This window comes from Natator depressus, chromosome 4 (assembly GCF_965152275.1).
Source record: "Natator depressus isolate rNatDep1 chromosome 4, rNatDep2.hap1, whole genome shotgun sequence".
NCBI lineage: Eukaryota > Metazoa > Chordata > Testudines > Cheloniidae > Natator > Natator depressus.
The window spans coordinates 89,394,016-89,466,104 of NC_134237.1; the positions used below are offsets into that span (position 1 = coordinate 89,394,016).

Here is a 72,089-nt window from a genome sequence, read left to right on the forward strand (position 1 = left end):
GTATTATTCAGGTTCTTTTAATAGTAAATAAGCACCCATAATATCCCAGGCGCTGTCCAACCACAGGGAGAGACAATCCCTGACCCGAAGATCAAGTCTAGCTAAAAAATGCAGTGGTTAGGCTAGCCGCTTGACGAAGCCACTACTGGTGAGGGCTTGTCTAAAAAAAATCATGCTTTGGCTAACGTATCTTTCCACTGTTAGTTATAAAGCAGCACCTAACAAGTACCACGATGACCAACTGGATTTGGCTCATGCTTCGACTTAACACCTAAGAAGCGAGAGATCTCAGATCCTACGTAGATGTCCCTCCGGCCTATGTTATCACCACATTGCGTTTATTTGTGCCCTCATTACTGGTCTGAAACCTATTTGTAAGTGGTGAACGCTGAGCTGCCCCCACCCCCCGCAGTATTTCTCCACGTGAGCTCCCTTTAGAAAGTCGCAGCAGTTAAAACAGGTTTTTAGAACGGCTGTGTGCTCCTCTGCAGCAAACTCCTTCTGCGGAGCCTGCTGTCACCGGTTTAGTTTTGGGAATCACAGGACAGATTCCCTTCCCCTCTCCTAGCAAAATACAGTTGGATCTGAATGGCAACATGTAATCCTTATTCGCAGTGTAGCACCGAGAGTCTGAACTGCAAACCCTTAAGAGTTTGGGAGTGGCCACGCCAGCTCCACTAAACTACAGACCACCCAATCTCCCCACCCGCGAAACAAAACCACGCAGCAGCAATGTGACTTGGCTCAGAGTAGGACAGTAGATGTTAAAAGAGTGCCCCGGGGAGGTTAATAATACAGCAGGAAGGCTTACAACACCTCTCACTGGGGAGGTTAGGTCCGACCAGTGAGAACTCAGGCTGCTGGTGAAGTCTGCAATATCTTTGGCCCAATCTGACTTTCGCTAACAGCGCCCACAAAATGTAGCCAATTTGTTTTGATTAACACTTAGTAATATTTTAAAAACACAGACAGATGGGATACATATGGTTTGAGAAAACTGGCTGCTAACTGATTAGCACTGAAGAGAACTAAATATAGAAATATTTTGAATTCAGATAAAATGTGTTGTTTGAAAGGTAAACTTGTTTTACATGGGAAAAATTATAGCCTCCTCAATGAGGAAGATCATTTTTCACTAAATGGATTTTTTTCTTTTATGCAAGCCTTTGCCTCTGGCTGGAATAAACATAAGCAAGTGTTTTAGGCTAATTAAATCATATATGGGTGAAAAGTTGAAAACAACTTCAGTACAAGCCATTCACAATATTAATTTCCCAATGGCCACATCCTGTATTCTCTGTACACCATAAATTTCCACTGAAGCTGATGTAAGTGTTAGGTGTAGGTGGATTAGATGATGAGTCTCTTTTATCATCAGTAATTTAGAGGAATTTTGCTGTAATGCTATCACAAAGAAACAGTAGGTCAATACCCATCCATCACTTTTTAAGCAGCAATCTTACTATTTTACTATTTTACTATTTTAAGCAGCAATTTTACTATTTGGGGTGCAGTTTCTCATGATTAATTTTACAAATTTCTTACTTAATTTAGTTAGATTTTAATTTAAATTCATGGGGTCATAGGCCCCATGGCCTGTGGACTAAAAAGAGTAAGAACTTAGGCCTAGATCTACAAAAGTATTTAGGTTTCTAACTTTCACTGAAATCCATGGAAGTTAGGAGCCTAAATACCTTTGTGGATCTGGACCTTATTCTAAAAACTGCCTCTAAATTCTATGTGCAAGGATAAACCTCCTTATTCAGTTCACTCTCATATCAGTGCACAAATCTGAAACAGTTCCATAGAGGGGTCTATAAACTCCACCCACAGAAGAAATGTGGGAGGAGTCAGAGCAAAGCCAATGTACAGTGGAGGAAAATTGTGTAGGTCACCTCAGAATCTGCAGCATTCCCTAATACTCCTCTGGATGTCAACTTTTCCGTGTCCCTCAAATGCTTCCATACGAGGCAACATCATGCCGTCCACTGCAGCTATGCTGCTGTAGCACTTGGAGAGTAGATATACCCTATCATTGAAATCAGCCTTGAAACCAATACAGTTAAACCACTGCAAAAGGATGCGTGGACATTTATTTCTGTATAATTAGCTGGGTTGTTGGTTTTTTTGAGTACCACCACTATCTCTGGGTCTGATCCAAAGCTAATTGAAATCTATGGCAAAACTACAATTGACTTCAGCAGGCTTTCACACATGCCCACTGCTAATAATGAAATGCTCTGGACTTACATTGCACTTTTCACATATACACAAAAAGTAATACACTTTGAAATAGATTTTAGTAATATTGGCTCTGATCCACCAAAAAATTGTAAGCACATGCAGAACTTAAAGCATAGGAATAGTCTCATTAAAGTTAATGAAACTACTGATCCATTTAAAGTTATGCAGGTCCTTAAGAGCTTTGCTGGACTGGGGCCACAATCGAGCCTTTTGAATCTGATGCCAGCGGAAGTGTTGCTTTTCTAGCCAGTTGAGTATGCATGGTATTAGCAAGGAGAGCCACCTCTGTCACTGAAAGTATATGAACCAGATTATTGTAGGAACTTTGCAGGATGCTACATTTAACCTATTTAAATTAGCATAGTTAGTTTACTTAAATAAACCACCTATACTATTTTTTTTCTTTCATAAAGTGAGTGGCTGGATTTTCTCTGCATATTGTGGCTCACTTATTTGCTACTGTATTGCTAGGTAATTGAATAAGAGTTGATAGTGCCTCCCTGTAAGTAAAAAATAATCAATATTAAAATACAGTGCTATCTTCAGACTGCTTTGAATTATCAACTGACTTAGAAGTAAATGATTATTTAAGTGAATATATTACTTCAGGAAACAAGTTGGTCTGATCTTCTTGGAGCTAAAGTCCACTACTGTATTTATCCATAGAACATGTAAAGCATGGGCAGAAACAGGGCTCTAGCCTTGTGCATCTACTCCGTAAAGGAAAACCATCTCAGAGACTGAGGAGGCAGTTCATTTTCCCATCTATTTAACCCTTAGCCTCTCTGCAGAGACTACCAACAAGGGTGGCAAATCTGGTGGTGTTCTGTGATAGTGACACTTATCTGCTAAGGATTGGACTGAGACTATTAATTTATTTTACATTGGCCATAAGGATACTGAAAGAAAGAGGCCCCCCGATCACTGGAGTTTCAGATCACACATTGAATTTCCTAGACTGAAAGTTTAAAAACAAAACACCATCTCATTTTGAGTTAATCTGGATGTCTCAGGGAAATATGGAAACACACAAGGTCCTTTCTACAGGCAACTTTTTCACAGGACAGTCACATTTAAAGCAGCTGTCTCCAAACCTGGAAGATCCTGAACAGGATCTCTTAATACATTTGAATGAAAACCCTTCTACAGTGTATATCCTTAAATGTATATATTTGTACCCTTGGTTCAAAACATTGACACTTTATATTTTCAAGGAAGATGGACCCAAGTGTATAATTTTCCTAAAGTGTTTTACATTGAAGTTTCTTGCCATATAAAAGCAGACAACCCAGTTTTGTTGCCTTCTTCTTAGAAGAGATTGAAAAGTTTATTTTCTTACATTTTCTTCATATAAAAACAACCATCTTATATTATTAATTTTAAGAATCAGCCCATTTGCAGTCCAGTGATAGGGGTTAAGTAGTTAATATTTATTCCAGTTTCTTGCTATCTATGGGAGATGGGAGTAATCATTTTAGAGATTCAGTCATATTTGCTAAGACAAAAACAAGTGTCTTCCAGAAAAATATGAACTATCCAGTGACATATCAAAGGATGTGAAAACAAGGAGGAAAAATAAAGGATGGAGGTGAAAACCTGGCCCTATTAAGTAAAGAGGAGTTTTGCCATAGAATTCAATTGCACCAGGATTTCACCCTGGGATTTTTGCTAATCATATTGAAGTTCCACTTAAATGTGTCTATACATTAAATTTACACTCACTTTAAGGTCCCTTTACACTGCCAGAGTGATGTGAGAATCAGGCCCAAAGTGTCCATTGACAACTGTTTTAAGCAATTCCAAAATACGTTGTTCTTAAAGATGATCTTCAGGAGGTAATGATTTGGCATTGTACATTTGTCATTTTTAAAAGACTTCTTAAAATCTTGAACTTGCTTTAGGACTGTTGCATGTTTGCTTTTAAAAATATATTTTATACTTTGCAGACCTAACATGAACAAAAATATACAAAAACATGTCAAAGTGATGAACATTTTTGCAAGAACACCTAAAATTTTATAGGTGCCTTTGTGTATGTGTGCATAATATGGTGTGATCACAAACAAAGTAAGCAAGGACTCTGTCATATTATAGCTCTCTCTTATGAAATAAGTGACCACACACATTCCCTACTTCAGTGATTCTTACTACTAAGAACAGGGAAAAAAATTAGTGGAATACTTAAAAGCATATGAGAGTTTATCTTGGCAGTATATAATGTGGAACACAAGTAGTTCTTTAAGTCGGGCATATTACACATTCTTTCTGGATTAGGGGATTCTACCCTCAATAATGTGTTGTGTCATGTGGTCCTTAAGAGAGGCAGCATCCAACTGCACCAGTCCACAGATCTGAAGTTACAAGGGATCTATTCTTCACTATACTTTACTATATTTTAAGGGCATTGAAAAGGAGGATATCTGATTTTTTTCTTTATAAGGGATCTATTCTTTATTGTACTTTACATGGGGCTTATAAAGAGTCTCTTTTGAAGAAGATACGACACCTCTACATAAATACCTTTTGAACCCTCTCCTCATTACTGTGACATACAACGTCTAGCTTCTTATATTATAAAGGAAAAACAGAATAAATGACTTGACTGGAACAAAAAGGACATAGAAAAACAGGAAGAAAATTGAATCTACTCTCATATCTCTTTGCTGTAAGGGCCCAGTTCTGCACCATTAAAGTGAGTGACAAAACACCTGAAAACTTCAATGGTTCAAAATCAAGCCTCAGTTGAGAGTATCTCTTCCCTTTTTGGTTTACAAAGAGCATTTTTATTCAGATAACTGTAGATTCATAAGGAGTTTGCAAACTAAAAGATGCATCAACATAAACAGATCAGCAAATCTAGACAGGGAAATTACATCAATTCTCTGATTACATGACATGGATTCTTTTTACTGGGCTAATAGTGAATTGTATCTACTTTTCCTTTCTTGACTGTGCCCCTCCATGTCTTTATTAATACATTAATCTCAACCCTTTTTACTTTTCTGCTCATGGTTTGGATTTTTTGTTTGTTTAATGTTATATAATTAAACTACATTGACCTTTAGCTCCTTTTCCTGTTTTGGATTGTTTTTGTTGGTACCTTGAGAAGAAAACCATCAGACCCCTTTGATGATCAATTTCTTTCTCCATGCGACCTTACACATTAAGTTTTCCTATTTTTCATTAGTCTGCCTTTTTCAAGTCTATTCTTCTTTCCTGATGCTTTCATCCTTCCCCATGCTTGGTTTTATCACTCTGACATTTTGTGATAACTGATGCACAGCTGTTACCTACAGTTTCCAAGATCCCAACCAGTTAATTCTTGTTCATTTCTATCTGATCTAAAGTAGTGTCTACTTTCTCCTTCTATCCTTTCAAACAAAATGATGTTGATACCATTTGAGATGTACTGCAGGCCTTGAATTTTGCTATCCTACTTTTCAATTCAGATAGCAGGTAAGTAAAGTCTCTCTTCCAACATCACTATCATTTCTTGGGGTGTGGGCACTGTTTATCGTTCTCCCTAGACATACTTTGTCCACCTCTTTTTTCTGATTTGTTGACTTTTATAGCTTACCCCTTTAATGAATTCCCTTCCATTCCTTATCTTTATCTTAACTCAGATACTTGCTGTATTTTGACTATGCAACATGAGCCGTCTTTTCTTTCTCTGCCTCTGTGACACAAACTTTTCCTCTTGTAGATTTTCTAGCTCCTATCCCCCACACTTCTGTCCTCTAGTGCCTTGTCATGGCAGGACAGCTTGCGTGCTCTAACGATTCTCAGAGTCTGTGTCGGCGGGGGCTTTTTGCTCCTGGGGTTCAACCATGCCGGATTGGTCTGTGGGGGAGAGGCCAGACAAAACAGACATCCTGGTCCTCCAGGTTGGGGGTTAGGCACAGGGCTAACAACCCTGTCCCATAAAAAAAAAAAATGCTACGGAAACAGCAACGGAGAAATCGACCATTACTGTGTTGGATGGCCTTCAGGAGTCAATGACCTGTAAGACTGCCAGCAGTGAAAGCCAAAAAGAAGCCACTGGCATGAAGACTGAAGTGCTCAACACCAAGACAAAAAACAAACTTGTTTTTTGGAACATATGGACAATCTATGAAGCAGGGAAGCTAGCTCAGGTCACAGCAGAGATGAGATGCTACAGCTTACACATCCTGGGTGTCAGCAAGAGCAGATGGACAGGATCAGGAAGATTAAGAACAGCCTTGGGAGAAACTTTGCTGTTTTCTGGATGGGATGATGGACAACACCATGAGGGAGTTGCCATCCTTTTGAAGAAGGGAGTGGAGCATTCCCTGCTTGAATGAAAATCCATCAACAGCAGACTTATGAGAGCCAGACTGAAAGGGAAACATAATAATATCACCCTGATTCAGTGTTATGCCCCAACAAATGACAGTGATGAAGTAGTAAAGGACAAATGCTACCTTACACTAGACGTGGAGTTAGAGAGAATATCACACCACGACCTAACTATCGTCATGGGAGACTTGAATGCCAAGGTCGGTAAGGACAACACAAACAACGACAGAGCAATGGGAAGATATGGGTGTGGCACCATGAATGAAAACAGAGAAAGGCTTGCTGATTACAGTAATATAAATGACCTAGTCATTGGCGGAACCCTATTTGAACATCATGAAATTCACAGGCTGACATCATGTTCTCCAAATGGCAGATAAGAACCAGATTGTTCATATCATGATCAATGGCAAATGGCGACACTCACTGACAGATGTGAAAGTGAGAAAGGGTGCAGATATAGGCAGCGACCACCACCTTGTGACAGCCTCCAACAAGCTAAAACTGAGACGTGTGGGTCCACCAAACAAGGGACATAGACATTATGATATTGACAAGCTAAAGTCCCTAGAAATACAGAAAGCCTTCATTCTGCAGTTAAAGAACAGATTTCAAGCACTTGCAGACCTTGATGAAGAGGAGAGGAATGCAGATGAGGAGATCAACAAGAAGTAGGACAAAGTAACAGCAATTTATAAACAGAGCAGTGAAGCCTGTCTAGGGTACAGGCAGAAGAGAAGGAAGGCGTGGATTACACCCAGCACATGGAACACCACAGAAACCAGACGAGCCCTGAAGAAAAAAGTTTTCGACACAAAATCCCAGAAACGAAAGGACAAATACCACAAGCAGTATAGCAAGGCAAGGTCAAACGCTTTGTGAGAGTGGACAAACAGCATTATATTGATAATCTGGCAACACAAGCAGAGGATGCAGCTGCTTGTGGTGAACAAGGAACCGTCTAAAAAAATCTTATCAGTGGTAAACGGCAGACACCAACAAACACTCTCATAAGGAACAAACAAGGACACCTACTAACAACCAAAAAAGAACAAGAAACACGCTGGACAGAGCTTTTAAAGAATTGCTGAACAGGGAGCCACCTAAGGAGGAAGCAAACATCCAGGAGGCAGAAGAAGATCTTGATATCAACACAGACACCCCAACTAAGAAAGAGATCATTCAAGCCATCAAACCTTAAAACATGGGAAAGCTCCTGGCAAGGATAACTTGAATACAGAATTGTTCAAGGTAAATCCTAAATTAGCAGCATCTATCCTGGCCCCTCTATTTATAGCAGTCTGGGAAAGGGAAAAAGTGCCAGATGAGTGGACCAATGAGGGTATAGTGAAGATACCAAAGAAAGGAACTCTCAGTGATTGTAATAACAGGCGTGGTATCACACTTTTATCTGTGCCAAGCAAAGTACTGTGTAAGATCATAGTCCAGCATATATCAGAGGCAGTTGATAGCATTCTCAGAAAAGAGCAAGCTGGTTTTCGGAAAGGGCATGGATGCACAGACCAGATCTTTGCTCTATGAAACATAATAGAACAGTGCTTAGAATGGCAATGGCAACTCTACATAAATTTCATAGACTTTGAGAAGGCTTTTGATAGCATTCACAGAACCAGCCTATGGCGGCATTTGGAATTCCTTTCCTTATAATCAATGTAATCAAAAGCTTCTATTTCAACTTTACATGCAGTGTTGATCACAGTGAGCTCAGTTTGGAAGTCAAAACAGGAGTACGTCAGGGGTGTGTCATGTCTGCAGTCCTCTTCAACATTGCCATTGACTGGGTAATGCAACGTACAACAGAAGACAAGCCAAGGGGCATTAAATGGACACTCTTCTCAACCCTTGAAGACCCGGACTTCGCAGATGCTGCTGCTTTCCTATTACATACCCAACACCATATACAAGAAAAAACTACTCAACTCAACATATTCAGCCAGAAAATTGGACAGAAAATCAACTGCAATAAGACAGATATCATGACCTTTAATATTGCCTCACCATCACCAGTATGGATAGAAGATTATGTTCTCACCAATGTAGAAACATTCACATACTTGGGCAGCACCATAAGCCAGGACGGTGGAACAAGCCAAGACATCCGGAACAAAATCAATAAAGCCAGGAACATGTTCAGGAGCTTAAATACAGTCTGGAAATCATCAAAATACAACACCAAAACCAAACTCAAGATTTATCAGAGCTGTGTACTTTCAACACTACTTTAAAGTGCAGAATGCTGGGGAATAAGAAAGTATGACATGTCCAAACTGTTTTCATTCCGTACAACCTGCCTCAGAAAAATCCTCCTTATCTTTCGGCCCAGAACAATCTCAAACCAAGATCTACTGACACGGTACAGCCAAGAGGATCTGAGCACCATCATTGCCAGGAGGCGCTGGAGATGGATCGGTCATGTGCTTCAGATGGAAACTGATTCCATCACCAGAGTAGGAATGAGATGGACACCTGAAGGCAAGTGAAAACGAGGCTGCCTGAAAACAACATGGCAAAGAGCTGTGGAAGCTGAGCTGAAAAACCTGGGGCACAGCTGGGGAACCACTGAAAGACTTGCCAGAAACAGACAGGAGTGGAGGAGCTTTGTCACTGCCCTAAACGCCAGAGGCATAATAGGAACACCATGATGATCCCCCACACTTTTCATCTCACTTCTGTATAGAAGCTATTTGTTTTTGTTTTTTTGGGGGGGGGTTATTTTTTGTTTTTACACATCTTCCATCATCTTATCCCTGTCGCTCCTCTTGATATCTCTCAGTTCCATCCTGAAAATATCTTTGAGGATCTGGGCCATATATTTTATGTAGAAGGCTATCCAAAGCCAATGCAAGTAATCAAGGCAAGGAAGTTTAAATAAGTATCAGTGACACTTTGAATAGGCTTATGGGGAGCTGTGTAAGAATTAGGGAGTCCAGAGATGCCTAGGGCATAAGCCAGGGTTTCAGCCGAAGAAATGGCAGGGGAAAGGATGTATTCTGTAGCAGTTACAGATGAAGAACCAGGAGCATTTGGTGACAGCTTGGATGTGGAAAGCCTGAGAGGTTTTAGACAATTCTGTATTTGTATCAGCTGAACTGCACTATGATGTGTGTGAATATAAGTTCCCTTTAGCCTTCTCTTGCTCCCCCCAGCTTTTTCCTCTCTCTTGCTTTCTCTACTTTCTCTGTTCCCTTTTCCTTGCCAGTTGCCACCCACTTTTTCTTTTAACCCTCCCCTCTCCACTTCTCAAAACTAATCAGGGTCAGGCCTGAAAAAAGAGGTTGTTGCTGCCAGCTTTGCTCTGCTGCTTGGCAGCAGGAGGAGCTTAAAGAACAGGTTCACTCCTGGACCTGCTGTTTGTTCTTTGATGCCCTTCTTGAACGAAGCAATTTCACTTTAGAAGCCCAGATACTTGCTAATTAGCAAGAAAATGATAGGGGGAAACAAAGGAAAGGGGAAGATCTTCACAAGAATGGGAGAAGGAGTGAGGAAAAGAAGGGGGAGGTAAAACGGAAGAAGTTAAAGATGAGCACGGGGGAAAGCATGAAGGAAGAGAAGGAATAAGGCCAGGAAGCAAGGAGAAAAATGGAAGAAGAAAGGGAAAGCAACAGGGCACAGAAACAGAAGAAAAAGAAAGAAATCAAGGAGCAAGAGAAGAGGGCAATAGGAGTAAGGAAAGGAGCACAGGAAAAGAAGCAAAACGGGGAAGGAAACAGGGTGAGGAAAAAAGCAGGAAGAAGAAAGGAGGTAAGCACTTATTGGTAGTTAAGATCTTGGTAGGTGGGAACACAGCTTACTGCAGCAACTCACCCCCAAATACAAAGATAGATGTTGAAAACAAATACACTGGGTGTGCTACTAATACCCGAAGTTATCACATGTATATTTTTGCCATAGCTACTGCACCTTTACACAGAATTTCCAGTCCAACTACTGGCACTTAATTACCAGTGTAGTAGGTGCCTTATAAATACAAGATGCTAATACAAAACTGTGGTTGTTCATAGTGTTCCCAGGGGAGTGACAGGTCTGAGTTGCTTGCATTTAATCTACTGAAAATCATTGTAAGCAGGGCTGGTAGTGGAAAAATGTTCAGGTGGTTAAGGTACTAGAATAGAAGTCAGCAGATCCAGGTTCAATTTCCTGCTCCATTAGACATCTTGGGCAAGTCACTTAGCCTCTCTGTGACCCAGTTCACCATTTGTAAAATGGGGATAATAGCAATTCTTTATGCAGAGGTGTGTTGTGAGGATAGCTACATAAAAGATTGTGAGGTGCTCAGATACCATGTTAATAGGGTCACATAAGTACTTTATATTCAGGTTGCCTGACACTCCTAATTAGAAGACTGTTTTCAGTTGTCTAAAACTTTGCCCAATTTTAAGTGTTTGTGCTAAAATTTTCCGTGCCAAGTGTCTGCCACTGACAATTATTTTGAAGTTTGTCAAAAAGGTTAATGCTTTTCCAAGAATGAGGCAAGGGAAAATAGATTGTTTTGACATTTAAATTATTTTGGGCAACGCTTCCTTTGAGAATTGCTAGAGCCCTGTGCTTTGGAGCAGAGACTTGAAATTTGATAGTGGGGAGGAGGCGCTTTGTATCAGGAATGTGCCTTTTGCCATCCCCATGAAAACTCATCCAATTTTTGCCAAGTTGTAAGCCTTTGAAAAATCACAGTTCGCATGTTCAGTAGAGAATTCTTGGGGTTTAGTAGAGAAAATCTCCAAAGATTCTGTTCTCACTCAGCATGATTCAGAAATGGATACTAGGATTGGTTGGGAAAGGAGACTAGGATGAGAAGTGGAGACTAGGACTGAGTAGGCAAGAAGAATAAGACTGTGATAAGGAGTCAGGGGTGGGGAAAGAGACAAGACAGGGACAGGATGGAGAGGACAAGACAAAAGGGGACAAGCCTGAAGGGAATGGACAGAAGAACCTTTGCCCACTAGGACACATTGCCCTCGTGAGCCTGAAATGGAAAGCAAGAATCCAGAGTCTCACCATTCCTCTGCTATCAAATTATCTGTGAAACCCACTGGCACAGTATGTGTCACAACCCCTTTTAGGACTAATCCACACAGTGGATGTCAACTTACTACTGCTATGTTTTGCTCTGTTAATTTATGTGGCAGAGGTCTGTGCAGTGCATCTCAAGGTTCTAAATCAGCTGATGAACTATATGGGTGTCAACATGATGCCACATGACAGAAGTTCTGTTTTTTCAGTTTTTTTTAAATGGAAGAAATTACACGAAAACTATGTTAAAAGAACATTATTAAGTTTGTAAAGTCAAGCATTCAAAAGTTAGGAAATGCCAGAAATGATGTTGCCTGCCTCATTTGCTCCAGAAGTTGGAAGGTGCCTCCATAACCCACTAGTGCAGATGCAGCCTACGGCAAGAAAAGCATTTTTTCTGTCAGTGGAAGACCACCAGCTCCCCAAATTAAGTTAGCTACATAGACAAACATTCTTCATTGACACAGCTGCATCTATACTCTGGGCTAGGTTGGCATAACTGTGTCAGTCAGGGGCGGGTTTTTTCACACCCTTGACCAACACACCTATGTTGACCTAACTTATAAGTGTAGACCAAGCCTTAGATTCCTTGCTGGTCTTGCATGTGGCCTGTGTTTTGAGCAGTACCTTCTACCATCAAAGCTATCTATACTGTAAAGAAGCTTGATCACTTTTTAAATTTACCCTGAATGAAAGGCAGCTGTGTTACACCTACCACTTTACCAAGGTTTCATGCAACCCCAAGAACAACAATATGATCAGGTTTTACAGTGGAACTTATGTCACACCCCAGTGTATCCTTTGGACAGCAGCCAACACATAAAGAACATTTTTATCAGTGATTATCATAAATGCTGTTGAAAATAGTAGGTGAAATCCACTTCTGTGAGATACAGGAAGCAATTTGGCAATCAATATTCTCAATCAATTCACCCTTTCATGGCAGCCTATTACACAAAGGCTATAGACCCATCACCTAAGCACAGGATCTAAACGTTTCTGCACATTTAATAGTTTATTAGCTTACACGGTCCAAACCAAAGATAATTCTCCCTTTCTAAAATGCCATCCTGTTCCCACTAAATCCCACACCAGCATGGTCTATGCTTTGTTGTCACAATAGCCAACAGTCTGTTACTAAAAGCCTTATTATATTGCTAGAATTTTGTACTCTTTACATTAACTTCCAGTTTTGACAAGTGTTAATGGTGCAAAGGAAAAACCAAAAGCTTTTTTTAAAAACAAAAAAACAACAAATGTATAGAGTCCTAAATGTTGTGGGGAATGGGGAAGGTATTCTCATTGTTTGGGTTTTTTTTTTTTAAGCACATTATAAATGCAAGTCTTATCACTAGTGTTCTTCCTGGAAGACACTATGTAGTATTGAAGAACTGGTAAGATGATGACATCACCAGTACCAAGAAAGTGAAATCTAAATAACAGAGTATGGAAGAGATTTTCTGTCAAATTGTATTTCGTTTACTTTTTTTAAGGCAACTACTTAATTCAAAACCTGATTAAAAAGTTGGGAGAAAAGTTCTCATTGTTTAGAGTTGAAGCAGAAGGCTGCTAAATGATGGCTAACAAAGCTCCATTTCCATTTCTCTGCTCCTCCAACAAGAACTCCAGCAAAACCAGTGAAGGCAAAAAACTTAATATTTTAAGGTAAAAAAGAAATAGGAAACCCCCTGCCCTGCTTCATAACTCATAACAAAGAAAAAGAAGGGTGCAAACTGGGCCATTCACCTTTAAAAGAAAAAATGGTGCTTAAAAAAAGGCCTCTTATCAATGTTGCCATGTGGGTGAAGAAATGGTCCAAAGGTCGCTATAGATAGCTAAAGGGCATGAGGCCAATTAAGATTTATTGGGGCCCTGGGCACAAAACACCTGGGATCCCTCCACCCCATTAGAAACACAAATGTATCAAAATACATTAATACAAAGACTCCATGCATGCCCTTAAAATTTCACATTTCTTTTAAAGAGATTACGTGTTGGTGTCATTTTGATTCTGTGACTTGTATCCCATCTATTGAACAGAGAGTAGCTTAGGAAACTAATTACAGCCAGACTTTCATTGCATATCATTCCCAGTAACATCAGTACATAGCAATGGAAAAAATGTGCTACAAGTAATATACTATAAATGTCTCTCTTTAATGTACCCATTACATTTGCATTTTAATAATACTATCACATTGTGTACACAAAAATAAACATACAAAACATATCATAAGAATATACAGTCTCCTTTTAAATGATTGCTTGCTTCTGAGTTTTGAGGGAGGAAAAAATCATGTATAATGTCAAAGTCCATTTGTTGAACCAGTTCTGACTCAACTGCCATTAGAGACAAGGCATTCAGACGCCTTTGATGCATTGTTGATCTCAGTTCATTTTTTATCTTTGCCATCTTGGAAACAGTACGTTCTCCTTCACAATTTGTAACTGGTAGGGTATGAAACTTCTGAGAGAAAGATATGTATTAGGGAATGTTGACTGAAGGCCGCTTTGCTTTAAAATTTGCAGCAAATGGGCTGGAGATTTGTCAGGCTCATCCTATGCAAAGAATTTGAATTGTATGAGTCCCTCAGGAAACTTTTGTTCCAAGTCATCCGGGTAAACTGCAGCATGCCTGTGAATGTTAGAAATGTCCAGCAAGTTGTTTTCAACTAGTACTCCAAAGTTGTCATTCAACAACTTACAGGCAACTTGTCGGTGATGAAGATAAGCTACATAAAAAGTCTCTGTGTGAAACTTTTGACTTCCCTCAAGTAAAACCTCAGGTCCTCCCGATTCATCTGCTAACTGTTTTTGTTTTCAGTAACAACTCAGATCAGTTTGATAATTCTATGAAAGAGTCTTGCATGTGTTTGTAGCAGCATTTTCAAAAATTTTGAATTAATCTCATAGAGAAGCCACAAATGATTGTAGTAATTGCAGTAAGTGAACTGCTGTATTTAGGTCGATGTCACTTTTCTGTAACTGCAAGCTAGTCATTTTAAACCGTTGAAGAATGATGTCCCAAAATTGTGCCATAAAGACTGTTTCCAAATGTTCCATTTTGCTCTGAAGGGAAGCTGCTTCCAGTTGGGTGTCAAGTTACTATTTCACATCTTTTGACATGCTTTCCAGGGCATGTTGAATTGTATTATAATTCTGATACAGGGCCCTTGCAGAATCTGCCCAACTGCTCCATCATGTGTCAGACAGACTTTTGACTGTCAAGAATGAGTGGCTCCTAGCATCAAGGAAAACCTGTTTCCAATGATATGTAGAAGCTGAACAGAAAACAAAGTAACTGCAGAAACCAGAAAAAATTAACTGCATTTGAACAACGGTTGTTAATACTGTTGACTCCCACTAAATTTAAAGAATGAGCAGCACACAAAATGTAGACAATAAGAGGGTTTAGTCGATTTAGATGTGCCTGCAGACCATTATATCATCCCAACATATTGCTGACATTGTCATGTTTGTCCACGGCAATTAGATTTGTCCAAATGCAAGCTGTTTGTCATTGCAAGTACACAGTCAGCAAGGCTTGCACCTGTATAAGTCTCTAGCAGCTCAAATCCAACGAATCATTCTACAATTTGTCCCTCTGACTTGACAAATCTGCATACAAAAGTGAGCTGATCAACATGCAACATCAACTGTGTTGAATCCACAATAACTGAAAAATATTTGGCTTGTTGAAGTGCTGCAACTATTTTGTTTTAACTTTCTGGCCCATCAAATCAATGAATTCTTCACAAGTAGTCAATGACAGATAAGAGGTACTGCCTTTACCCTTCTGTCCCAATTTAACGATATGACCTGCCAAAAATAGATCAAATTGAGCAATTAGCACCAAAATCCCCAAATAATTACCACTATGTGGTGAACCTAACAGCTCATCGTGGCCACGGAACGCGGGTCCGCACTCACTTAAGAACTTAATAACTGCTACAACATGCTTAAAGACATCTCTCCAGTACGGACTCTCTGTCTGAAACTGCTGAGCTAGGCCTGGATCAACGCTACCTGTTGCCTTTGCATGCCGTATCTATGCCAGCATACAATTTCAGTGGTCCAAGCTTTTCTCATGTTCAGAAAGACATTCAGGGTGTTTCCAATCACTGAATCCTTCAATAAAGGCATGGGTTTGGGTTGAAAGAAGTTTGCAGGCAAAGCAGTAAACATTTCCAGAAGATGGTGAATAAATAAGCCCGTGTTCTGTAACAGATTCACCTTTGTGCAGCCAAGAAGAGATCTTCAGACAGCAAACGCGTCTTCCCTCGAACCACCTGAGCAGAAGCAGATAATTTTTTAATGTTTTTACTTTAACAAGCAACTGAATCCATAGCAATCCAAAACCTCCTAAAACTTTCATCAATGTTATTCCACAATGCAGGATCAAGGCTAAATTTATTTGCTTGTATGGCATTTGTCTGATCATCATAACTCAATCCCAGCTTGCCTGCTTCCCGTAGATCCCAATCTGTACTTTCCTTCTGAAGGCCAAGGCCTCCACTGCCAACAAGAGTGTCTTCTGAACCAACCTTGTCATCTTTGTCCGCTGTTTCTCCTTTCTCTCTCTCCTTGAAGTATCGATTTATTGTCAGTATCTTTTGTAGCAACGCAACTTCTTTTACCACCTTTGCTTGTTTCTGCTTTCTGTTAGCTCTCCTGCTTAAGTAATGCTGATCCATATTATGGGTTCTGTAAGCATATACAGCGGCAGTAAGATTTTTTTTTTTTTTTTTACTGTCTGTCACTTCTGACACTGTTGGTGTCTGACCAGTCATGCAAGTCATTTGCATATTGCAACAGGCTTTGTCAGGGGCGGCAGGTTTGTAGAAATTTTGGTGGTGCCCAGAACTCCCAGAGCCCGCTCCTCCAAACTCCACCTCCCACCTGCCTAAAGCTCTGGGAGGGAGTTTGGGTGGGTGAGGAGTCTGGGGTGCAGGCCCTGGGCTGGGGCAGGGGATTGGGGTGCAGGAGGGGTGCAGGCTCTGGGAGGGAGTTTGGATGCAGAAGGGGTGAGAGGTTGGGCTCTGGGAGGGAGTTTGGGTCAGGGGGGAGGTCTGGGGTGCAGGCTCCAGACTGGGGCAGGGGGTGCAGGAGGGCGTGAGGGATGCAGGCTGTGGGGGGGGGGGGGGAGTTTGGATGTAGGCTCTAGGAGGGAGTGTGGAGGTGCAGGCTCTGGGAGGGAGTTTGGGGGTAGGAGGGGGTATGTGGGAAAGGGGTGGGGGTGCAGGCTCTGGGAAGTAATTTGGGTGCTTGGTGCAGGCTCCAGGCTGGAGCAGAGGGTGGGGGTGCAGGAGGGGGTGAGGGGTGCAGGCTCTGGGAGGCAGTTTCGGTGCAAGCTCTGGACTGGGGGTGCAGGCTTTGGGAGGGAGTGTGGGGATGGGAGGTGGTGTGTGGGAAGGAAGTGGGGGTGCAGGCTCTGGGAGGGGGTGGAGGAGTTGCGGTGCTTACCTGGGCAGGCCGGGGGGCCTCTGCGTGCTGCTACCCCCAGGCACTGTCCCCGCAGCTTCCTATTAGCCATAGGGGTGCTTGGGGCGGGAGCAGCATGCGTAGACAGACACAGACCCACCCCACCCAGGGGCCACAGGGAAGGGCCAGCAGTCACGTGGAGTGAGCAGGCAGGAAGCCGCTCAGCTCCACTGCGCTGCTGGTGATGAGTGGGGGCCCCGGGCTGTTTTAAATCTCCTGGGGGATGTGGGAGTGCCCAGGAGTGGAAGGTGGGGCCAAGGGAGAGACCTAGCCTCAAACATTGCTGGAGCTGGGCCCCGGGCCAGGAATATTTCTGGTGCCCAGGCACCACAGGCCCATAGAACTCGCCGTTGTTTGAAAAGACACATTTCTGTTAAATGTTCCTGATGTAATTAATGAGAGAAAGGAATGGCAGGGGTTTCTCTTGGATTTTTTATTTTCTTAGGCTTATTGATGTAATGACATCCTCAGATGCATCTTCAAAGCATGCTCCATTCTCCTGCATCATGTGGGGACCTGGCATGTTGGAGATGAGTGACAATTTTACCCTATTCATCTTGGTGCAGTGCCAAGAATCTGTATGTTTCTGAGAGCCTGGTGGAGGGAATATCTAAATGGCTATGAACCTTCATGGTTTGGGGCATGAGTCAACCTCCAACTGTCGCCCCCACTTGGGAACCCCATAACTGCACCTTCCTCAAACCAGGGCACAGCAGGGCAGCGGGGGAATGCTCTGTGGAGCGAGGGGCTTGGGATGGGAAATCAGTGCACAGCAGGTTGGACAGGATTCCCCCCACCTTCCCTCAGCACTGCACCCCACCTCCAGAGGTGGATTAAGAGGAGGCCCTAGATCATCCACCTGCCCCGGGTGGGACACCTCTGCAGGGCAGGGACATGGGCTGCTCTTGGGCTCCCCAGTCCCTCGCCCAGGGCAGGTGGCGGGCCTGGGCTCCCCAGTTGCCCAGGGTCCTGGGTGGCTCTTACCACAGCCTAGGACAGTGGTCCCCAAAGTGTGGGGGGTGCCCCCTAGGGGGCACAGAGGAATGTTCGGAGGTTTGTGTGGCAGGGCCCGAGTCAGCCCCCATAAAGGGGGTGGGGAGGGAGCACGACCCAGCCCTGTTCTGCCCCCAGTCCCACTCTGGCCCAGTCCCAGCCCCACCCCCAGCCATGGTTTTGCTCCTGGCCCTGCTCCTGGCCACAACCCCACTCCCAGCTCCACAGCAGCTCCTGGCTTCTGGAGGGGAGGGGGAGAGGGGCACAGACTAGGTAAGGTGGGGACACAAAAAAAGTTTGGGGATCCCTGCCTGAGGGTAATCATACCTTCCATTTTGGCTCCAGGTGTCCCAACTTTTTTGGCAAAACTGGGCATTTGTCTCATTTGCTCTTGCCAACTGATCACCAGTTGTCAAGGGCAAATGGTACAAATGCCCAGTTTTACCAAAAAGGGGTTGGGGAGGGGTGAGAGATGGGGCTCAGTCCAGCCCTGTGTGGGGTACAAGGGGGTTGGGCAAGTGGCTCAGGCCAGCTCCAGGGGGTGGCAGGGGACGGGAGAGGGGGCTTGTTCCAGCTCCAAACGGGAGGATGGGGGGAGGAGAGGAGAGGCAAATCTACCACTCTACCACAGCCTCCATCACCTTCCAACCTGGCTGGGGGCGGCACCTCAGGGGGAAGAGGAGGAGGATGGAGCAGCCGGGGGCGGGGCCAGAGCCAACGCTCCTGAGCAGTCCCCAAACTGGCCGGGCATTAACCCACCACTGGGCAAAGGCAACATTTTCCCCGCTGCCCTAATTACCGCCCCCGCCCGAGGCACCTCCCCGGTGCCCCCTCCCCACACCTGTGGCCCCGGACCCTTCCCGAACTATCCCAGCCAGGAGAAACACCAGCCCGCTTTCCCCCACCCCCACGCCCCCTGCCTCCGCCCTCCCGCCTCGTTCCCAACCGCCGCCCCCAGCCGCGTGCTCGCAGCCCCCAGGAGAGCCGGGGCCGCGCGCGGGGAGCTCTCGCGAGGTTGCGGCGGCGGCGGCGCTGTTGCTGTGTTTCCCTCGGTGGGGCGGAGCTAGCGCTGGCGCCGCGGCCCGGCCCGGATGTTGTTGTTTCTCCCCCTCCCCGGATAATGACGGGCGCTTCCTGCCCCTGAGCTGCAGCGACGCCGGCTCAGCCTCGCCGGTGGACCACGGCCGCCTGCCCGCCCCTTATCCGGACACACAGCGCGGCCCGGCTATGGCGGATTTCGACGAGATCTACGAGGAGGAGGAAGACGAGGAGCGGGCGCTGGAGGAGCAGCTGCTGAAATACTCGCCCGACCCGGTGGTGGTGCGCGGCTCTGGCCATGTCACCGTGTAAGGGCCGCGCCGGGGGGAAGGGAGGGAGGCAGGCCGCGGGCACGCGATGGGGCCGGGGAGAAGGTGGCGAGCCTGGGCTCCAGCGGGGGAGCGGGCAGAGTTGTGCCCTGTCCAGCCCCTGCTCTGGGAGCTGGATCGGCCCTGGCGGTGCCCCGTGGGGTGTGATGCGATTGGCGGTGCCTGCAGTCTACCATCTGGTTGGAAAGGACCTGGCGGAAAGCTCCGCTGCCGCAAGGAGCCAGCCGGCGAGTCTGGCTTTGAACTTCCAGCCCAAGTCGGGGGAGTGTGGCTCCTCCCTCCCTGCCTGCTCCCTCTGCCCAGCCAACCGTGGGGGCACCTGTGGCGTTTCCCCTGCGTCGCATCTTGCATTTTGTCGCGTTGTAAAGCCCTACAGATCGTTTATTGAGACGGTAAGAAAACAAAGCTGACCTGGGTTGTGATTAACAGAGGTATGTAAAGTATGAGATCCAGCGATGAGCTGTCAGGAAGTTGTTTTTTTTTGTTTTTTTTGTTTTTTTTACAACTACACGACCTGTAGTCCTGTAGGTCTTTTATGCTGCTGTTAGTCACAGTCTCAGCCTCCTCTTTTATCAAGCCTCAACTTTCTGCTGTGGTGTGAAAAGTCTTAGTAAATGAGAGCAGCCAGCCAGTCTGACAAGCACACCCAAAACAATGTCATTAGCTGTTTGGCATGTGATGAGGGTGACCCACTGTGCTATGGGGTTTTTTTTTTTTTTTTGGCCAGGTATCAGTGAGGATCTGGTGGTGACTCCAAAATAAAAGTGTATTTACGTTTTCAGTAATTTCACAAGCTAGGTTGTTTTTTGTGATCTATTCCATTAGGAACTCTATTTTAAAAAAATCACTTAGTGCTCATGAATGGTACTGCACATTCTTGGAAACTTAAAAAAAATATTTGCAAAAGATAGAATAAGGGAAGCACAAGCGTCTTTGTGTTGTATTCACTACTGAACTGGGCTGGATTTGAGGCAGCAGCATAGAAGTTAAAGGCCCTGTATTTATCAGATGTGATGCAGAGCTATCCAAGATATTGGGGTTAGTTTTGACAGTAGTGCGGTAACTTTTCATTAATATTGTTTTACTATGTTGTTAATGTCAGCGAAAGTATCAGTGCAGAAAGAGATTGATTTGCTCTCTGGTGAGAAATCAGAAAGCTTCCATACGGCCTAGGTGTTTTTTGGGAGAAATGTTAGGGGTTGAGAAGATGTTGAAAGAGAGGGAATGATTTGTTTGTAGGTCCATTTGAATACAGATCTGGTTTGTAGTTGTTACCATCCAATAGCATATGTGAAATAGTTAATTTCTAGTGGACAGCTGATCATATATTGTATTAAAATCATAACAGTCATTGCTCACTAGCTGGCAACCTTTTCATTGTTCTCATTAAAAAGGCAAAGGACTAAAGGAAATTAAGACACTTCTCTTTTCTCTTCCTTGGTTGTGGGTCCAGTGGGCCAAGATCAAGGCCCATTGGTGGGAAAGCATGGAAAAGCCTTCACACTTGTGGCTCATAGAAGGAATTTGGCTCTGGGCTGCCAATCCTGCCAGTTGTTCATGTGAATTGTTTTAATAACCAAAAAAAAAAAAAATCTCCTAATCTCTAGTACTTGATCTTTTGGATGGCCAAAAGAATGCCTCCAGCAGTTATTTTGAGTGGTCTTCATCTGGTTTGTATATCCCACCCTTTATTAAATATGCTCTGAATGTCCTCAGCCACCCATTTTCCCTCTCTTCACCCTAAATTACATCTATTTAATGTAATTCCATGACATCAGAGAAGACTGAAAATTCCTATTGAAGTCTTTCACCTCTTTCCTTCTAATGAAATAGCAACCCATTTGTAATTCCTACTTCTGTATCATCACATTTCCTTAAATGAGGACTTTGAGACTAGAGATAAATTTCAAACATATTGGGGATAAGATATAAAAGCTATTTTTCATTTACATTTTTGTTATAGAACTTGCATGCAAAGCATTCTTCTTCCTTGATTTACAGAAACATGCATTTTAGAAGTCGGGAAAATTTTATCACAGATCTAGCAAGCAAAAGGAATACTTATGGTCCTCTTACTGATTCTGCAGTTTAAAACAGTTGCTGACTATTTGTATTTAAATAAAGGCTTCCTCCGTCATAGTCTATTGTCTTATCCTTTCTGATCTTGCATTGAAGTCATAATGTTGAATTTGTATTATCAGTCATTTTCGTGACTACAGATTAATGTCACAAAGACAGAATTATTACTTGAACATCATCCACCAGGAGGAGAAAATGGCCTATGTGTGATAGAGTCCTTAGTTAAAACTATTTAAAAAAATAACAAAGGGAATGCAGGTAAATACTGTGTAAATAAAATGTTTAATGCAGGAGTAATCAATTACTTTTTGTCAAGGTCCAAATTTCTTGGTCAAAATATAGTCAAGGTCCAGATTCCAGAGAAAATGTTGTTGTTTGTTTTTGTATTAGTCAATAAAAAGATTTTGTGGTCAAATCAAAAGTGTCTGGTGGTCCAGATTTGGCCCGCGGTCCACCTATTGACTGTCCCTGGTTTAATGTATAAAGACCATTTTCCAAGTTTGCTTTCTAAACAGAGTTCTCCTTTAAAACAAGCTAGAACTATATGCAGAATGATCCAAATAGAGTAAGAGGTTAAAGTCTCTCGTCATTTTAAAAACTCCCTCTTCCCCCCCCCCCCCATTTAATTCAGGTCTACAGCTTTCAGACCACCAGATTCTACTTGGTATGGTACCAAAGTATGTACACTGCTGGTGTTATCACTCCTGCTATTTCATCCTACTACTAAGAGTCCCTCTTTTTTTAAATATTACATATTTCTCTAAAGTTCTAATATCTTTAAACTTGACAAACCATAAAAAGTGATTTAAATCAGGGAGTTAACCATTAAAGTACTTATTTTTATATCTGTATAAAATTTTATAGTGTTTTTAGTGGGGGGGTGGGTGATAGGGATGACATTGCTAGCAAAATATGCATGCTGGAGTGTCTCACCAACTAGCAGCTGGTGTTCTCTGTTGGGTATGAAAACTATGTACTTGGAAGAAAGAGGAGAAAAAGTTACGTTTTCATGGACAAATTTGCTCAGTGTTCCTATTCTTTGATTATTTGAGGCATTTATAAAGCTCAAAGCTTATACATTATAAAATTGTTTGACTTTTTGTAAAATATGTGTTTTCAGGTTGTCTTTCAGTGAATGGATTTCATGTTATTTGCCTCTTATACGTTGTATTTGAAATTGGTGTATATATCAATAACGAAGTATAGAAGGTTAGGTGTATTAATTTAAAATGGCTCATTCCCTACTGGAACCAGACAGTGCCCATGAGGAAGTTGCCTGATTTGAATGTCAAGAGGACAAGAACTGTACCTGGGTGGGGGAGTATATTGGGACAAGGAGCCTGGAGGTGGAACTGGAGGCTGGAAAACAAGGGAAGGGAAACAGGGACATGGATTTGGGGGAATGGGACTGGCTGGGCAAGGAGACAGGAACTGGGAGTCAAGGAGGGAAATAGGGAGTGGGGACTGGCAGCAAGTAAGGAGGGGGAGATTGAGATTGGGTGAAGATCAGAGTAGGAGACTGAAACTGGCCTGGCAAGGATACTGGAACTAGGACTCAGTGAGGTGGGGTGAGGGGATGCAGATCTGAGCTACAGTGCTGCACAAGGAAACAGGGACACCGAGCCTAGAGGTGGGGGAACACTGAGATTGGACGACGCGCCTGGAGAGGGAGATTGAGACTGGGAGCCAGTTGGGATGGGGAATGTGGAGGTTGAACATACAGTTTGGACGAGGACCAGGAAAATTGGGACTGGGTGGGAAAGGAGTCTGGGGATAAGGAGTAGGGGGCAGAGGGGATGTGGAATGGCTGGGCAAGGAGACTGCGACTGAGATGAAGAGACGGGATTGGGACTGGCTCAGAGAATTAGACTGGGACAAGGAGCTAAATGTGGAAAAGAGACAGGACTGGGACAGGTTGGAGAGGATGGGGTAGAAGGGATCAAGCTTAGGAGAAATTGGCTGAAGAGTATGTGACTTCTAGAGCCTGGAATGGAATGCAAGATTCCTGAGTCTCACCATTCCTGTGCTGTCAACAACTGTTTGTAAATCCCACTAGCAAAGTGGGTGTCTTATCCACCTTTAGTGCTGGGCATTTAGAGGATAACTTATTACTGCTATCATTTACTCAGTCTGCTCAAGTAGCAGAGATCTGTACAGTGGAGCTAAAGGTTCCAAACCTGTTGAAGGCAATATGATGCCACATGATGGAATTTCTGGTTTTACAGTTTGCTTTTTAAAAACTTAGGAAATTACACAGGAAAAAAACCTACATTTAAAGAACATTAAGGTTGCAAAGTCAAGTGCTCAGAAGTTAGGAAATGCAGAATTAGAGTTGCCCGTATAATGTTAATTCACCCTCCCCCTTTGTGCATATGCACTATGGTACGGTCTCTATATGATCACATACCATTTTTTCCACAGAACCGAGCCTCACTCCGTGCAGATGATGGAGGTTGCTCATCAAATGAGCTGCTATTCAGTATTTTGTTTTCCCATTGTTCAATGTGTGGCCATTGTTGGATTGAGGTCGATGTAGGAACACAACCTAACAGTTTTACTACCAGTGGTTCTAAGGCTACAAATAAGGTCCCCCACTCCTAGGGGAACATATCATACAGGAGGCTTTGGAATTCATTATGCAGTTAGATTATGGTAGGGGAGAGAATCAAGATTACATCTGAGATTCAGAAAGTTCTTCCTTTTTGTAGAATGTCAAGTATTTCAATGCTTAGTAATTGATAGGTACCATCTTTTTGTTTTTTGTTTGTACAGCACCTTGCCCAATAAGGTCTTGATCCATGACTAGGGCTCCTACGTACTATAGTAATACAAATAATAAATAAGTTGAGAACAGATTGATTTAATTCCAAATATTGTTTCGGAGTTTTATTTTTAATCTTTGAGACTGAACACGTAGTTTAGAGGATCTCTTCCTTTTTATACGTTTCTTAACATAGGTGCTAAAAAGGAATCATCATGCAGCCACTTTCAGGATGGATTATTTAAAAAAAGTGAGTTTAAATGGGATATTTTAGTTTTTAAAAATACATCACATTTGTTGTAAAATTAACTTTAAGGTTAAACTCACTAATTCATAGTTATTTAAATTGAGAATGAAAGCTTAGCGAGTTGAAGTGGATTGATATTTTGTAGTATCTAGGGTAGATGTAAAAAGACCATTTTCAAAATTTGAATGAGTTTATTTTAATTTTGAAAAGCTGATCACTATGGGGAAAGCAGGAAAACTAGTTTTTCTTTGCCAATCAGTGAACAAAAAACAGATCTCTCAATCCCAGTTTCTCTGTTTATATAATCAGTTTACCGAAACTTGGTTTTTCTTTTGTTTTATTTGGTTTTTATTATGTACCACATCAGCAAGTTTGAGTACAATGAGGTGTTTTGTTTTTAACTGCAGCTAATGAAAACAAGATTCTGAGGAAGGCAAAGTCAACTAGTAAGTTGTACTGAAGTGAATGCAGTTTAGTTATAGTTCTTTTGTTATAGATGAAAAGTATTAACCATTTAAAAACAAAACAAATAACCACAGACATGTGACAATGCAAGACTGGAGTATCATGTTGAATAATGTAACTCTAATAAAAGCAAGAAACTTTTCATGATAGTTGTACCTTTCTGATTTAATTATGATAATAAAGCTTACGTTACAGAGCACCAGTCTTGGCTCCATAGTTAAGGTTGAATTTAGTTTTGCACTTTAAGGAGGTATTCATACCTCTAGGAAGAATACAGGATATCCTCCCTAAAACACAGCACTTACTCTTCAACCTTTCCTTTTTTCATTCTCAATCAAGTTCATTTGGTATTTGTTTTCCTCTACCAATCTATGAATAAAAATCAAGTGTGAGAGGATGAGGTCTACTAGATCTATAATCTTGTAGGTCATAGTGACCAGAAACAATCAGTTCAATACACCAACTACAGCTAACACTGCCTTTGATAAATCAGTTAGTTTTAAATGCAAAACCTGTTCTGATAAATTTACTTTTTTTCTTGTGTCCAGCACATTTAAAAGAGCTTTATTTCATTAACAAAAAGCAGTTTTAAAATGCTATTTTGTGACGTTAACTGAATTCAAATTTCCATCCAAATGCAGCTTGACGCAAATCACAAGTAAAAAAAAAAATTTAGTAAATAGAAAATGGTGAATTACACATTTCTTAACACAAAAAAGTTGCAAAGTCAAGTGCTCAAAAGTTATGAAAAGCCAAAATTAAGGTTGCTTGTGCAAGCTTGATTCAGCCCCCTTGTGTGTATGCATTATGAGAATCTTTAATTACATGATCACAAACTACTTTTTCCACAGGACTCCTATCTCATTCTGTGTACATAATGGACCTGCTTTTGGGATGAATCAGGGCTGTGTAGATTAAGAGACTTATTTGTAGGATCCCAGCCTCCTTTGTTGCAGAAGTTGGAAGGTGTTTAGTGAATGAGATGGGACTGCAGGAAGAGAGAGGATGAACTCATGATTTAAAATAGTTGAATGCTTCCCTGGATAACTGGATTCTATCCTTGCCTTGGTCACAGAGTCCCTGTGGGTATGTCTACACTGCAGTCTCCATGCCCAGGTAGATAGTGTTGCAATAGTGGGGCTTGAGCACACTAAAAATAGCAGTGTGGATGTTGCTACAGCAGCAGAGGCTCAGTCTAGTCATCCAGCTGCAGTGTAGACATACCTTATGTGATGCTAGGAAAGTCACTGAAACCAAACTTTTCACAGGTAGTCACTAATTGTGGGTGTGAGAGAGATGGTAATTTCTGCAAGATCTTTGAAAAACCTTATTGAATTAAGTTTAAGTATCTTTGGAGACCATTCTATTAAATGTGCAAAGCAGGGTGGATTTGATTTAAATCGTGATTTAAATCGCTAGTCAGGAAGACTCTATTTAATCATGGATTTCTACATAAAAGTGCATTCTTGTTGGTTGTTATAACCTTAATACATATTCTTCACAACTCAGAGATAGATGTATGTTTAGTTTTTAGAAGGTACACACTATGCTTTTTTAAAGTGATTTATTTTGAAAACTTTTCAGATTTAGTTTTACAGCTATATCAGAAAATGAATGAATGATGATTATTTCATTTACCAAAGGTAATTGAAGCAGATATTTATGAAAGCATTGGGAAGTGAACTATCTCCAGTTCAACAGGTTAATCATTAATATTTGGAGGATTTTCTTGCCATGCTGTATTAGGAGGAGAACATCACCAGAGAGATATTTAAATTGTTGTATTTAACTAAAGCAACAACGTTATGTATTCTGGATTTTTTTCTTCAACAGCAAACGTATAATATCTTAACAAAACAAGCATATGAATTTTTGAATGTTGTTAAACATTCAAGTTTTTTAAAATCAGGTTTGTTTTTGTTCAAATTGTTTTTAACTAAAATAGTTAAATGAAATATTTAAAAACAACAACAAAAAAAATTAAATTGACTATGTCAACCAGGTCAACATGAGAAACTTAAAATATTGGCTTCTGCAGCTAACTCAGTCGTCTTCACCTTCATTTTCCTGTTTCTTCATAATCTGAAAAAGAAAAACAAGGTTTCCTGCTTTTTCAGGTCCCAAACTATTTCTCAATTTGAAATGAATTAGTCCAAAGGAAGAAAATATTCTTTCTATACTGGCAGAAGAAGCTACTGCTGTTAAAAGTGAGATTATCACTTCAACAGTCTCTGAATCCAAGTGCTTAAGTGACTTCCACCAGTTCACTAGTGTGACTTTCTTTAAAACATCATCAGCAAACACATAGTTCTTGAATGGTTTACCCTTAGGTCTGAAGTTTATTATAGTTGGCATTATGGAGGGATGATTTCTGGATGTCCATGTCCTAGCAAACTCCTCTTCTTCAGTAGTTAAGGTTTGACCCTGGTACTGAGTATTGAGAATATTTGGAAGAAAATGAGCTGGAGATAGTGCTTGTCCCATTTGTTTTTTTAATGCTTGTAATTTAACTCTGTCATTGCATATTTCTCTTTTTAAGATCTCACTCAGTTCCTTCCAAATTTCAACAGCATCAGCAATAAAACAGCTATTTCCCTGCGTTTTGTTCAAGGCTACAGAAATAGGCTTCGGGGTAGTCGGCATGTGTTCGACATTTCTCTTAAACCCAATGCTGAGAACTTTGGCTGTGACAGTGCCATCTATTTTTTCATGACTTTGTTCACAAACTGTCATCAGATTAGGCCAGTTCTTAATCTAGTGCTCAAAACAGTCCACTACTGAGTTCCATCATACATCTTGTGGGAGAGTTAGCTTGGTTCCTCCCACTTTTTTCAGAGCAGCTGCTGCAAAGTGGTTGTTACGGAAGTAGTTTGCCATTTCAACAACATTAGCCTTTATTTCTGGAACACTGAAGTCTTTGGCTAGGAGGTGCATCAAATGAGCACTGCAACCGTATGTTATTAGCTTGGGACTCTCTGCTAAATAATTTCTTCTCATCTTGGAGACATTTGCAGCATTGTCTGTGACCAGGCTGCATACGAAACATTTGAATTTTTTTTTCAGTTTCTTATAGCTTTGACTGCTACTTCTTGTAAGTATTCTGCTGTGTGTGCATTTCCTGATGTATCAATTTTTTCTGTAAGGAAGACATTCCCTTCTTCTGTTGTCACACAAGCACATACAACAGGATCATTGCTCCACCCATCAAGACTAAAGTACAATTTTACCCTCTAGACCTTTTGCACACTGCTCAATTTCTCTTTCATACACTTTATCCAGCAATTTGCCTGCGACATCTGCTCTGTTGCGTGGACTGTATCCTGGTCTTAATGACTGAACCATATTAATGAAGTGTGGGTTCTCAATCATACAGAAAGGAAAGTTTGTTGAATAAACAAACCGGGCAATTTTTTCATCAATTACCTCTTTCTGTAATCTGCTGGTTCTTATCACAAACTTAGCTATGGTTGTTTCTGGATGATGGAGATTTTTTTTTCTTTTTGCTACAGGTGATATGCTGTGGCTATGTGACATACATGATGTGACTGAAACACTAACGTTGGCAGATAACTCTGAAACTATAGAAAATGATGGTGATCTTGAAGGTGGATAGTCTTGAGAATCCCATATATTGAGGATGGATTCTCTTAAACAAAATAAGTCAATGCAGTTATTTAATTATTATTACCATATTGCTCATTTAGTATTACTCATTGCGTTCACTGACACTCAGTACTATTTCAAAGGTGAAATTGTACAAGGACGATCTGCCTATTTCCTCTATTTATTTTTTATCACAACTGCATCTAAAATGATAGTACCATAGAGTAACAACTATATTTTTTGCTCAAACGTGAGAATTTAAGAATAGTCCAGAAGGGAGACAGGCAGTTCTTAAGACAGAAGTATGAAATAAAAAAGTTTACCAACCTGAAGATCCTGCATGTTCAGATATGTTCCTTTCATCATCTTCTGCACAGCTTCCTCCTGAGAAGGAACACTTCTTATGATGTTGTTTCATTCGAGCAACCAGGCCTTGCATTTCCTCGTTGCACTGTTTGCATTTTGCACGCATGCCTGATCTTACCCACAGGTAGAGGAACTTCATTAAAATATTCCCAAACTGGGTCTCTTTTATGGCCTGCTGCCATTATAGGTTTTCCCTTCCAGCTAGAGAATGGTATGGTAGATCTCAAATCAGTGAAGGCTACACTAAGAAAGACCTCAAGACTTCTAGAATATGCTGCTCAAACAGTTTCACTTTTGTTTGTACTGCCTGTCCCTCCCTTCTCACACTTATCTCCAGCCTACTTCTCCTTGTCCAGATCTATTCTGCCCCCAACAATCTTCTGTTCATTGAACTTTTTGAAACTTTGCACTTTTAGAGAGAGGTAAGGGATTGACTCTGTGTACACTAATTTGCAGAGGGACAATAGGGTTGACACCTGTTATTTCTCACTTCTATATATTATTTATTTATTTGAAACCATTTTTGCTGTTAACAAGCATGTTATCTCTGGAGACACAAATCCACAGTTTGAGAACTGCAAAACTAAGCATCTCTGATGGTATCTTCTTGACTGAGCACTGAGTCCCATTGGGTAGATAGAAAGATTAACCTAATTAATCTATACAGAAGCCCCTGGAACCCCATAAGATTGGGTCCCTAATCCATGAACTATTGGAACTCATTTACAAAATTTTTCTTAAACATTATATGACTATATTGTCTCATACTATAGAATCAGAATTTATAATCCCTATTCTATGATGAGATATCTTTGAGCTATAATGTATCTTAATTAAAACTATCTTTTAGATAGGTTTTTTTTCTCAAAAAGCATTTTATCAAAAAAATCCGATTTAAAGAAATCATTGATTTTTATCCACCCTGGTCCCAACCAATACCACTGTAGAACAAGAGCCTAGGTTAGAGAAAAGCAGACCAAAGGAAATTTTGAGTATGGATTTCTAGCTGGGTTATGTATAGTAAGACTTCTCGATCAAGGTACAGACCTTTTCTTAAGCACCTTGTTCTATTCCAGGGCTCTCAAACTCAAATTACCACGAGGGCCACATGAGGACTAGTACATTGGCCTTTGTTCTCCCCTCCCTCCCCCTTTTCACCTCACTGTCCCATTCCATCCTACCCCCTATTCCCCCCAAGGCCACCACCTCACCTTACATGTGTTTCTTCTCCAGGGTCCAGGCACCTAATTAGTGGAGCCACGCCTGCACAGCTCCAATAATTAGGTGGGTGGCCCTTCATTCTCTTGTGTGCGGCTGCCCAGGTGCGCACCTTAGAGGGAACTATCCGCGGACCACCTGAATGGAGCTCGTGGATCACCAGTGGTCCGTGGAACACAGTTTGAGAACCTCTGACATAAAAAGTGTATGTCAGAGTAAACAAGCTGAAAAAGACAGGTTTTTTTTCCTCTAAACGTTTTCAGTTATGGTAATCTTAGAAGTTGCTTTTAACAATAATAGGTACAACATTTTCAGATGGAAATGTGATTTTTTTTTTTTAAAGTTTGAATGCTTGTGCAAAGGAACCTTCATGATGTGGTATTCATTAATCTCTTCACTGAATGATTGTGTTTCTGGTATGATCTACTTTTTTTTCTTTTCTTTTTTTTTTCCCCAGATTTGGACTGAGCAACAAATTTGAAGCAGAATTCCCTTCTTCATTAACTGGAAAGGTGAGTATCTATGGATAAGACTCAATTAGAAATGTACTATAACGGCCTCTAAAACTTAGAATTTGGGTAACAAGATTTTGCTATTAGAAACGCTTGGTATTTGGGTTTCTACATACAGTTGAGCTTTGCAGGAATACTCATTAATTTACATTATATTGCAGTAGTACTGGATTATTTTTCTTTCTTCACAGGTTGCACCTGAGGAATTTAAAGCCAGCATCAGCAGAGTTAACAGTTGTCTTAAGAAGAACCTTCCAGTTAATGTTAGATGGCTACTTTGTGGATGCCTTTGTTGCTGCTGTACATTAGGTTGTAGTATGTGGCCAGTTATTTGCCTCAGTAAAAGAGTAAGTTGGACTATATTATCATTTGGCATTCTCTGTTGTAAATCTGGAAATTGTGATTGGGTTCATTTGTGTATTGTTTTTTTGTTAATTTTCAAAACTCTGTATGTTAGGTCTGGTCCACGCAGAAGCAAAATGAAAAAAGGTGTGAATTAAACTTATTTAGTTATTTCAGTGCAAGTTGTGTGCAGATCAGTCTTTAATATTACAGTGGAAACTAAACAGAACCAGTTTAGTATACTTAAGCAAGTACATGCTATTTTGAATGTTTCAGGTAGCATGGCTATACGTATACATTTTTATTAGGGCTGTCAATTAATTGCAGTTAACTCACATGATTAACTCAAAAAAATTAATCGCAATTAATTGCACTTATAACAATAGAATACCAATTGAAATTTATTAAATATTTTTGGATATTTTTCTACATTTTCAATATTGATTTCAATTACAATGCAGAATACAAAGTGCACAGTGCTCACTTTATATTATTATTTTTTATTATAAATATATGCACTGTAAAATGATAAACAAAAGTAGTAGTATTTTTCAATTCACCTCATACAGGTACTGAAGTGCAATCTCTTTATTGTGAAAGTGTAACTTACAAATGCAGATTTTTTTTTTTGGTTACATAACTGCACTCAAAAACAAAACAATAACACTTTAGAGCCTACAAGTCCACTCAGTCCTACTTCTTATTCTGCCAATCGCTAAGACAAACAAGTTAGTGTTTACATTGACGGGAGATAATGCTGCCTGCTTCTTATTTACAATGTCACCTGAAAGTGAGAACAGACATTTGCATGGCACTTTTGTAGCCAGTGTTGCAAGGTATTCACATACCAGATATGCTAAACATTTGTATGACCCTTACATGCTTTGGCCACCATTCCAGAATACATGGTTCCATGCTGATGATGCTAGTGCAAAAAAATAATTCGTCAATTAAATTTGTGACTGCACTCCTTGGGGGGAGAATTGTATACCTCCGGCTCTGTTTTACCCGCATTCTGCATATATTTCATGTTATAGCAGTCTCGGATGATGACCCAGCACATGTTTGTTTTAAGAACACTTTCACAGCAGATTTGACAAAACTCAAAGCAGGTACCGATGTGAGATTTCTAAAAATAGCTACAGCACTCGACCCAAGGTTTAAGAATCTGAAGTGCCTTCCAGAATCTGAGAGGGACGAGGTGTGGAGTGTGCTTTTAGAAGTCTTAAAAGAGTAACACCCTCATGTGGAAACTACAGAACCCAAACCACCAAAAAAGAAAATCAACCTTCTGCTGGTGGCATCTGACTCAGATGATGAAAATAAACATATGTCAATCCGCACTGCTTTGGATCGTTATCAAGCAGAATCCATCATCAGCATGGAAGTATGTCCTCTGGAATGGTGGGTGAAGCATGAAGGGACATATGAATCTTTAGCGCATCTGACACGTAAATATCCAGCTACAACAGTGCCATGAGAGTGCCTGTTATCGCTTTCAGGTGATATTGTAAACAAGAAGCAGTCAGCATTATCTCCTGCAAATTGTACCCAACCTTGTTTGAGTGATTGGCTGACCAAGAAGTAGGACTGTGTGGACTTTGTTTTATTTTTGAATGCAGTTTTTTTGTATATAATTCTACATTTGTAAGTTCAACTTTCATGATAAAGAAATTGCACTACAGTACTTGTATGAGGTGAATGGAAAAATAATTTTTTTTGTTTTTTACAGTGAAAATATTTGTAATAAAAATATAAAGTGAGCACTGTACACTTTGTATTGTGTTATAATTGAAATTAATATATTTGAAAATGTAGTAAACATCAAAAAATATTTTAAAAAAATTAATCGCGATTAATCACGCTGTTAAACAACAGAATACCATTTATTTTAATCGCATGATTAATCGCGATTAATTTTTTTAATCTCTTGACAGCCCTAATTTTTATACATACAAGAATAATAATTTTACTTCAGAAAATAATTTTCAACAATACAAATAAATACAAGAACTTCTGTTACTTCAGCTTTTCCATAATACCTTGTTTGTTCTTGTCAAAATATTAGATAGTTATTTGGAGATATTGGTTGAAATGAGTTTTAAGTTTTGAAGAGCTATTGATTATACTGACAAACTGATTACAGTCCTAATGATTACAGATGTTTTAGTGTCTCTCATTTCAAAAGGCCTTTTTTAAAGATATAAGTCAAATGAAGTGATCTGTGATCAGAGTATTGGATCTTCTTTCCAGATTCTAAATGAGGAAAATATTTAGTGTGTTAATATCTAGACCTTGTGCTGTGGTCCACACTTCATTGGTTCTGTAGGCTGAGTACATTGCATACACCAGGGGCTCCTTGTATTCCTTCCCATCTAGCTGTCTGTGTGGCACTCTCCCATTCCCTTCTATTTCAGGGACTCCATACAAACCCCCGTTCCCATGCCAGGGACTCTGCGTAGCCCCCATGTCCCTTTTCCGCCATTCTACTAACCCATGCCAGTTGCTCTGTGTACCCTCTTATTTCCCCTCTCCTCCCCCAGGTCCTTTGGGTCTCCATACCCGGGTCCCCTATTACCCACAGCATGCAAAGATTTTAATATTACAGACAGACAAATGGAGAAATGCCTTCGAGCTGAGCGTAAGACCTCACTTCTCTCAGCTGGTAAATCAAGACTGAGCTCTTAAATTGCAGTAAGGCTGTTTTTTGTTTGTGATTTTAAGATTAAAACCAAAATAATTTGAAATGAGTTCTTCCACTTATCTTTTAAAATAGTTCAGGGTTCTGAGGTTCTGTTTTTTCTGTGCTATGGTTGATGACATCACTAAAACCTAAAATAGTTAAAGGAGCTTGCTTGGGATTAGATGTTAGTGATATCCTCAAATATTGCAGAAGCTATGCAGGCACTTGAGACCCACATGTATTGGTAGGTAAAAAGCATTTTTAAAACAGCTTCTCTTACCAGCATTTTTAGAATATATGTTGGTGGACATAATGAAGACTGAAGAAGAGACTCTCTTTATTAGGCAACTTTCTGTCTTAAGCCTCCCCAAAGTGTCTCCATTTCTGCTCTTTTATTAGTTAAGCAGTGACTTTTTGTCAGTCCCCTGAGTGATTGCTTGAGACCAGTTTTACTATATGCGAAATAAAATTAAGGTATATTAAACCTTCATTAGAGCTGATCCTGCTTCTGTTGGAGTCAATTGAAAACTCCAGTTGACTTCAGTGGGAAAAGGGTCAAACCTTTGGCTTTTGTCTGGGCTTGAAACTGTCACCAGCTACCATGGTTCCTTTCTGTTAGACTAGTTCAAGATGCTCATATGTCCAAGCCCCCAAATCACTATTACAGTTGATAGTGATTAAACAAATCTTAAAGTGATTAACCACTTGGATGGCAGTCTCAGTAGAGATGCCATGGACTGAATGTGCTTGAACTATCTACTCAGCCCAAAATGTCCTTTTGCAGTTAGGCTTGTGGTGCAACGGAAGGGAAATTTGCACTGCTACCACTGAGGCTGAACTTGTTCTGTGGATAAACAGATGCATGGCATGCTGATCCTGCAGTCTTGATCTGACCCATTTCTTCTCTACATTGGATCAACTTCAGTGTGCTGTTGCAGCAGGAAGTCATTAACAACATGTAACAGGGTGGTAGGCTATAAAATTCTGAATAAGGATGCAGGTTTCCTTGTAATTATCCTAATGTGAAGTGCTTCCGCCCTGCATAAAGAGGCACAAAATTATAGCTGAGTTATTCTGACAGATGCATCTTATCTCCAGTCAGGATAGAAGAGGTTGGAGTTTAGGAGACTGAGGGAAGTAGGGTTTGGGAGGAAAAGGAGTCCTGCTGGGAAATCCTAAAAACTGACAAGTTTGCGGAAAGTTGCACCTCTGGTTTGTTCTGTTTGTTGTTGTTTGAGTTACCAATAAAGGCAAGGTGTACCAAGGGGATAAGTTTGGGTGTGTGTGTGTGTGTGTCTCTTTCTCTCTCTCGGAGGGAGGGGGCGGGAGAGAGAGAGAGAGAGAGAGACACACACACACACACACACACACACACACACACAGAATATATTCTCTCTCTCGGAGGGGAGGGGGCGGGAGAGAGAGAGACACACACACACACACACACACACACACACTGAATATATTCTCTCTCTCTCTCTCCCATTGACACCATCATTAAACGCATAGCTACTATCCTGCTCCGAACAGAATATATTCATTCTCTCTCTCGGGGGGGCGGAGAGTGTGAGAGAGAGAGAGAGAGAATATATATTCTGTTCGGAGCAGGATAGTAGCTATGCGTTTAATGATGGTGTCAATGGTAGGATAGACCACTTTGCACAAGGAGGGAAAATGAGCAGCTCTGTGAAATGGATACTTAACAGAAACAATGACAGCAAGCCTGGGTTGCAGCACCCACAGGCATGGCTGCCGCAGTGCCGGGGTTTGCCCGCATGCACCACTCATGCTGCCAGTAAATCCAGTCTCTTTCTTAGCAAAACTGGAACCAGAAGATAACCCAGAAACACATTTGGTTACATGAAGAGGGTTCAGCCAGGTATCTCTGTCTTTTATACCTGATAAGCAAAGTGACTCATTAGCTCAGGTTTGAGACCCAGAAAATAGGGACATAGATGGACCTAATAATGGATATTTACCTACAAAGTCTGCCTGCAAGAGTGCAGATGTGGCAGAACAATGTGTTCACACTGGCTGCACAGTGCAGCAAACAGAGAGCATCTTGGAGGCTGATCCATCAGAGACACCACAGCTGCAATGTAGAACTGAGAGAGCTTGATTGTTTGTCCAAATGATTGTCATAGAGAAGAATAAAAAGACTTAGGGCCTCAGAGAGAAACTGGAAAGGACAAGGATGCTCCTCCAAACTGAGATCCTTAATCCCAGATCTGGCTGGGGGAGAATTCAGGAATTGAGGAAGAGAACCACAAGCTGTCTTCCAAGAACTGCCTTGCAAACCCTGGTGGAAGTTGCGTGAAAGAAGGGTGATGGGTGGGGCATGCGGGGGTGTGAGGGGCTGGAGCCACAGGGTGTAGAGATTCTGGGCAGTGCTGCTTCCCATAGATGTTTGGTAACAGACTGTGATAGCTTAGGCAGGCCTCCAAGATGAAGATGTGCTGGGGTCCACACTGATCCCCTGAGCAGCCCTGAATCTGGAAGGTACACTTTAGGTTCCCCCTTTTCCCCTAGGTTGTGAGTGTTGCACCTTTTAGAGGTTCAACACAGTATCTTGACCCCAGACTCTAGAAGAAAACCACCAAGTTCCTCCTTTTCTGTTTCACTTGTGATCAACAGAGACAGGTACAAATATATATTCTGACCACTGATGGAGCATGAGCACGAGGAAACGTAATCTTGCTGTAGTCATAGGGTCTGAAAGCTTTTAGCTTGTGTGTAATGTACCTATGCAACTAGGTGTGAGGGATGTTATCGTTATAGATGTGGACTGTGTCCAAACATTAGTGAGGGAGGGTTTGGTCAGAACTGAGCTCCTGCAGGCAGATCCTCTTTGTCCATCGGAACTTGTATACCTATTTCTCATTGTGTAATCCCCCTACAAGGAGTAAAATAAATGGGCTTCAGAGTGAGGTATCCTGCTCATTACCCTAACTGGTTGTTTTGGGTGGTCCCACTGGTCCATTAGATGCTAAAATAGTTACCAATTGATGCTATTAAAATCTGGAGGAAGCTTGGCAGGGAAATTTTGAGGAAAAGGGATAGAAGACAGGAGCATTGCAAGAAGGAGGTGGTCGTAAGAAGGAAGGCACTAAGATGCACAGTAAAAGATAGCAGAGGAAAAACAGAAGATAAATGTATCCTTTGCTAGAGATAGCACCTCTCTTGTCAGTCGACAAAAAAATCTAGCTTCAAGAAAAGCTGGTTCAACCACCAAGAAATAGCAGGAACAATAGGGGTTTGCTAATTCACTTGTTGGAAGGCAAGCTTGTTAGCTTTTTTTTTTTTTATGACCCTTCTTTCTAAAATGTGTTCACTACTTTTCACATTTTGTTTTTGGTGGGATATGTTCCCACTTACACAAACTTAGGAATTAAACCCTGCAGAAGACTTCAGTCTTCAGGGCTCTCAATCCCTCAGAATTCTGGAGTACTAAATTTACCTTAAAACATGTTAAAAATGGGAGTGTGGACTAGCCCTTCTGTGCTGGGGACTGGTTGTAGACTAGCCTTGCTGGTTCAACTGCTCATCATAGTAGTAATAATCAAGATGTGTTAGATTGTAAATTCTTTGGAGCACAGACTTTCTTTTTATGTATTTGTATAGCACCTAGCACAAAGGGATCTCACAAAACTGACTGGGCAACAAAATAGTGATGAAATTCAATGTTGTTAAATGCAAAGTAATGCACATTGAACATAATCTCAACTATGCATGCAAAATGATGGAGTCCAAGTGACTGCACATGTCCATTCCTCTGTAGGGGTGTGTGTGTGTAGTGACGTGAGGCACCAGAGGGTGCTTGCACTGCCCTGACTGGTACTGCTGAGGGAAAAATCTCCAACCACTGTGCATAAGGTGCGCGCACACACACCTACAGTGGAATGGTATGTGCTACATATCTTGAAGAACAACAGTTACGGAAAGGTAAGTAACCATTTTTTACCACTCAAGAAAGAGATCATGGAGTCCTCATGGACAGTTCTCTGAAAATATCTATTCACTGGGCAGTGGCAGTCAAAAACGCTAACAGAATGTTAGGAACCATTACAAAAAGGATAGATAAGAAAATATCTCAATGCCACTGTATAAATACATGGTACATCCTACCTTGTATACTGTATGCAGTTCTGGTCACCCCATCTCAAAAAAGATATGAGAGTTGGAAAAAGTACAGAGGAGGGCAACAAAAATAATTAGGGGTATGGAACAGCTTCCATATGAGGAGAAATTAAAAAGAATAGGCGTGTTCAGCTTAGAAAAGAGATGACTAAAGGGGGGATACGATAGAGGTCTGTAAAGTCAGGAATGGTGTGGAGAAGTGACTAAGGACGTATTATTTATCCCTTCGCATAACTAGGGCCCTACCAAATTCATGGCAGTGAAAAATGCATCACAGACCGTGAAATCTGGTCTTCTGTATACTTTTTCCTTATACTATACAGATTTAATGGGGAGACGAGCATTTCTCAAACTGGGAGTCTGGCCCCAAAAGGGGGCTGTGGGAGGTGGTGTTATTGTAGGGGGTCATGGTATTGCCACTCTTAGTTCTGCACTGCCTTCAGAGCTGGGTGGCTGGAGAGCAGTGGCTGCTGGCCAGGCACCCAGCTCTGAAGGCCATGCCCCACAAGCAGCAGCAAAGAAATAAGGGTGGCAATACCATACTATGCCACCCTTACTTTTGCACTGCCTTCAGAGCTGGGCAGCCAGAGAATGGTGGCTGCTGGCCAAGGGCCCAGCTCTGAAGGCAGCACAGAAGTAAGGGTGGCAATACTGCAACCCCCCTGACACACACACTCACTCTTTTGGGTTAGGACCCCTACAGTTACAACACCATGAAATTTCTGATTTTTAAAAGTCCTATGACTGTGAAATTGACCAAAATGGACCATGAATTTGGTAGGGCCCTTCGCATAACATAAGAACCAGGGGGTCGCCAAATGCAATTAATAGGCAGCAGGCTTAAAACAAGAGGAAGTACTTCTTCACACAACACACAGTCAACCTGTGGAATTTATTGCCAGGAGATGTTGTGAAGCCAAAAGTATAACTAGGTTCAAAAAAGAATTAGATAGGTTCATGGAGAATAGGTCCATCAATGGCCATTAGCCAAGATGGTCAGGGACTCAAGCCCATGCTCTGGGTGTCCCTAAACCTCTGACTGCCAGAAGATGGGACTGGATGACAGGAGATGGATCACTCGATAATTGTTCTGTTTTGTTGATTCTCTCTGAATCGTCTAGCACTGGCCACTGTTGGAAAGCAGGGTACTGGGCTAGATGGACAATTGGTCTGATCCAGTATGGCCGTTCTTATTGTGTGTCTCTCTCTATGAATGTTAAAATATTATTTTGGAACTTTCTGGAGATTACTGACACATTTCACTTGTCAAAAGTTAATGAGGAAGGTTTATTTTCAATTGTCCATATGTACCTAAAACTTACAATTGGAGATGCACTGATATTTGCATGAATCATTTGGAAAAATGACATAATATGCCAGTATGTATGATCTATAAACTAATGAGATTCATGTCAACTTCTAGTGACTTGGTTTTGGTATTTTATCTTGATCAGCTTTTCATGATTCCCCAGAGGTAAAACAGTAAGAGTAGTGGAAGAAGCTTGGAAAACATTGTTTTGGATTTCTCCGGCTTTATCTCAGCCAGATAAACACACTTGTGTGGTTTTACTGGTTTTCATTGTCTTACAATACAGCTGATATTTATCAGAATATAGATTCATCACTATCTGCTTGTTTTGTCTACAACTATCTTAAAACATCTGTAGGTTTTTCAATATTCTCAGTTGTATATTGTATTCTTCTTTAATGTCCTATAAAGCCCTAAATGTTTTTGAGTCTTACTGAGTCTCTATTCTTTTGATTTCATGGTAGCTGCCATCAACAGTCATGTGAACTAACAGTCCTCTGACTTTTAAAAAGAATGTAAAGCTGGCAGGGCATTTTAGTAGTGGGTCCTTGGCTCAGGAAATCACTACTCCACCTTTGTAGTATCAAAGCCCAGTTTTAATAAACTGCAGGGCACTCTGCAAAGACCCTGTCTGTTTTTTACCAGGCTTTTTTGGGAAGTAGAAAAATGAGTGAGGTTTTGGAGTAAGTGGCTGAGTCAGTGTCTTTTTATTTTGCAACCTTTTTTTGTTAAATATTATTTTTTGGCATGAAAGAGCATCTATACGAATATGAAGTAAATTGCAAGATATTCAGTGATATATAAACTTTTGTGTATTAAAGTTCATTTTTCTCATATTTCAAAAATGTTTTAAAGTGGATTCAAAATTCAACATACTAGAAAGTCTGTAAGGAATGCTACTTATGTGAACATTAGATCATAATTTTATGTATTCTGAATAAAGTTCTGTTTACATTTCAATTTAGGTGTAGGATACGCCTTTTAAATATAAGTGCAGTCATTTTTTGAAGACGTTATAGTGCATACTTTGAATGCCGACTTACTGATCTTTCTGAAGTAATTGCATTTGTATGTTGGAATTATGCCTTTGAACACTTACCAGTAATCCATAAAGGATATACATGTCTACATATCATGGCAGTATTTGAAATGTTTTAGATATAAACAAACTACAATATGTAATACATGGAAAAAATAAACCAAACAAGTTTTGTTGACCCTAACATTAGCTTAAAAAAATAAAATCAATAAACATTTAAATAGTGATGTGGACCTAGTAGCTTATAGTCAAAATGTTCACTACTTATGGTGATGGCTATAATCCCAGCAAAGTGCAATTAACCAGTCTGAAACTGAAAGTACAGAAAAGGAGAGCAAATATACAGTAATACAGAGAGGCAGAGATTGTAAAAACATGAGACTAATAAATTACACTGGAATGATTTATGTTTGAATGAAATAAGTCTGGTATATTGTCCATTGGCATAAAAGGAAATGTCCTCTTTTGGCCCTAATGACAAGGAAGCAAAAAAGAATATATTGGTGAAAGCAGAAAAGAAACAAACTGGACCTGTCCTAGAGGCATTGTAGCTAGAGCTGTGAAAATAACCTGATTTATTTTTTTGGTTCATTATCAGTTTTGAAAAATTGGCAGGAGGGGTAAAATTAGTTTGACCCAAACTGAAAATGACCGTTCTTAGCATTTTTGGCAAATTGAAAAAGTTGGGAACAATTTGTTTCTGGTTGAATTAAATGTTTTGTTTTGGGGGCACTTTTAACTTTTTTTTTTTCTTCTGTGTTTTAAAAAAAGAAAAAGACTACAGTGACAAAACCTGTGGTGCTGGTATAGCCCCTGTTCCCCTTCTTTATGATGGCACTCACCTGGGATGTGTGGCACCCTTCGGAGCAGAGACTTGAACCCAAATTTGCCACCTCCCAGGTGAGTGCCTGACTACAGGGTATTCGTTGGTAGGTCTTGCTCAATCTCTGCTGTGGAAATTGTTCCACTTTGTATGAAATTGTTAAGTAGTCATTGGTGCAGGGACTGGAACCCTGCCAGCTCAGTGTCCTAGCCACCAGGCTATAGAGTCATTCAGTCTCACCCTGGCCCAGTGACTGTGGTTCACCAGAGGGGAGTTGTGGTCTAACCGGCCAGAGTTGCGGAGGATTAAAACCTTTCATGTTGCTCAGGGAGAGGAAGATCATAAATGGCTTTTTTGTCCTCATCTGCATGTACATCCCAAATGCCTCTCCATGGGACAGCACAACCGCCTTGCCATGCCATGCCTTCCATGCCAGCCACCTCCCACGGTCCCATATGCATCCCTACTTCTTCTCCCTAACTCCACACAACCCATCTCACTTCTACCAGAGCACCAGGCTGTAGCCCCTGGGACATTTGGATTGGTGGAGCAGGGATGTGAAGTGGTAGGGAGAGCACAGTTTTGTAAGGAGTGCATGGAGAAGTGGTGCTCAGGCTGAACAGGGAACCTGTGGTGGAATAAACAGAGCAGAGGGGGCTGCACTCTGACGAATGGGGGAATCCTCTGTGTTCTACTTTTTTCATCCCAAGCAAACCCAATGTACCCTATGCCCTTACCAATCAAGCTTTTAGGTATTCACATATATTTTGATGATAGATGAGGGTTGTGGTTGACAGTGACACTCATTGGCAGAAGTGTGTTAAGGAACAGGGCTGTGGGAGATGATGGGAGGAGTCAGCTGTTTGCAAGACCAGTAGGAGAAGTGGAACAGGAGGGTGGGGGTGGGGGGTCCAGCATTGGAAAGATATTAGAAAATCTGTACGATTTCCCCAGACACACACTTGCTTAGCTTACAGTTAAGGTTGCTCGAGTGCACAGCCTTTCAACACAAACAATAAAACCAAAGGAAATCACAAGTACATAATCCAACTGCACACTTCAGTTGCGCGTTCAATTTACCTATCACGCCACCTATATCACCCCACAACTACACAGACCTCCTTAGATTCAAATGCACGACACTGTGTTGATATACAACAATGCTAAACACTAGCAATTAACTCTCTACAATGACATTTTCACATGATTACAAAATCGAATCTCTTTTCATAACTCTTAACTGCATTACATTCTCACAAATTTCCTGCACAAATATAATCCCTCCGCTGTTTTACTTCTCTCACTGTATTACCACCATACCATAGTTCAGATATAAGAACAACGTGTTAACTGTTCCCACAATCTCAACCTAAACACATTTCTCTAACTAATTTGGTTAGAATTGAGGTAAGCATTTGGTTGTAAAAGGGAGAAGGTCTGTGTGGCTTTTTTTGTAATCTGGGATGGTGAGGTATGTTGAAAAGTGTGGGAGAAATTTATTTAACTTGTGACTTCCTTGGCTTTCATTGTGTTGGTAGGATGTGTACCTGAGCAACTTTAACTGGAAGCTAACACATATTTGTATGGAGATAAAGAAGAAGTTATGTGTGTAAAATTTCCTTTTTAGGATGAAAGAAGCCTAGGTCAGGGTACAGATAAGATAAGGAGCCTTTCTGTCTCGATATTTAGTACAACTCCTGTTCAGATGCATAACCACAAAGGCCCCAGTGTTGCAAAGTCCCAACTAAGTGGTCAAGCATACGCATAAGTCTTTGCAGGATCAGGGCAAAAATCATTATCATTTGATTGTGTAAAGGCTTATGTAAAATAAATGGTGATCTTGGTGCAATTCTTATTGGGCATGTTAGCACCCTTGTCTGCAATTTCAGGAAAGAAGCCAAAGATCGAATGGACATGAAAAATGAACCTCCCTATCAACCCCAGAGGGAAGTGAACAAAATTAATGGGTTGGGTGAGAAAGCCGTATTACTACTGGCCTTGTCCCTGTTCTGTTTGTTGAGTAGAGGGGCTTCATTCTCCAGGACTGTCACTGTTACCATTTATGAACAATACAGTCCTTTAAATATTTACAAAAATGTAGTATGACTAATCCTTAGGAATCCACACCTTAAAGTATAGGGAGGTACTCAAATAGCATTATGGTAGGTGCCAGGTTATTATAATTTAATATTTGTATTGCAGTAGCATCTAGAGGCTTCTATCAGGATTTCCCCATTCAGCTAGATGCTGTAAACATGTATGTGGAGAAGGGAGTAGGTTAACTTGAAATTGAATGATACGAGATGTTATAGGATAAGTGTTAAGCAAAATTGTAGGATGGGGTATGTTGTGTTCTTTTTGGTCTTCGTCCCACAGAGACACAGAGGCTTGGACTCGTGGACGGAAGCTCCACCCAGACTGCTCATTTGGAACTTTGAGGGGGTTGAATTTGAAGGATCATTGTTTGGCTCCTGCGGAGAGGGGGGGTCTAGACTGTGATCAGCAAGGGAAGCACTGCTGAGGTTTTACAAGATTATGCTTTCCCTAGTGGAGTAAGAAGTAGAAGGGTTACTGAATGCAACTGTTATGTATGTTATGGTTTACTCTGGTTAAACAAGTTTAGTGGTTTTTCAAACCCAGTAGTTGAGGCATAGTCAATCGGTGGGTTTTGAAGAGATCTTCAATAAAACAGAGTTACGAAAAGCAGCCAGAATCATCCGGTATTTACTGACAAGAGGAAGATAAGAGGGGTAAAAGGGCTATTCTAATGATCCAGACACACCAGTGTTGTATAAGGTACGTGCCCAGGAAGAAACAGGTTGTTGCCTCACATAACAGAAAGCTCTTACAGTCTAAGTAATTTTGATAGATAACACTTCATTGGTGGCTGATAATGACTTGTCACACTCATATTGCACCTGAAAAAACCACACAAATTAAATAACTAAAGAAACGCAATATAGCTTTTTAGCTAAAGGGCTCAACTTCGCTCCCTTTGCAGACAATGGCAAAATTCCCATTGACTTAAATGGGAGCAATATCAGGCTGAAAGTGTTTATTTTGGCTTTATATTTCCTGGTGGTTGGCAGAATAATTTTTCAAAGGAGGCCATCAAACATGCACATTTTAGAAGCTGAGTCAAATCTAAATGCATGTAGGAATTTAAGCTGCTATGGTTTCATTTTACTGAAATGTCTCATTAAATTCTACATCCAGCCAGTTAATTGAAGATGAATTTGTTATGCCACTTTTTTTTAAAGGAGAGTAAAGGTCATCTGATTTGTCACATCATCTGTCCTTCAACAATTTTTTTAAAAAAATCATAATCAATTTGAACTGGTAGTTTAGTTTTGTTACAATACTGATTTTAATTTTTTTTAAAAATGTGGACAGTATGAAATCTTCCTAATAACTAAAGCTTTCTTCCACTTAATTTGTGCTTTTGTTGCTACTAACAAATAATTTGCCGTATGGGTTTTTCTGTACACCATTGATTGATAGACTCTATGTGCTTGTCATCCCAGTATACTGGAAATGTTACTCTCAAATCAAGGGTTCCTTTCTGGTTTTGTATGTCCTCACCTGCTCCTCACTGTAAATCATTGAGATGTCAAGTGTAGTGATTAATTAAGCTGCACGTGCAAGTACTTTTTTTCACCTGTCAAGTAGGAAAGAAGACTTGCTATGGAGAATTGTGTGATGCTGTTTAATTCACTTCTTTTCCCCCAAGCTGTGGAGTTTGCAGTAACGTTTTACATTTAAATTTTCATTCGCATTTTTATAGCTGTAATTCAGTGTTGGTTTATGAATTTTAAATCTTACAAGGCATATTTACAGGGGGATATAAAGTATTATAGTAGCAGTTTTACATAAGTGAGCAAGACCAACTGTATAATATAGTGTTATCAAATGTTATATAGTCAAAATCTTGCTAGTTAGAGTAGTTCTAATTGGATACAATAGATTAGTTTTTAAACAAATTGATTAAACCTACATCACTAGCCTAACAGGTTTAATAGTTGTGGTGATATTTTTACTGTAACGAAGGATCTTTTAATATTTTATGGAAAGTACATTTGGTCCATTCTGTGTGCAAGATTTTAATATTGTATGTTCAGTTTCTTGTGTGTATGTATTATATGCCTTATATAGTACACTATCTATACATATGTGTGTGTATGCGTACACGTGTGTGTGTACACACAATTTTATTGGAATTTGGAAAGCTTGAATGTTTGTTCCACTCTTTTTCAGGCAAGTAGTAAAATTAAATTGTATTGTGATCTTAATCTATTATTAAAAGGTCCAGGAAAGGAAGATTACAAGGTAGATTCAGGTTTTGAATCAGTTTTGCCATTGGTTTAGCAGCGGGTGGGCAGGCAGATGCCTGCTCAGAGTAGAACCTATTGCCATTTTTCACCATTGATAGAGTAGCCTTTCAGAGTCAATGAGCTCTGTCAATGTGAGCTTGTCAAGGCTACAACTTCATAGACCTGAGAGGCGGTTTGAGAGGTCAGCCCTTTTCAGGTTTGCTGTGATGCAAATGAACTTTAATGCTTAAACAACTATTGGAATTTTTATGTCTGCTCCTTGTTCTTTTTTCTTCACAAAGTCATTGACGAGACATTCAGTGCTTTTTAAATTGGAAGTTGCATTGTGCTAAAGACCTAGTACAGATTTACGGAGGGCTGAAAGCAGTTAGATCATGTTCTTTTCATGGTGCGATTAGAATCAAATCGATTTCCCTACAGCCTTCAGCATTCAGATGGCAATTTTAACAAAGCTTGGGGGCTAGACAAGGGACAAAACGACTGAACTGAATGTTAATTACACTCTGCAGCCTTATTTTCTTTTGATTTGGAGCTGACTGGCAACTAAATTAACAAAAGTGTGACCATAACTGCTGCCCTATTTTCATTTAAAAGGAGAGCAGACTCTAAAAGGCTATCTTTACAAAGAAACAAGTTAGGTCTGCTGATCATTGTTAAAGGACACTGTCTTAAAAAATAGTAGTAGTTATAATAATAATAATTAATAATAATAAACAAAAAGAAACCCTGAATTTCAAAAACTGATTAAATTTAGTCACTGACAAAGCCACCTTTTAAAGTTCTTGTAATGTCTGCTTTTAAAATATAATGTAGTAGAAACACAACCCAATAATGATTATTCATAGATTATAATTAATTTATTTTTAATCATATGACCATAGCTCAGGCTTAAACATGTTTGGTGTTGAAAGGTTGTATGGTAACTAGAGAGCAAGTAGCTGATTTTAAATAAATATTAACATTTTGCATTTGAAATGCCAAGCCAATCATTTGAAAACAGTTGAATTTTTATTTTATTCAGCTCATACTTGCTTGACTCACAGATTTCTAGTTTGTGATTGTGAGTGTTTGTTTATACTATCTCTGTTATTTTACAATAATAACAGCAAGATGCTTCCCCCCTTCATCCCCATTGCTTTGTAAGGAAGCTGCAGCTGCACTAAGTTGCAGTTGATCCTTGTCAGAACTGCGTCCTTTTGCACCTGCAGCTCTGTTGGTCTCATCTTAACACCTGGCATCATGAATTATCCTCTTTTATTCGTACTTGCTAGCAAATCCCATTAAGGGCTGAGCAGTAGACATTGCGGCAGTCAAATGACCATAAATGTCAGAGTACATTTCTAAAATGTAAGTATAACTAAATTATTATACTTAGATACTCAAAATATCTCTAGGCATGAAGCTGTACTTCAGAAAGATTGCTGTTTTTCATTACATTTTGCATACATGAAGATTGATAAGTTATTAGAATTGCATACATGCAAAATTTTATTTGTAAAGATTTATCAACGTTTAGATTTCAGAATGTCAGAATTCTTTGCATGAAATGTCAAATGTAAAAGCACAAATGTCCAAATCTTGAGAATCTGAAATATTGGTATTGCACTACATTTTTGTGTAAATCCTAGATTTTTTTTAACCATTTAGCATTTGTGCAAGTTACCATCCTAACTTTCCATATTTGGATTTTCCTGGCTAGTTTTCAGAGCTAAAGATATAAACGATTTTCTTTAAGGTATTGGTTAGATAGAATATTTATACTTGACCTCTTGCATTACAAAATAAAGTTTACAGCATCTTTCAGCTGTTCAAATAGTGATGTTTTGGAAGCAGTATATTCACATTAATATTTTTGTGTAACATTCTTGCTGAGACTTAAAAATTGTCTGAAAATTGCTGTTGAGTACTCTTAGGAGTCCAAGCAATTAAAACATATGTATAAACCATTGTGCTCAAAGGTTGTAATTCTTTTTTCACATTGTCACTTAGTTTTTACTTTTTAAAAAGGATCATTTCTGCTCTAGTTACTGTTTAATACTACAGAAGGTTTGATAGTATTGCAGACCACCCTGTACTCAGTCACTGTCCTATACCTCTCCCCTTTTCACACAAAAGCAGCTGCAAAACAAAGTTTTTCTAAAACCAGTCAAGAGTAAAATTCTTTCTCATTTGTCTTCCAGACACGAAGATCGATTGAGAAGTTATTAGAATGGGAAAACAATAGGTTATACCACAAGGTGAGTGCCGCAGGGAGCAGCTTCGTACTGTTGGAGTCTGAATTGCACAGTATGGAAACAGATGCTTTTGTTGAACGAAAAATATGAAAGGTGGACAAATGGGCTAGTCTGTGTGCTGCAATAAAATACAGCTCATTTTTCTTCTTTTTCTTTCCTCCTTGTCTAGCTGTGCTTGCATTGGAGACTGAGCAAAAGGAAATGTGAAACGAATAACATGATGGAATATGTAAGTTAAAGGGCTGTTTTGTGAGTTTCTCTATTAAATGATCATTTATTTTGCTTCTGATCTTATTCTTTTCATGATTATTAATCAGTAAAGGTGTCAGGAGCTTAATCGCCTGAGTGCAAGGATTTTCTACGGTTCACAGATGCATGGTTTCATTTGCAGGACTGATTTATAAAGTTATGAATGACTTGAAAACAAGGCTTCACTGTGTTCTGAAAAATAATAAATTAATTGCCAAGATAAAATAGCTTGAACGTGTGTTGATGGAGTGTGAAATTTTAGATGCTGTATAAAGAATAACCACAACTTTGGTTACGCAGCAAGTCAGATATGGCTGTTTTATATAATGCTAATCAAGTCTAAAAGTATGGAAGAAGACCTTTCAGCTAAACTGTTGGAGCTTAAGAAACCTTTAGCCTTTATAGATATTAACTGCCCCATATCTCAACTGTCTTGAAAGTATCTTTATCTTTAATAGGGTCACCTAAAATATTTGTAAAGTCAGTCTTACAAGTAAGCTACAAAAGACACTTTGGTTTGGTTATTATTCCCTAAAAAGTTCTCAAGTTATAGAAATATATACGCTGAAAAGTTGCATGCCTTCTTCAGTCAGTCAGTGTGGGATTTCAGTTTGCTCACCTAGCTGCCTTCTTGCTCTTTTATTTGTTTTCTGTTTTATTACTGTTTTCAAAAACTTTTGAGTGTAGTCAAGGGAGAGTGAATGTGGTGAGATGAGTCTGTTAAATTGATTACATCACTGAAATATGTAGGATTTCCTTAATTGGAGAAGTGAGTGGGCCAGGAAGGGGTTAACTATTGAAAATAAAGACTAACCTTGGAGAAATACTTAGGATAGCACTTCTTAAATATGTATGGTCTTTTGTTATGTGATATTTTGTCTATTCTTTGAAACAATAAAGCCATCATAGATGCATATAAAAAGATTGGTTAAAATAGTGTTTAAATAATTAGAAATTATCTTAAAATCGTCTTTTCACTGCTAGCATTCCCCTTTCTTCCATTTTCACACTAAATCCTATTTCTAGCCTGAAACATAAAAGGATTTTTAATGTCTGTTTTTTCACAAAGTAGCTCTATTTACTAAACTGAATAAGTAGATTTTTGTATCATTATCTATTATATAAAACATGTTAATTTATGACGAGATACATGATATTTCACTATAAGCAGGAAAAATAGCAAATTTCAGTAAGCTGTTTTGAGCTTTACCCATATGAAGATGTCCTGCTTTTTTCATCACGGAATGCTTCTGTTTTTTACAGAAGTAGTTAGTATTGTCACCTCAAATCCTTTGCAGACTAAACTGAAATTAAGCAAAAGAGGCTACAGTTTTTTTTAATTAATTTTGGAGGGTGGCTTATTAGAGTTTAAACAAATGTTCATCTTTTTTTAGGTGAACTTGTATGAAATCATAGTCACTTTTTATATAGTGGACATTCTGTTAACTAAAGATTTTAAATCAATTGGTCTACTTACAGGACTAAAGTTAAGCTTGTGCATAAGTGTTTGCAGTATCAGGATCGAAGAGTGAGAAATATTTTTAAAAGCTTCTAACAAGTTAGCTGTCGAAATATTTAATATAGTTATTTTAATCCAACATTGATTTTCCACAGAACTTGTGTTCCATTCTTTTGTCTGGTTTCAGAGTAACAGCCGTGTTAGTCTGTATTCGCAAAAAGAAAAGGAGTACTTGTGGCACCTTAGAGACTAACCTTTTGTCTGTAGCTAGTTAAGATGCTGGTCGTATTAAAGCTGTCTTAAATTTTCCATTTATAAGTTAACTTTAAAAAGAAGTGGGGCGGAAAAATGAAGCTAAGACTTTCAAAAATGAATGCGGAAAGTGAGGCTTCCATATCCATATTTTGGCACCTAAATAGGGCTTGTCTACAGGAAGGTTTTATCTGTTGATCTTGATGCTAAACAGTGTACAAGTTGTTTCACTTCACCAGTAGAAAAAATGACTTGCACCTCTTCAGCTTATTCTAGTTTGAAACATGGCCTGAATTTCAAAAGCACTCAGCACCCAGCAGCCCACTGAGGTCAGTGGTGCTCAGCATTTTTGAAAATCAAACTACTTACTGAGTTGCCTAAATTTATATTTAGAATCCTAACTTTAAGGCTTTGAAAATCTTGGCCTCAGTGATCAAATCCATGGATTAAACACCCCCCACCCCCATCCCACTCATTCACACCTTTTTATAAAAGACAGATGAGGCATTTATCCTTTAAACAGCCAGCTAGTTTTTTTCCTATGCACCCAAATGTACCTACTGAGTGTCAGCTTTTTGTCTGTTTCAGGTAATATGTTTTTATATGATAGGCTTTTGATGATGAAACGTATTATTTAAAAAAACTTTTAGGAATGCAATTTTAATTGATTAGAAGAAAGGCTACCTCCTTTTACCAGTGTGCTTTGAATTGCACAGTTAGAAACCAATAAAATTCAATAACATTCCTTTGTTGAACAGAGTAGAGTGTTAGGAGTCCCAATCTTACTGATGTGTCAGTAATTTTATGGACAATTTTATGGAGGAGGAAAGTTTTGAAAGAGTAGTTTTTCTTAAGATGCCCTTCAACACACACTAAGGGGTAGATTATATTCAGATATGTTATATTGATGGCTTCCTATAGCAAAATGGCTCACACATTAGAATCTAGCTCTTGAATATTCATGTTGAAACACAAGTCAAGTTTCTTGTTACCTACCTGAGAATTTGTTTGATATGGAGATGGGCCTTGAAATATGTAAAACAGATTATTAGTGGAGTAGTAATTAGTACTTTTTACGGAAAATCATTGAAACTAAGCATGTTTTTTTTATTTTCAATTGATTGCAAAACTGATCTGAACTGAGAACAAGTATTTATAGTTTAGTTATAAAGTTATTCTTACATGTATTCATCTTCTCTTTTTAACATCCATATCTTTACATTTTGTTAGAAAAAAATTATGAGCCAGTTAGCTGAGTTTGTCAATGAATAATTAGCTGGTGGCTTATTTTAACATGACCCGTGAGCCATATGTTTCTCTATCCCATATGATACTCTGGCTGTTAAGGTTTACTGCCCTTAGATTGGCACATGATGTGTATCATCATTTCCTAGTGGTCCCTTACCTAAAAAGGGTAGCATGGCCCTTGATTGTTCATTCCTTCCTCTCTCCCCACATTTTTAGATAAATGTAAACAAATTTTGTGAGTGGTTGCTGTGATGAACTTCAGTTAATGGATAAGACTGATGCCAAGTTTCATTAAATTTGTTTTTCTTTTTATACAGGTCATTCTGATAGAATTTTTACCAAAGACACCGATTTTTCGACCAGACTAGCATTTGCTTTATTTATAGAGACTTATCCAAGTATGTTGTCTTTCCAATGGTGCCTTGCTTGGTGCTCTCCTGGTGGTGATATAGCATTGGTTCTACAGATTATTGTGGTGGTTTTTGTTCTTTTTGTTTTTTAATAACAGCATGTTCTAAGTGCATTTTGTCAAAATTTGCAAAAGTCATTTCATGCAAATGTTAAGTACTACTTAAGTTATTACTTGTACTTCCTATGTTTGTTAATGTATCTTGATTTTCAGAGTCTTTTATATGTGTGTGTATATATACATAACATAAATATACAGGTGAAAATAGCCTACAAGCGAGCAGATATTTTTTTAACCCATAATACACATAATGAGTTGACTGTAAATTGTGGAAGTTTTTAATATTTAACCTGTATACCTAAGTAACTTCTATGACCCTCTCCAGATTTTGCCTGTGACATTCTAGTTGTATATTTTTATTCTCCCCCCCCCCCCTTTTTTTTTGGCCGGGGGGGGAACAAAGGGAATATCAGCCAGCCACCTCTACTGAGATAAAAAGATATGCTTGTTTGAAACTGTCCATTTTGGAATCCAAATGTCAATGCACCATTAGAAGTGTCTGTGCTCTTTTGTGAAGAAATCTATCAGCTGGTTCTGAAGAAGTCCTATCTTAAAGGTTAATAAACCAGAATTTGAAGTATTTTACTCAGACTAGAAAAATCATGGAAAGGTTTGCATGCATCTAATGATTACTAGAGCTCAGGATCACAAAAATACATTAGTATTGCAACTTATAATGTATATATCTTAATTCAGGTTAATGCCATGTAACAGCTTAACTCTTTACTTCTTATTGTTTACCAGAACTTGTACACAGGGGTGCAAAAATATTTGTTCAGTAAATTTATTGTCCCAAGAAAATCTTTTCCAGGTTTTTTAGGGCTTTTAAATATGCATTTATAACCTTACGTAGGCAGTTGTTTGAGAGAAATCTTGAAAAATACAGTTCCAGACACAAATGGAGATGGATGCCTTGTATCACAAAATTAGTCAAAGCAGGGTACGCTGGACAATAGTGAGAACTTAAGAAATGTGCTGGATAAATATTTATTGCACCCTGATTTCTTCCCATTTAAGTTTACAAGGTTTATTTTCTGCACAAATATGATTTTAAAAAACCTGGATATGTGATGTATGCTTGGGTCAGGTCAGTCCTATTTCATTCTGTTACTTATCTCACTTTGTTGTACATATCTTCATATATGTTTGTTTTTAATAGCTACTCAGTAATCTTATTTTTAAGTTTGTTCTTTGTATGACTGGAATAACTGTACATGAACATTAATGTATGCTAAGAAACTGTTACTCATACATCTGTGGTAACAAGCAATAATGTGAATAACTATGACAAACAAATATACTCTGCTTAATATTCGTATGAATGAAAAGTTGATATCACGACACAAATACCTTTCTCTTTTTACTCTTTTAAATACAAGGTTCATTTCTCATTAATATATACAAGTACCTGGATGTTATGAACTATTTTTGTATACTTCTTCAAAATAGTTATTCTCTATAAATCTTCACTAGTGAATGTCATATTCATTGTTTGATATTGGGAGCTGTCTAGAAAGGTCAAGGGTTTTCTCTGAATTATCTTAATCTGTGTTCTCTATATATGCTCCAGAATAGAGATCTTCCATTACTCAGCTTTTATCTATTGATTCCTACTCTCTGCTTTGAAGAAAGGAGCTCTTGTGCTTTTTGTGTAAGCTGCAGGTACGTTTTACTGTTATCAGAGTTCCCAATGGACTGTATAAAATAGCTCTTTCATGGACATATTGTTGGGTATCTGTTATCCCTTCCAGTTCCGCATTGGTATTTCATTAATGAAGAAGTGTCTGAGTGGCTTAAAGATTTTCACTTGGGGCATATCTCTTGTAAAGTTCCTATATGTAGTACTGCCCTGTGTTAACACAAGAGCCATGACTGCTCAAGGTGTCAAATGTTTATTAACCAAATGGATGTCAGTCTCATTTTATCAGACTTTACAGCTCATTTTTTAAACTTCTGTATCACTCTTTGAATATCTGTTGTAGAAGTCCAAATTAGAGTTTTTGTAGATCAAAAACTTTGGAAATTCCTTGACATGAAGGACAAGTCAAAATATCTGAAATGCTCGAAGAAGCAATTCTCAATGTCTCTGACTTGGGATGGCTCCAGAGAGACTCAGGAGTTTGGGATCATTGAGGCAGTTATGGCTGACCAAGATTCTTAAATCCTCGTGGTTTCTCCTGTCAAAGTAGACCATTCATCCAGTAGTAATTATAAAACTTCTTTACACAAATCCCTTAACTTCTGAACAAAAATCATAGAAATTGGAGATGGAAAAGACCTTAAAAAGTCATCAAGTTAATCTCCGTTGCGACCAGTAGGGATTTTTTTTTTTAACATAATTTTTAGTGTTTTGTCCAATCGGCAGTAGGTTTACATGTCTCTAGCAATGGTTTCATTTCCTACAAGTCCAACTACCAAAATAAAACAATTTATAGTTTGGGCAGGCCGCAAGACAGTGGTAAAGAGAAAAGGGAATCAAAATGCTGCTCTCTGTTGCAGGATATTTTCAGGCTGCCCTTTTATAAATGAAAAGCAGTTAACACACTAGACTAGTCTGTGTGTTAACTGCTTTACAATTATAAAGGATAGCCTGAAAATATCGTACAAAAGAAAGTAATCTTTCTGATTCCCTTTAACTAGTTAATTTATCAATCTGCTTGAACTGTGAAGGCTGGATATGCACTTAATTAAAAAGAATACTAATGAGAAATCTTAACACAGTATCTAGTTATGCCTATTTAACCTTTAGCATGAAAAACTGGTGCTAAGGGCATCAGTGACTGTATTTGAAAGTTATTTTAGATAGTTGATTTGTAAATGCAGTTGCCTTTAATTGTTTGGCCAGGATTTCTCTTTCTTTCCATAGTATAAGCAAAGAAAATCAGTTGTCTCCATCATCAAAAGATGCACTGTAGTTTTTGGGGAAAGGCTCCCATTCCGGAGGGCTTTGGATCAGGCCCTACATGAGAAGTCCTGATGGTATAATATATTTGTAAGAACCCTTAACAGTTGGCCATTGGTTAAGGTCTGAAGCTTCCAGTGGGATTTGCAGAGTTTACAGTGAGCTGTTAATTAGAGGAGGGAATCTTTATAGATAAAAGTTACATAAAGCTAGTAAGCATTTCACAGTCCCTTTGGTAAGGGTACTTTTTAATAAATTTTACAAGTAAATCCAAGAGTCCTAGTTACACTCATCAAAATAACTGAATTTTTCATTACCATATGCTGTGGATTCTGAGGACTTGTAGTAGTAGAGTTCTAAATATCATAGGAAAGGGTTTAAAAACTGTTTTTCCCCAAATAGTTACCAATTTCAATGTTGCCAACTCATGATTTTTATCACAAGCTCCTGGAGGCACGTGATTAGGTTAGAGTCTCAGCTTTTTTTTTAATTAAGTAAATTTGTAGCCCTCATGTTTGCAGGTAAAAGCTTGAATATGTGAACCCTAAAGGCTCAGAAACTAGAAGGAAAAGAACCCTCAAATGTATTTATTTATTTATGTATTTATTTATTTAAAATCAAGAGACATTTAAACAAATCTAACTTTGAGGGGGAGTGACTCATGATTTTGCAATAGTTGAGGTTGGTAATCCTGCAGATTGCTGATCCAGAAAGCTTAATACTGAACAAAAAGAGATATATAAATGGGACATGTACCTCTTAAATCCAGTAACCTGTGCTATATATATATATATAGGCAGCTCTAGTCTACACTTCAAAGCACTGCATTTTTGTAGATAAGGGCCTTCTCCCTCCCTGAGGTCAAATTTTTTAATGTGAAGGATACTTAAAATCAATCAAGGATGCATCATAGTCTCAAAAGATGTCTTGGATTCATTGTAGGAACCCAGTAGTATGGATGGTGCCTTCAGCCTGGCTGGCTTTGGATCCATGACTAAAGTTCTTGTCTTAGATAATTTGCTATTGAAAGGACGGTGTTTCAGAAGAGAAATCTGTATTCATCATCATCACTAATTCCCTCCAATTTCTGTGATTCTTTCCCTAAAACCATCCTTCCCATCCTGTTAAGTGTACACTATATACTGATTTTGTTGGCCACACTTAGGTGAAAAAATAATTCCTGAGGCATTAATAGGAAAGATGATAACAGAGCTAATAGGCTGAATGGGCCTGACTACATGGAAGCTTATTTTACAAATTGCTTCCCAGAAGGTTACTTGGACTTTGGTATGCATGACCATTTAAAATGTAATCAGCCTGTGGCCAAGGCAGCCCACTTCACTGTGTGGTGTGAGGATGTTAAACACAATGAGCATTTTAGATCACCAGATAAGGATGGATGAATTCCCTTGCTGTAAATGCAGAACCTGAATGTTTCCAAGGCAGACTAGTTCCACATTGAAATGCTTTCCATATGCTTCCCCTTTCTATGACAGGTGTGTCTGCAAACTGGGTGAGCCAGGATTTTCTGGTAATGATAAATGCAAATGTTCGTTTTGCTGGGAGACTTAATCAGCGGGTGCCAGTGGAAAAAAGTGCAGTGGAAGCAAATGCTCTTGCTACTGTGTGATGTGGCTCATGTGTGCCATATCCTCAGTTAATGCACTGCTCTAGTTCACTGCTAGATTAATATATTCAGTTTTGTTAGTGACAGCGTGTCAAACTTTGGACTTTGTTATTGTCTACTGATATAGATAGCATCATTCTTTACCGCTGGAATCTCCTGGAAAAGTGGTAGTCAGTGTGATTTGGTATCTTTTGAGACTAGTTGTTAAAAAAAAGAATCCTCTGAGTTATGTGTATTAAATTTAATTTTGTCAGTGTATATCCCCACCACATCACAGCTGGATGAAATAGATTTTTTGTAACCTAGATTGTTTTGTTTAATTGAAAGACACTCTTTTAAAAGTTCATCCAGGCTTATTTCCTTTGATACTGCTTCATTAAAATCAGCTTGTCTTGGAGAAAATGAAGTTACACTCTCCCATTTACCCTCAGGAGTCAAGCATTTGTGAAAGTTACAATAAGGCAATGGTGCAATCAAGGTAATTGTAATAAATTTTAGTTAGGAAGGCAAGGTGCAAAAGGCTGAACATAGAGCTTGGTAACAGAACTCTCTGAGTGTACTTCAAAATGGGTTTCTTTCTGTATCAAACGGTATTGAAGGATGAAGGTTATGTCAAGGCTAATTGAATCCCTTTCCTGAGCTTTTGTAGACAATGTTCTAATTCCCACTACATTTTGGGTCTCCAGTAAGTGCCTCATTAACCTTTTTGGCTGTGCCCTAATTGATAGAGATTTCTCCAGCTCTGTTATTTATGAGAAACACTTCCACCATAGAGATAAAGCATCTTCTACCTTTCTGTTAAACTATTTTAAAACTTAAGATATCTAGCTCAAATAGGAATCATGGATAAAAGTGGGACAGCCTTAATTACACACCAGTCTCTTCCAAAGCTAGAGCCTGTAATGCATGGTTAATTGTATTCAAAGAAAAATCTTAACTTGTCCATACAGCTCCTGTCATGTGACAACATATATAAGACCCAAGAGTTAGGATCCAGTGAGGATAGCTTAAATTCAGGTAAATTAAGTAGATTTTGTAGTTGGGTGTCTTTTATTGAAATGGAACTGTTAAATGTTCACCTTTAAGGGGCAGATATAACATTTTTTAATGGTTCTTGCAGTTTAATTTTCTCTTTGTAACAAACATTGAAAATTACTTTGCTTCAAACGTCAAAAACCAGGATCAATCATTGTAATCTAAAAATTTTGTTTCAATCATTTTTATTTTGTAAAAATGGGGTTGTTAATCCATTTTATAGACCGTGCTTTAGCAACCTTTTATAAATCAAAATATGCTGGTGCAGTGTCATCCTAAAATACTTTAAGGTGGGTCTGCATATGGAGGAACTTTCTTAACGAGCTTTAAAAGTTAAGTTTGTGATCTCTTATGTTATGGTTACAACACACTTCCTAATCCATCAGGATATGCTTTGTATATATTTTAAAATAGAAGGTTTTTTTCAGAGTAAATTGTTTCCAGGAAATTAGAGTAGTTCAGCATTAAAATGTGTAAGTTAGATTTCCCTAAAAGACCTGAATTTTGCAGTGAAAATGCTGACCTAGGTTCAACTAAAATAAGGACAATTTATTGCAGATTGTATGGGCTAAATTAATCTCTCTGTAACTCAGCTGATTAAGTGAAGTTACAGAGAGATACCATTGGCTGTATATGGTTAGTAAAATCCTGTGAAACACGTTATAAATCAGTAATCCTAAAAATGACCTAAGAGATCTGTCAAATTGGCCAAATAAACAAACTTGTTAAAATAACCACACTGCATCAATCTATGTTAAATAAAAACCAAATAAATAAATTTACTTTACATTAAGATTTAGTAGCAGCCTCCCAAATACCTAAATTCAAAAGTAATTATGTGATTTAAGGGTATCGTGGTAATAAACAGTTGAGAATATTAGAAGGATTGGATTGCTGTGACTTGAGGATATTAACATTACTCTTCAGATATTTTAAATCCAGGATGAGTGACTGAAAGCTTAAAGGCCAGTACTATGTTAATGGGGAGGGGAGGGAAATGAGTGAGGAGAGGATAATTTTAAAACTGCGCAATTGTAAATATGCACATTTAACAGTATTTAAGCACGTCTGCTACTATTACTGAAGTTAATCTCTTGTTGAATTTCACAACTTTTTTTAATGCGTCAACCTTCTGTAAGTTTTTTTTCTGACCTGACCCAGGATTGGAATGGATTCCAATACAAAACCTTTTTAAAGCATTTAAGTTGTATGTATTACAAACTAATAAAATAATTGTGAAGCTATTTACTCAGGCTTATTTTGTTTTATAAAACATTGAAAGCTGTTTTATGGCATAATAGCTTATTTTAAGTGTTGAGAGACAAGGTGGGGGAGGTAAGAGCTTTTATTGGACCAACTTCTGACAGTGAAAGACAAATTTTCCTTACACAGAGCTCCTCTTCAGGTCTGTTTTAAATCATATCAAGTTAATACTTTAAATCTGATTTAGATAGAATGAAAAATCAATTGTGAGTGATTTACTGTTCATAAACTCTCTAGAACTGCAGTATTCAAACTGGATAGTTTTGCCTACACTGAATTTTTCAAACTAGCTTTTATTTAACTCTGTGGCTAAAGTTCTTAAGTATTTCATACCAGAGTGATATTGGTATATATTACCATTATGGTGGAGTAAATAACACCATTGTTAAGGCTGTGTTTCAGTTTTGTTTTATATATTACTTACTTACACAGTTAATATATTATTTCCATCCAATTGACAAAGTCACGAGCTTATTCCCCTCAGAATCATTATTGTTTCATTACTTCATATTAGGCAAATCTACCAGGCTGTCTTACAAAACCTAGTAATGTTCCTTAAACTGAACCTTAATGAGCAATATTAACTCCACTTCTATCCAGTGCTGTGAGGAGAGCGTTGAATTTAATCAGCCAACTTATTTCTTTAGGTATGAAACATTTTACCCTCTTCGGTTACTCTGTTTAGGAAATCCCTAACAGCCTCTTTTTAGATATATTTAAAAAAACGCCCTGGAACTATTCTGAAGCATGCAGGGTGTTGTAATTTCAGCTTGCAAAGCGGTATGATACAATGTTGCTGAGCAGAAAAGCGCACGATAGATTTAATGTAGCCAATTGTGTACTTTTGAAAAAAAGAGTAACTGTTCAGTGTGAGTTAATTTTGGATTTTTTCAGCATCTCTCTCTTAGGCTTTGTGCTGCATTCTTCTAGACAAATGCGTATTCCATGTGGGCCACTGTTCTGCTAAATGCTCTCAGTTCTCCCTTTGCAATCAAGATTATGTTGCTAAGGAGATTTTGCTTTTATTGGTGCCATTGATTTGTGTTAATACGTTTTGAATACCTCTCGGTATTCTTCCGTAGACAAGGCCAAAAGAAAAACTTCCCCGAGTTTCCCGATTTACATTACAAATGGAGCGGTGGTGTAATGAAGCCGATATAAAGTGGGCAGTTGAAAGGGAACTAAAGAAGGGCACTCAAGTGAGAAATGAAGAAATGTGCCGAGTGCAGTCTGCGGGCCGCCTTCGGCCCAGCTGCAGGAACTGGCTCATCAGGCCCGAGGGAGCAGAGCGAGCGCCTCCCTCCGCACAGACCACCCACTCGCTGCTCTCCGGGGATTACCTCACTGCGCACAGCGCTGCTCTGCCGGCCGGGGCAGGCTCGCTCAGCGCCGCAGCTTCCCCTAGGGGTCCCCCAGCCCGGCCGCGCGGCTCCCCGGGCTTTTCCCGGGCTCGCCCTGGGAACAACCTTCGCGCTGCCTGAGGGCGTTTGTCTTGGCGGGTGTCACGTCCCCATTGGACCCCTCCGTGCCCCCTCATGCTGCTGGCAGCTTCAGTTCGCTCTCGGGTGGGGCGCAAAGGATCGGCTGGGGTTGGCGTGGCACCTGTTGTGGATGCCAGGGCAGGAGGCAAACGGGGAGAGCGGCTCCCGCGGTGTGCCGGTGCTTGCCATTAGAAAACATGGGTTCGTGTCCGACCCCCCCACCCGGCCAGCCAAACCCCGCTGCCTCGGGCCTAATAAACAGTGAGCTGACTCACTACTGCAGCAGCCGTGCTACAGAGCGGCTCCAGTTGACACAGCTCCTCTGATGCCTGCAAAATCAGGAGCTGAGGAAGGGCCCCACCGGCTCCCGCTCCTCCCAAGAGGAGTTTTGCCAGAGGCTTGAGCAATTTGAAGGCAAGTGCTCATCGGCACGTGATAAACTGGGGCCTCTTTAACGTTTGCACCGAACCCTCAACCCCCCCAGGCGAGTCGGTTTTGGAAAAGAAACGGTGGTCGCAACTCGTTCCTGTGCGAGCAGGATCAGTGCGCGGTGTAGGGGAGCGCTGCAAAGGTAGGACCCGGTCAGATCAGGGACAGAGGGTGTGTCCCGTCCCCCCCCCACACACACACTTTCAGCCTTATCGTTATCTGTCAAAGACCTGCTGGGCGACGCGGGAGTTGGTTGGGGTGGTGGCGCTGCCAGGCAGCGCTGCTAAAGGCGGACCAGGCACGTGTGAAAACTACCACGGTAAACACCGCACTGGCGGACAGGCACTAGATATGTCGTCAGGATCTAAGCCCTCAGCGCAGTTTCTAACCCGATGCAACCAGAGGACTGAAAATAGATGTTTAGTATTGGTGCTGTTTGTCCCATCAGGTCTCCAGGTATTTGCACTCCCTTCCTTCCTTGTCCCTCGTCACATCAACTTGTTTCTTTTTCTCCTTCCAAAATGTGCACAGCTGAGAAGCGACTTGACCCTTTTTAAATATTTGACCATCATGTACACAGTTGGCTTGCTCATCTTTTTTAGGCCTATGGGCTATGCTGTAGCTCACGAAAGCTTATGCTCAAATAAATTTGTTAGTCGCTAAGGTGCCACAAGTCCTCCTTTTCGTGAATACAGACTAACACGGCTGCTACTCTGAAACCTGTTGTTAGCAGTGAGTATCTCACTGCCTTTGCTTCTGCCAAGAAATTAGTACAAAAATGCAATTAATTAGCAATTCACTTTGTAAACATTCACCAGATAAACTGTTTGTGCTGCTACGGAAACCGCAAGGCTCAAGCTCCGGGTTAGGTTTTGGTTTATTTTATTGTTTTGAAGGCGGGTTTCAAAGGAAGGAAACAAAATGTAACCCCGCTTTCCAAGAAAATGAGCCATGCTTGCTTCTACTAACCCTCCTGACCAAAGGAGTTTGATACAGCCAGATCAGAGAACCAGAGTCAATAATACCCTGTGAGCAGCCACAGCCCAAGAGCTCATGCTAGGCTAGAAAAATGTCCTCATTTTTTCAAATGTACAATTGTTTACATTGTGTTAGATGTCTTACAAACTGAAAAAATGAGCATTTTCACCCTGAATATCAATCCCTCTCTTTAGGGATATCATAAGTGCAATAAAGCAGTGAATATGTGCTGGCTGAGTGACTTCATTACCTTTCACTTCCTCATGAAGGTGATGATAGCCATAGCACTGATGGTGTCTAAGTGTCTGTAGTTAAAGAGAGAGAGCAATTTAGCTCTAGTCCATACCATTTCCATGCATTCTACTTTTCCAGAAGGCTGTAGAAAGGATGAAAAATAAAACTTCCCCTCCTTTTGAAGATTTGGTACTAACACATCAAATCTTCAACTATTGAAGTGAAAACATTTTTGAAACAAGCATATTTTATTCCTGAATTAATGGGAGCAGCTAGGAAATCCAGTAGCCAAGCCTAGTAGTAGATGTTACAGTATTCTATATAATAGAACACTTTTTCTTCTTCCCTACCTCTTATAGCAGAGGAAGCTTTTAAAATTATTTATGCCTTTCTGCACAATTCAAAGAAAAAAGCCCAGTTTCAAAAAGGGAAATCACAGTGACTGTATAGCGGTAGCACTGTGAGAACTCCTTTAACAGACCCCCCCCCCATTAGTAACAATTGAACAATATTTTGCGCTTTCATTTAAGAAAGTCAAAACACTTAATAACATAACAACGGCCATACTGGGTCAGACCAAAGGTCCATCTAGCCCAGTATCTTGTCTTCAGACAGTGGCAAATGCCAGGTGCTTCAGAGGGAATGAACAGAACAGGTAATCATCAAGTGATCCATTCTTAGTTTCTGGCAAACAGAGGCTAGGGACACCATACCTGCCCATCCTGGCTAATAGCCATTGGTGGACCTATCTTCCATGAATTTATCTAGTTCTTTTTAGAACCCTGTTATAGTCTTGGCCTTCACAACAGGGGGCCGTTTAGGGATTTGGGGCAAAAATGAGGGATTGGTCCTGCTTTGAGCAGGGGATTGGACTAGATGACCTCCTGAGGTCCCTTCCAACTGTGCTATTCTATGAACCTCAACAAACGTGAATGAAACCTCACTTCAACTCCGTTATGCCCAATATACTGTTGGGTTAGCTGAAGTCAAGTGATGTTCAGTGAGTTGTGGGCACAAAGGACATCAGTAGCAGAGCCAGGAAGGAGAACCCAGCTCTCCTGACTCTTAGTCCCACTAGATCAATTCCTTCCCAAAATAATTCAGACGAGCTGTTTTTCTGTTTTTATGCTTACTAATTATTTTCTAAGAAGTCCAATAATTGTTGCTTAATTTGAACTAAATTAGCTTAGAGGCTTAAAAAGTGTAGTCTTAACAAATATGAATTTTTCCAATATAAGTTGTATGTATTTCATATACAGTTTTACAGATCACAGGTGACTCACTTCACGGCATTGTTCCCGGTAAGCTGTGCGCATGTGCACGCAGATCCTAAACCCCGCGCACATGGCGAAACACCATGCACACAAAACTTTGCACAGAAGCACAAAAGAAATTTTTTGCACACACAGCCTGTCAAAAATTGGCACAGAAGGAATTTTTTGTGCAAACGGCCTGTCAAAAATTAGAGGGAACATTGCTTCACAGTATGTTGTGCCAAAAAGGAAATAGAGAACAATTGGATTCTCTTTCCTTTAAAGCTTGCACTTGTAGTGCACCAGAGTGCTTATGTACTGCTTATTCCATGTACATAGTTTGTTTTGGATTTGCCAAAGGGCTCATTGATTTTTGAGACCTTTTAAAGAGCAGTGACCAAAACTCACTTTTTTTTCAAAAAGGGAACACTGGGAACTTCCTTTTTAAATTCCAGAAGACAGTTAAAAGAACTTAGTACTGGCTATATATTTAACTTGTGCTTATACTGTCTACGGCTATACAGTATACGTTATAATCTAAACCAAGAATTATTCTTTTCATGGGGTAGTGCAAATAGCTATAATAAAAGGCTTTAAACATCAGCAGGAGAAATGTAGGTTATTTTTTTTCTCTCTAAAACCTTTAATCTGATGCTCTCAAAGCTTTTTACAAATAGTAGTTAAGCTTTTATCTTACCCTTTGAGGTGAATACTAGATCTATTTTACAGATAAACAAACAGAGGAATGGTCTTTATGCTGTGTAGCAGCTCAAGCAAGGAGCTGTCACAGAGCCCCCTACTAGTCCTGCAGCCAGGAGAGAGAGTTGGGTACATAAAATGGAAGATACACCAGAACCCCATAATATGTAGGACCTTCTTCTCTACTAGTACTCTTCCCGCATGCGCTTGAGACCTGCATAGCCACTAGAATATATGTAGAATAGGCACTCAATCCCTTAGGGAAAGGGCATGGCAACTGTGAAGAAGCAGAGAAACTGCCCACCAGCAAAGCAGGGGTTAAAGAGAACCTTTTGGTCCCAACTAGCCCGGGCCCATTATACCTGCAGCCAATGCCAGGTCTGGAGGGGGGAAGAAAAGGAGAATACCTGGCTCAGTTTGGTGCTGAACGCCAGAGGCAAGAGCTAGCTGTCTCCATACCTGAGAGGAAGGGTCACTAGCCTGCCAGCCAATGCAGCCACATGGTAGTAAGTATTGTCTCTTCAGCCAAGGAGGAGACCTAGGAGCCTCCTGCACCTGAGGACCTGGTGTATGAAGCCCAGAGACATTGTGGGGTTCAGCCTCACCATCTCATGGCTGCCCCACTTGAAGGAGCCTAGGACCGTGGCAAGGTGCCGGCAAGATCCATGAGAGGGCACTATGAGAGGCAAGTCACCCAGCGAATTGGACTAGAGGGCTAACACCCCGAACTGAAGAGACAGTGGAAGGAAGAAGCCCAGGGCAGTAGATTTAGACTCTTTTCTGGGAGGCTGCTCCCCCCCCGCACCCGGTTCAAGGGTCGATGCACACAGGGCCAAGGGCTGGAAGCCTGTGGAGAGAGATGGTCTGGGTCCCCCTCCTTCCCTGCCTTAAAGACTGAGGCTCCTCAACCAAGCAGTGGGCTAAAAGTCTAACGTTCCAACCACTAAGCTGCCCAGCACCTCAAGCCCCCTGCTACAACAACCTTCAAGAAGAAACTGATGAAGATAATTTGCCTGTATCCCCTGTAGATTAGATCTAGTGGAAAATCAGATCTCAGCCAAAATATTTAAATATGTGGTGTGCAGACAGGTAAAGAACACCAGGATCTGAGAGAATATATGGAAACAGATAATCTTGGGTTCACACATGTTGAAAATCCCAAAGAATGTTCACATAATCCAGGAATACCATCACTTGGCCTCGAGTGCTCTCTGTTGCAGTGATCAAATCTCTCACACACAGTTTGACTTCTGAAAGTTACAAAATAGAGACCTAAGCCCAATTACACAATATAGGAAAATTTATTGGTGTTTGTACTGCAGCATGTGCACCTGCCAGTTAATGTAGAGATACACAATATATATATATTTGGAGACCCACAAACTTGTACCTAATTAATTAATCAAATTAAAACAGCATTCCAGTTTTCAAAAGTGTTGCTTCCCTAAATAAGAAAAGCCTGTCATGACATTTAATAGTGTTTATCAATATCTTAGTACTCTCAGAGGATATCAGTACTTTACACACATCTTAATTATTGCACACCATCTCTTTGAGTCAAGTAAGCATTATTATAGCTATGTTCCCCACTAGTGGGTAAATGAGGCTTGCCCCAAGATTACAGAACTGGTAAAAGAACCAAAAAGCATCTTGACTCCCTGCACTAGAGAACCCTATATTCTCATATAAAAGAGGGCTGTTTATCACTTACATTATGAATGCCTGAGTAGTCTTTTTGTGGCTGGAGCTCAGACTGTTCTCACTGATATAAAGTGTTAGTGCAGTTATCTCATATTAAACTTGTTTTGATTTTCAGTTTGTTGTTCCATATTGTGCAAATAATTTCATTCTAAGGTTTAATGACAGCTGGACACATTGCAACCTCTCCGCCCACTGCTTTCTCCAGTGCAATGCAATGGGAATGCTAATAGTAGAAAGACCGATGCCTGTTAGGGTTGGACCTTGAGTTTGTAATATAAACACACTTCGCAATTTTTTAAAGTTGTAAGTAGTACTTTTCGTGATTGGGTACTTAAAGACAAGAAGGTAAATCTTTCATTAAAAATTTTGCCAACATTATTTTACCATTCGACCTTATTCACAGCATATTATACTATTTGAGTGTAACTTTATTAGTCTCTCAAATTAAATCCTTCCATAAACATTCACAAGTCTGTGCCTGGATATCAAATGCTTGGTATGTAAAGTTCTTCACAGACTTTAAAGGCGTAACTTTTCCAACATGCTCCAGGTAAATCCTGCTCCCGGAGAAGACAATGAGAGTTTTGCCCATTACATCAGTGGGAGCAGGATGAGGCCCAAAGCTCCTACTGGATTGCGTATAGTGTACATCTTTTAAAATCCTCTTTTTTGTTTATATATTTAGCATTCAGAATGCAACTCAGTTGCATGTTCAGCTGATTTTAATGAGTATCCTCTAATCAGTTAAATGGGAATGTGTGGAAAACCTGAAGAGTTACTTCATATCGGCAGAGAACGTCTGTTTACATTGTTGTGCCTCAGCTCAGAGGATACTTGGCATGTACAATGCATCTAAAAGAAAAATGTGGAAAGCCAAAGAAACCTTGAAGAGGATTGGATCCAATTCTGCTTCTCCCCCACTCCACAATACAAGCTCTGATGACTTAGTATTTTAATTAATGTCAATCCTTACCATCAAGGCTCATGGGAGCAATCATTAAACCAACACAAAAACATTTTAAATGGTTGGCAACCTACCAGACACTGAGCTAAGCATTCCCATGGTAGACTGGATTGCTTCATCTCCAACTCTGCATCAGATTAAATACATTCTCTGTTAGCACAGACTCTAAAGTGTATTATTTTCATACTAAATAGTGCAATATGGTTTCAAAGTTTTCTATTTTAGAATGTTTTTATATTGACTTTCCAACACGAATCCATGATAGTTTTTGGATGTGGTTTACTTTGTTTTTTGTTGTTCCTAAAAGTTATTTTCTCTTTCATATTCTTTTTTCCACTTCCTCTCCACTAAACCAAAAACATTTTCTCTTAAGAAACTCTCATGATCATCAGACAAAGTATAAACCAATGATGGTTGTGTATGTAGTTCTAAAAATTGCTGGCTGAATAGATTTTAAAATTAGACAAATTTATGCCTCTGGCACCTGGTTTCGCATTATTTCACAATAAGATCATGTTGGTGTCCTCTGCTATCTATCCTGGTCTGTATGTGACCCTCATCACTGTAATATCTGAGCACATGTTCTTTCTCATCCCTGCCAGTCTTTTTTCCTCCCACCTTCTGTGTTTGCTGTTAGCTCAAATTGTTTTAACATGATGCTCAGTGACAGGCTATTAGTGCTTGTCAGAGCCACACATAATGTAGCCATATTTTGTGTAAGCTTGACCTGAAATACCTCTGCTATTCCAATCCGTGGACCGCTTCCTGAGCAGATACTGTCACCCATTCTAAGTTATGATGAACTGGTGAAATCGGATATTGGGCCAAATCCTGCTTGGCTTTCTCACATGGGTAGCCCCAATGCATTCAGTGAGTCTGCTTTGGTAAGGAGAGCAGGATCTAACCCTTTGTCAAAAATGTTGTAGGAAAGAGAGAGAGAGACCTGTTCTCTTTCACATGGGATATCTCTCTCCCCAGGTGACATAACAGTCTAATCTATTGTGGTGTCTCCTTCTCTCAGCCTTCCATTCTTTCTTATGTGGACGCCTCTTGCTTAAAGGCCTGAGGACATACCGTATACATTTAGTTTTTGATGTGACAGTCCTGTAAACAAACAGATGACAAAGGCGTTGACTGCATGTTAGGCAGTTCATTAAAATGAAAATGACTTCGAAGACCTGGGTGACAGCAGAAGACTGCAGAGGGAATCTTCTTGATGATTCTGCCCGTGTTGAGATCAAATGAAGCAAAAGAGGAGCAGGATAACAGAGGCAAACTGATCTTGGTGGAGTGAGTGTAAAGGGGGTTTGGTACACAAAGCACTGCTCTTTCTTTTGTGGGGGTGTGATGGGTGACCACCCCACCCAGGACTGAAAGGGGTTAAGGTGGCCAGGGAGGCTAATTTAACTCTACAGGCTGCACCTGGAGCAAGAGGCAGGGAGCTAATCAGTGTGTAGGAACAGGCAGGACCTGTATAAAGCCAGGTAGCTAACATCAGACAGCAGTGGCTGCTGGGAAAGGCTGCAGGAAAGCAGGCAGTAGCCTCTTCCTTGGAAGAGGGTTTGGAGTTAGTACACCCAGAGAGAGAAGGGGAACCAGGTGTGGCAAGAAGTGGTCCAGGGAAGGAGCAATGAGGGAAAGCCCAGAACTGCTGAGCTGAGGGGCCCTGGACTGGAATCCAGAGTAGAGGGTGGGCCTGGGTTCCCCTAGCAGCTACTAAGGGAGTGGCACTAAAGAAGTGGAAGGGTAGACTATCTAGAACTGGTAGGGAGAGGGGACTTTGTTACCCTGGAAGGGAGGAACACTGAGTCACCTGGATGGAGGGCTGAGTCACGAAGAGGACACTGCGGTTCCTGGGATGAAAGAGTAGCTGCAGGCCTGAGTGAGAGACAGTGACTGCATGGAAAGGGAAGTCGACCTCAAGAGCTAATCCCCAGAGTGACCAGGAAGAGGTGCCAGACCAGCAGTGAGTGGTGCACCCAATGTCGGGGGATCAGAGAATGAATGGGCCCAACTGGAGCTAAGGGATGGGAATTGTGGACAATCAAATGGCTACATTAGTACATAAGGAGCTGTGGCTCACAAGATTCATTTGCTGGGAAGAGGGCACTGGGTACTAAGGGACAGGGATGAATTGGATTAGTAGGGTTTTTTGGAGGGAGGGCTGAGGCCAGAGGATGTTTAAATGAGAAGGAGGTTGGGGTCAGAAATGCAATTGGCTGGAGGGAAGGCCTGCAGGACAGAGGATGGCTTGATTAGAAACTGGTGGGGACACAAGCTCGATGGAGCTATAGGAGCAATGGGCTGGATGAATCGATGTGGATGAAGTGTGCATGGAAATAAGGAGGAACAGGACAAGAAGGCTATGGGGGCTCCAGCAACAGTGGATGGTAAGAGAGAAACAGTTTATGGAAACTTGAGGAAAAAAGAAAAGATAGGGAAGTGATGGGAGCAGCTCAGCAGAGCATAGGGAAGCCATTGGTGGAGTGGGGCATAGACTGGCAAGAACATGAGAGAGTAAACCTAAGCAGAAGTCAGAAGATTACTAGCAAAGGAAAGCAGGTAATGTGGGAAGGGTGAATAAAAAGAAAGAGCTGCTGGAAGGGCAATGGCAGAACAGATAACTAGAAAAGGAAAGATTTGGAGGAGGAAGGGGGGATATGGAAAATAGACATAAGGAAAGGAGACAGCCATGGAAAGAAAGTCAAATGAAGATAGAGGAGACATACCTCTCTACCCCATCTCCTCTCAGAAGAAAGGCAAACACATACTTCATTTATTATTATTTGTATTGCCATAGCACCTAGGAGCCCATTGTACTAGGCACTGTACAAAAACAGAACAGAAAGACAATCCCTGCCCCAAAGAGTTTACAACCTCCATAGAAGGCAAGAAACAACAGATGGATACAGGCAAATGGGGGCATACAAGGAAACAGTGAGACAGTATTAGTCAGTGTAAAAGGCAGCACACCATCAGGCTAACCATTGTCATGGGTTTTGTAGGTATGAGGACAAAAGAGAGTTGTGAGAAGAGATTTGAAGGGGAACAATGAAGTGGACATGAGAAGCCCCAATCAAGCAAAATGACAGAAGGTGCATCTCTCTTACATTTTTTTAAATAAATAAGCTGCCCCAGTGTTCTTCCTACATCCATTGTCTAGGACTGACCCAGCCAGCTCCTTCCACCATTGCTGCCCAAATGTGTTACCCTTATTTCAGCCTGCTCACTTGTTGGGGGAGGAAGTCTGATTTTTTTTTTTTTTATAAATTCTCAGAAGCCTTCATATTTCCTGACTCCCTTTCCTTCAGAGAGGCAGTTGTCTTTCTCAGTTTCAGTGTGTCTAAAAAGAGGGAGTAAAACATCTTTAGATGTCATAGAAGAGCTGTATCTTCTCAACCCTTTGTGTTGCTCCAAATGTTGCAGCCAGGACAATGGGGTCATCATCATTCCTGCCACATTTTGCCTCCCGCCAATGGCAAGCACATGGTTGTTTTTTTCCCCTCAGATTAGTTTAATGTGCAGGGTAAACTTGATTTGAAAAAGACTTCTCTTCTGTTGCGCTAGTCAGCACAGAACTGATTCAGTAGCTCTAATAACAAAGCATTTAGAGCAGTCACTACTTTTGAAAATGTTGATTCAACTCTTTGAGTGACCATGGCAACAAAGATAGGATGGAGACCTTTGAAGAAAACTTTGAAGACTATTTAAAAGAGGAAGAATGGATGGGGGTGACAGAGGGAAAGAGAATAGGATTCATTTGCTTCTTAGTGATGCTATCATTTTAAGAGGCTGTACTAATTCCTATAATAGATTTCACTCCTGGGCAAAGAATGCTACCGAAAAGCCTAGCATGAGTGCCACTTCCCATTGAGATAATGTCTAGGACTGTAGTCAGGTTTTTTGCTATATTTGTTTTGACAAGTAGATTCCTTTGCTTTATCTCTCTTAAACAAGAGAAGTTTTAAGGCTTAAAGAGTTGAGCCCTCTGAGAAATCAAAACTTCAGTCTTTGAGGTTGTGCTAAGTATATATACTCAAGATTTATGACAAATCCCACAGAAGTAAGGAGAATGCTTAATACAATTCAAATAGGCTGGAATTTACCATCTAAATAAGTACTAATCTACTGCCTGCCTGTGCTTCCCTGGTAAGAGACACCACTACTCTCAATGTAAAACAAAAGAGGACTTTAAGGAACTAGAAAGTCTGAAAATCCTCATCTTCGATTCATGGGATATTCCCTTTTAACTGAAATTTCAAAGGTTATGCCGTCTCATGACAAAGGCATTTTTCAGGTTTTGCAGCAGTTTTATTCTTTACCATTTTTAGTCTGTGTTAAGAAAATCCCATCTCTTAGTTCTGTATCATGTTCCTGCTATAAACAGGTAAGTTTCTTGATCAGCAAGCCTTCTGCACTTCTAACAGCTATCTTTCACTGCACTGTGTTTTCTTGTCAGTTTCATCTATGTGTTTTGAAGACAAACAGAAGTCTTCTCAGATTCGGGGTGAGATACAGTGGAATACTTATCTTCTTGAGGCTTTATCTCAAAGCCCTGACGAGGCAATAAAAGGGGTGTCCTGCAGCAAGAGCCTTTAACTTAGTTTAAAGGAGGGATAACAATGGATTCTGCTTTTGTATTTTCCTTAGCATTCCCCAACTGCCATGTCCAGCCATCCTGAAATGGAACTTTGTTTCCTATGAACAAATATGGACAGGCATTAGTTACAAGTGAAGGGGGTTCAGGAATACACTGCCCTCCTCTTTCTCTAAAAGCAGAAGGAGAAGTCCCCTCCTCCTGCCTTTTCACTGGCTGGTAAAGAGACAACTTATTAGGCAAGACAAGCAGCAGGAGGAGCTGGTACCTGAGTGGGGAGCCTTCTCATCAGTAGGTGGAGTAGCAGCAGTACTCACACTGTCCCAACTCAGTCACTTCTATGTCTACTCTCTGTAGGAAGATTTGTTGCCCCACTGCCTTTTTCACTTCCTTTAGAATAGTCTATTTCAGTGAAAAATCCTTGTGCTGCTGTTGAATAGATTCAAAGTGCATATTACATCAGCAGCATTCTAGTCTTAGGCCTTTGTATTTTATCTGTTGAAGTTCACTGATCAGCTATGGAGATGTTGGGGAAAGAGGTAATTTGGGGCCATGGCATCATGGTTGATGCTACCACGTGGTTATATTGCTCCACCAGATCATCCATACATTGGTCATGCTGTTAAATAGGTTCCCTGTTAGTTCTTAGTTCACTGGATTCTGAAAATCTCAAAATTCATTGACTCAATAGACTTTAAGAAGGAACCATTCTAGTCAGTTTGCCACCCAAGAAAGATAGTGGGAAAGCTATGATTTTCACTTGGATGAGGTGATCATCTGACAGAGAGAAGTATGTTTTTTATGTTCCCACTACCCACCCCTTGGCTAAAGATAGTCTAGTATGTGTCTGGCTGACAGTAAAGATCTGGAGATAACTTGGGAGAAACCAAATATTTACCATGCAGGTCAGGATACAAGGTTGTTGATAGAATTGTCTAGGTGGGTATTTAAGTCTCCAAGGACCTAAATAAATAAATACAATCTAGAGGACTCCCACACCATACCTGGCTCCCTCTGGTAATTCCTCTAAGGCTTGAAACAGTAGGAGTCCCATATTTCATGTCCTTTTCTACAAAATAGAGTACTCCAGACATCCTTTATCACTTATAAAGCTGGCCACTGAAGAGATTTCTGTTTTGCAAGAAATGTACAAGTTGTTGGTGTTTCATTTTGTTCCACATCAGCGTGAAACATTGACAACACAGTATTTCTGGCAAAACAGAACAATCAATTTCAGGGCCCACCAACCGAGGAGCTAGCGAGCTGGCTGGCTTGTTGACTGTCTAGCAAACAAGCAAGCAAGCTGAGGCAGCCCAGGGAGCTCATTGGGCAGCAGGTGACACTGGGTTCCTACCAGCCCAGTGGCTGGCTGGTGGGCGGACTGTTGGAAAATCAGGTTGAGAGGGTGGCCATGAGGCAAGCAGCCTGGCCAGTCTACCAGTTAGCTTGTCTGTCTGACTGGTTTCCCTCTAAGCTTTTGGTGGAATTGACATGTTCCCATAAAATGTTTAAATTCCACTGAAAACTGAAAATTCCAAAGGAAAACTGTTCCATCAGAAACTCTTCTACCAACTGTTGTCACGCATACACGGTACTGTGTTGTTTTTTGCATACAGGTCTGAGTTACATTTCAGCTAATTATGTAAAGTAACATTGATTTACACATA

The 72,089-nt window shown here is 40.2% G+C and overlaps 1 protein-coding gene across 1 annotated transcript; it reads left to right on the top strand.

Annotated features, from left to right (window-relative positions):
• The first annotated feature begins 19,086 nt into the window (after positions 1 to 19,086).
• On the top strand, positions 19,087 to 58,060 carry CHIC2 (cysteine rich hydrophobic domain 2). Its single transcript, XM_074951397.1, has 6 exons — positions 19,087 to 19,412; positions 30,630 to 30,684; positions 30,876 to 31,031; positions 47,529 to 47,585; positions 47,752 to 47,811; positions 51,108 to 58,060. Exons 1-6 carry the CDS (start codon positions 19,294 to 19,296, stop codon positions 51,156 to 51,158), a joined length of 498 nt encoding a protein of 165 aa, XP_074807498.1. The 5' UTR covers positions 19,087 to 19,293; the 3' UTR covers positions 51,159 to 58,060.
• Positions 58,061 to 72,089: the final 14,029 nt, after the last annotated feature.

Coding starts and splice junctions, on each gene's coding strand:
- CHIC2 (XM_074951397.1), top strand. CDS start 19,294: ATGGCGGATTTCGACGAGATCTACGAGGAGGAGGAAGACGAGGAGCGG. Junction 19,413..30,629: donor GGCTCTGGCCATGTCACCGT/GTAAGGGCCGCG, acceptor TTTTTTCCCCAG/ATTTGGACTGAGCAACAAAT. Junction 47,586..47,751: donor ACAATAGGTTATACCACAAG/GTGAGTGCCGCA, acceptor CTCCTTGTCTAG/CTGTGCTTGCATTGGAGACT.